At 41.7% G+C, this 72,089-nt stretch overlaps 1 protein-coding gene across 3 annotated transcripts; it reads right to left on the bottom strand.

The window, feature by feature from the left end:
* Positions 1–10,031: 10,031 nt before the first annotated feature.
* LOC123127893 (CCR4-NOT transcription complex subunit 1) lies at positions 10,032–30,420 on the bottom strand. 3 transcript variants are annotated; one of them, XM_044547761.1, is made up of 51 exons: positions 30,131–30,420; positions 28,951–29,251; positions 28,646–28,868; positions 28,218–28,557; positions 28,020–28,133; positions 27,809–27,937; positions 27,510–27,686; positions 27,229–27,420; positions 26,417–26,554; positions 26,170–26,295; positions 25,825–26,069; positions 25,228–25,331; positions 24,486–24,580; positions 24,153–24,389; positions 23,763–23,942; positions 23,422–23,527; positions 23,206–23,297; positions 22,898–23,043; positions 22,706–22,814; positions 22,461–22,607; positions 21,984–22,031; positions 21,774–21,902; positions 21,443–21,682; positions 21,218–21,346; positions 21,052–21,134; positions 20,867–20,972; positions 20,673–20,768; positions 20,389–20,541; positions 19,962–20,144; positions 19,688–19,866; positions 19,479–19,605; positions 19,270–19,389; positions 18,962–19,006; positions 18,731–18,808; positions 18,530–18,646; positions 16,931–17,057; positions 15,917–16,017; positions 15,698–15,826; positions 15,532–15,609; positions 14,566–14,712; positions 14,354–14,491; positions 13,850–13,894; positions 13,620–13,763; positions 13,360–13,421; positions 12,331–12,484; positions 11,944–12,135; positions 11,750–11,854; positions 11,464–11,595; positions 10,667–10,915; positions 10,465–10,566; positions 10,032–10,393 (listed from the first exon to the last, which is right to left on the bottom strand). In XM_044547761.1, exons 1-51 carry the CDS (start codon positions 30,227–30,229, stop codon positions 10,259–10,261), a joined length of 7,173 nt encoding a protein of 2,390 aa, XP_044403696.1. In that variant the 5' UTR covers positions 30,230–30,420; the 3' UTR covers positions 10,032–10,258. The 3 variants fall into 3 exon arrangements, with proteins under 3 accessions (XP_044403696.1, XP_044403701.1, XP_044403688.1); XM_044547766.1 differs by having other exon boundaries at positions 15,722–15,826; positions 23,763–23,963; XM_044547753.1 differs by having other exon boundaries at positions 23,763–23,963.
* Between the last annotated feature and the right edge of the window lie 41,669 nt (positions 30,421–72,089).

Raw genomic sequence — 72,089 nt, forward strand, 5'->3', positions numbered from 1 at the left:
GAGGCCACCATCCTACTAGTCGTCGCCGGTGAGGTTGACGTACAAAGGTGGCTGCCAAATGTGGGCTAGCGGCCCCCGCCAGACCGAAGGCTCCTGCGGCGCCTACACCATCTCCTCACGTGGCACCTGCGCTGGTGACCGCAACGGCGTGGCTGGCCATGGGCCGACACCCATCGAGTCGGCCATCTCCAGCGCCGTGCATGACCAGCTCCACCGCTGGCCCACAAGACACCGGTTCCATGCGGCAATGGGCGGCTCCTTGATACGTCTCCATCGTATCTACTTTTCCAAACTCTTTTGCCCTTGTTTTGGACTCTAATTTGCATGATTTGAATGGAACTAACCCGGACTGACGTTGTTTTCAGCAGAATTTTCATGGTGTTATTTTTGTGCAATAATAGAAGTTCTCGGAATGACCTGAAAATTCACGGAGAATATTTTTGGAATTAATAAAAAATATTGGCGAAAGAATCAACCGAGGGGGACCCACCTGCTGTCCACAAGGGTGGAGGGCGCGCCCACCCTCCTAGGGCGCGCCGCTGCCTTGTGGGTTCCCTGGACCTCCACCGACCTCAACTCCAACTCCATATATTCACGTTCGGGGAGAAAAAAATCAGAGAGAAGGATTCATCATGTTTTACGATACAAAGCCGCCGCCGCCTCCTGTTCTTCATCGAGAGGGCAGATCTGGAGTCCGTCGGGGCTCCGGAGAGGGGAATCTGTCGCTGTCGTCATCATCAACCATCCTCTGTCACCAATTTCATGATGCTCACCGCCGTGCGTGAGTAATTCCATCGTAGGCTTGATGGACGGTGATGGGTTGGATGAGATTTATCATGTAATCGACTTAGTTTTGTTAGGGTTTTATCCCTAGTATCCACTATGTTCTGAGATTGATGTTGCTATGACTTTGCTATGCTTAATGCTTGTCACTAGGGCCTAAGTACCATGAATTCAGATCTGAACCCTTTATGTTTCCATGAATATATTTGTGTTCTTGATCCGATCTTGCAAGTTATAGACACCTATTACGAGTTATGATCCGCATACCCCAAGGTGACAATAATTGGGATTCTTTCCGGTGATTACCGTAGTTTGAGGAGTTCATGTATTCACTAAATGCTAATGCTTTGTTCCGGTTCTCTATTAAAAGGAGGCCTTAATATCCCTTAGTTTCCATTAGGACCCTGCTGCCACGGGAGGGTAGGACAAAAGATGTCATGCAAGTTCTTTTCCATAAGCACGTATGACTATATTTAGAATACATGCCTACATTATATTGATGAATTGGAGCTAGTTCTGCGTCACCCTAGGTTATAACTGTTGCATGATGAATGCCATCCAACACAATTATCCATCATTGATCCATTGCCTACGAGCTTTTCACATATTGATCTTTGCTACGTTACTTTGCCGTTGCTACTGTTACAATTGCTTCAAAACTGCTACTGTTACTATTGCCACCATTACTGTTACTTCCATACTATTTTTGTACTAAATACTTTGTTGTAGATATTAAGTCTTTCAGGTGTGGTTGAATTAACAACTCAGCTGGTAATACTTGAGAATATTCTTTGGTTCCCCTTGTGTCAAATCAATAAATTTGGGTTGAATACTCTACCCTCGAAAACTATTGCGATCCCCAATACTTGTGGGTTATCAAGACCTTTTTCTGGCATCATTGCCAAGCATAGCTCTATTATCCGAGTCACTTGGGATTTATATCTGTTGATCACTATGAGGAATTTGAAAGATACTAGAACCAAGATCTATCACTCTACTATGAGGGGAGGTAAGGAACTGCCATCTAGCTCTACATTTGATTCACCTTCTGTTTTGAGTAAGCTTGTGACACCTCCACCTACTACTGATTCTGATAAGTCGCATGTTATTGATGATGCTACTTCTACTATGAATGATGCTTATGATGCTACTACTTTGCTTGATAAAACTGTGCCACTGGGTGAATTACTTGATGAACGTCTTGCTAGAGTTAGAACTATTGATTATGCTGAAGATGATGATATTTCTGAAACTAATGAAATTATTGAAACTGAAAACTTTGAAACACCTGTTAGACCTAGCTCTCCTAGATATGAACTTCCTATTATGCCTGAGGGCTATGTTATGGATGAAGAGGTAGCTAGGGACTTTCTTGCTTGTAAGGATAGAGATGATCTTAAGAAATTATTATGCAAGTGGAAAGAAAATCTTTGAATGCTAGAATGAAATATGATCCTAAGTTTGCTACTTCACCTATCTTTGTTACTGATAAGGATTATGAATCCTCTATCGATCCTGACTTAATTACTTTGGTTGAATCTGATCCTTTCCATGGTTATGAATCTGAAACTGTTGTGGCACATCTTACTAAACTGAATGATATAGCCACCCTATTTGCTCATGAGGAAAAAATTCGCTATTACTATATTCATAAGTTGTTTCCATTCTACTTAAAGGGTGATGCTAAGATATGGTTTAATTCTCTTGCTCCTGGTTGTGTGCGTAGCCCCCAGGATATGATTTACTACTTCTCTGCAAAATATTTTCCTGCTCATAAGAAACAAGCTGCCTTATAGGAAATATTTAACTTTGTGCAAATTAAAGAAGAGAGTCTCCCACAAGCTTGGGGGAGGCTTCTCCAATTACTTAACGCTTTGCCTGATCATCCTCTCAAGAAAAATGAAATACTTGATATCTTTTATAATGGACTAATCGATGCTTCTAGGGACCACCTAGATAGTTGTGTTGGTTGTGTTTTCAGGGAACGAACTGTTGAGCAATTTGGATTGCTATTGAATAATATATTGAGTAATGATAATGATTGGACACTTCCTGAACCAATTCCTAAGCCAACTCCGAAGAAAAGGGGTATTCTATTTCTCAGTCCTGAAGATATGCAAGAGGATAAGAAATCTATGAAAGAAAAAGGTATTAAAGCTGAAGATGTTAAGAATTTACCGCCTATTGAAGAGATACATGGCCTTGATAACCCGACACAGGTAGTAGAGGTAAATTCTCTCTATAGATTTGATGAAGGTGATATTCCTCATAATAAGTCTGCTAGTCAATGCTTAGATGAGTTTGATAATTTTATTGTTAAACAAGAAAATTTCAATGCTTATGTTAGTAGACAATTGAAATGTAATGCTTATATGCTTGACTGCTTGGGTGATTATATGAGTAGAACTGTTAATGATCTTAAGCTTATTAGTAAGCATGCTTCCATGGTTAAAACTCAAGTAGAACAAGTACTTAAGGCCCAGGATGATTTGCTCAATGAGTTGTATAGTAAGAACAATGATAAAGTTGTTAAGAGTTATGACTAGAGGTGGTAAAATCACCCAGGAACCTCTGTATCCTGAAGGCAACCCTAAGAGAGTTGAGCAAGATTCTCAGAGAATTAATACTGGTGCACCTGGTCCTAGTAATAAAAAGAAAAAGAAAAGTGATAGGACTTTGCATGCTTCTAGTGAACCTACTATATATACACATGAGAATCCCAATGATATTTCTATTAATGATGTTGAGACACAATCTGGCGATGAACATAAACCTAGTTATAATGTTAATGATGATGTTCATGTTGATGCCCAACCTCGTAATGATAAAGATGTAGAGATTGAACCTGATGTTGATCTTGATAACCCACAATCAAAGAATCAACGTTGTGATAAGAGAGACTTTGTTGCTAGGTAGCATGGTAAAGAAAGAGAGCCTTGTGTTCAGAAACCCATGCCCTTTCCTCCTAAGCCATCCAAGAGAAAGGATGATAAGGATTTTGAGTGCTTTGCTGAAATGACTAGACCTATCTTTTTTTGTATGCGCTTGACTGATATTTTGAAAATGTCTCCTTATGCTAAGTATATGAAAGATATTATCACAAATAAAAGAAAGATACTGGAAGCAGAAATTTCCACCATGCTTGCTAATTATACTTTTAAGGATGGAATACCAAAGAAACTTGGAGATCCAGGAATACTAACTATACCATGCTCCATTAAAAGAAACTATGTTAAAACTATTTTGTGTGATCTTGGAGCCGGTGTTAGTGTTATGCCTTTCTCTTTATATCGTAGACTTGAATTGAATAAGTTGACATCTACTGAAATCTCTTTGCAAATGGCTGATAAATCAACTGATATACACATCGGTATTTGTGAAGATGTGCCTGTTGTTGTTGCAAACATTACTATCTTAACGGACTTTGTTATTCTTGATATTCCCGAGGACGACAGTATGTCGGTCATCCTTGGTAGACCCTTTTTGAATACTGCAGGGGCTGTTATTGATTGCAAAAAGGCAATGTCACTTTTCATGTTAATGGTAATGAGCATACGGTACACTTTCCGAAGAAACAACTTCAAGTTCATAGTATCAATTCTGTTGGAAAAGTTTCAACTATTACTGTTGGAGGTTTTGAATTCCCTCTCCCTACTATCAAAAAGAAATATGATATTCTTATTCTTGGGGACATGCATATCCCCATTGAGGTAACCTAGTGTTATCTGAAAATTCTCTGGTTTCATGTTATTCGAGAGAACTTTGTTAACAAGACTTGATCAACCTTGTTAATGGATTCCTTTAGATGAGAATGAGATGGATGAATTTAGAAGGCACAACCTTCTGTACCTACCTTTTACTTTCTGTTATTTAGACTAAATAAAGCAAAAATAGTATTATCTGTCTGTTTTCTAAATTAGTCGTGCAATAAAAAAAGTCCCGAAAATAAAAGTTCTCCAAATACCTTGAAATTTTAGTATGATTTTTTATAGAATATTTTAGAATTTATGGCACTGAGAATGCACCAAGGGGCTACACCAGTGGACCACAAGGGTGGAGGGCGTGCCCTACCCCCCTGGGCGCCCCCTGCCTTGTGGGTCCCACGTGGGTCCCCTCACTTATTCCAGCACCCATCCACTTCGTCTTCCTCCAGAAAAAATCATCCCATTGCTCAAACTCGTGTTCTTGCTCATCTTGCTGCCATTTTCGATCTCCTTGTGCAAAGCTTCATTTGCAAAACCATTTTGGGGGATTGTTCTTCGGTATGTGACTCCTCCAATGGTCCAATGGTCCAATTAGTTTTCTTCTAGTGCTTTATCTCTTGCAAATTTTTGCTACCGTGGTGACCTTGTTCTTGAGCTTGCATGTCAAATTTATATGGTCCAAAGTAGTTTTGATGCATGACATAGTCTCTAGGCACTTGTAGGAGTAGTTGCTATCAATCTTGTTGAGTTTGGTTCACTTTTATTTTGAGTCACTAAAAAAATTCAGAATTTTTCAGAGGGAGAAAATGATGAGGAGATTGTTGAGACGCTCCTCGAGCCGGGGTTCAAAGGAAAAAAGAAAATGAGGAGAAGAAGAAGCCCGAGTACAATCTTCCTCGTACCGCAGAGGTTCGGCTGTGTGAATGGCCATGTGATGCATTCTTGGCGGCGGCCGGAATTTATGAGGATTTTATTATTTGGCGGAGAATGCAGGCATCACCGACTTCCTCAATGATAAGTGTGATCGGTACCTCCTACTCACTAATACTTTCATGCAAAATTTTCACTTTCATGCTAGGAGATCACCACCCATGGTAGAATTTTACTTATATGATGAGTATAAGGAGATGACGCTTTATGATTTTTGTGAGGTTTGTAAATTACCTTTTGAGGGCAGCATCAAGGAACCACGTCCTAGAGATGTGGAAGATTTTATTGATAAAGTTACCATAGGGGAAAGGAGAAGGGTGTCGGAAGTGAGAGTGTCTAGTTTACATTTTTCCTATTTTACGCTACTACTCATTATTTGCTGGGAGATGTTTAATCGGTCGCGGGAGAGCGGAGGCCGTAGTGCTCCTGGCCTGGCTATTTTGCGCCATGCTTTACTTCGCGATAGAACTTTTAGCTTGGGCGCTATGGTTGCTCGACGATTGAGTTTAAACCATTCGAGGGGTCCTATCTTTGGGGGTATCTATAGCTCACGCCTCGCTAAACGCTTTGAGATACCTATTTGGCACGATGAGGAAGAGGAGATGATACTACCCACTATTTACCTAGACTATAATAGTATGGTCTTACATGATTTTATTAGGAAAGACGATGAAAAGAGACTCAAATATAACCTGGTATTTAGCGAGAAGACTTGTCAGATTATTACCTTGCCTGTACCTTCTTTGTTCGATATTCATTCAGGCAGGTACACCATCATGCCTGCGGACATTTATGCATACTGGGAGCGGACGCGATCCCCAGTTCCTAAGCCAGAGCCATCACCTGGTCCATATTAGGAGTCTATTTATCAGTGAGAGCCGCAGGAGCTCGCTAACCAGTGGAACCCCCAGGATCCTCCTCAGTACATCGGAGAGGGCTACTTTGATCCATGGGCATAGACTAGCTTAGGCCAAAAGCCTAACCTTAGGGAAGTACGTATTTCTTGCCGACATTACATTTATATCCACACACTCATTCCAGTTGTCATTGTTCATACTTTTTCATTGTATTATACATGCTAGTTTATTATCTTTTTCCCGCTTTCTTCTCGTGTGTTCGAAAAACTTTGAGAAAAGCTAAAAAAATAGTTGTAGTTTCTGTTTAGTTTCCTTTCCATGCTTATATAGTAGTAATATAAAAGAAAACTAAAAAGATTTCCCTTTCTTCTTTTGCTTGTGGGGAGCTTTCCCGTGTAAATAGCTTTTCTCGTTCTTGTTTTACTTTCTTCAGAAATACAAAAACTCTAAAAACATTTCAGTGTGTTTCTTTGAAATTCTTTTTCTTTTCTTTGGGGGTCGAGAGGAGAAGACCACGATGAAAATGATGAGTGGCTCTCTTATGCATTATTGATGATCTAACAAAGAGTCCATATTACCTTGTCTTCTCTTTTCAATAACTGTTTGTAGATTTCAGCTTAGTCCAATGCACATACACTATTATTATTATTCGCACCGTTCAGTCGTGCAAGTGAAAGGCAATAATGATGATATATGATGAAATGATTGAGATGAGAAAAAGTTGGTATAAACTCTACCTATCTTATTTTTGTAAATATGATTAGTTCATCGTTCTTGATTCAGCCTATTATGAATGAAACATGTTTGTAATGACAATTAAAGATTATAGTTACTCATGTCATGCTTAATTAGCTAGGAGTTTATAATGGTTTACCTTGCGTGCCAACATGCTTTTAAAATGGTTAGGATTTAGTATGATAGGATGGTATCCTCCTTTGAATGATGCGAGTGGCTTGACTTAGCACATGATCACGCATGTAGTTGAAACAAAATCAACATAGCCCCCACGATATTTATGTTCATGGTGATTTATATCCTACTCATGCTTGCATTCATTGTTGGTTAATCTCAATGCATGTTTATGATTGTTGTCACTCTCTAGTTGGTCGCTCCTCAATATCTTGCTAACCTTCACTTGTGCTAAGCGGGAATACTGCTTGTGCATCCACTTCCATAAATCCAAAGTTCCATATGAGTCCACCATACCTACCTATATGCGGTATTTACCTGCCGTTCCAAGTAAATTTGCATGTGCCAAACTCTAACCCTTCAAATGATAATTTGTTTTGTAAACCCGAATCGCTCATGTAGCAACTGGGGGGCGTCGGTATCTTCCATGCTAGGTGGGTTATTCTCACGATGAGTGGACTCCGCTCATCATTCACGAGAAAATGGCTAGTAATTGGATGCCCAGTTCATGCTCAAATCAAATCAAAATATAACTTCAAACAAAACTCCCCCAGGATTGTTGTTAGTTGGACGGTACCCGTTGTTTCGGACCAGCCGTGGAGTGTGCTTGTTGGTGGTGGGGGAGTAAAACCTTTACCATTCTGTTTGGGAACCGCCTGTAATGTATCTAGTATATGGAAGATACTGATATCTCTTGGTTGTTATGTTGACAATGAAAGCATACCGCTCAAAATATTGTTTACCTCTATTTCAAAAGCTCGAGCTCTTGCACCTCTGCAAATCTCTGCTTCCCTCTGCGAAGGGCCTATCTATTTACTTTTATTACTGAGTCGTCATCCTCTTATAAAAAACACCAGTTAGAGAGCACCACTGTCATTTTTATGCATTTTTATTAATTAATATTGAGTATGACCGTGACTAGATCTCTTTTACCATGAATTACAATGTCTAGTAAATCCTTGATCTTCAGGGGTGCTCTGCATTTATATTTTGTAGTCTCAGAAAGTCCTAGCAAGATACCATTTTGTTATATCATATCATGATCATTTTGAAAAAGAGTTATCATCGGAGATTTATTATTATTGCTCGCCAGTTGATTATGCCATTGATATGAGTAAACGTGAGACCTAAATGTTATTGTGAATATGGTTAGTTCATAATCTTTGCTGAAAACCTGGATGCTGGCTATACATATTTGCAACAACAAGATCAAACAAAGTTTGTAAAAGTTTCTCTTTATCAATTTCAATTTATCAACTAAATAGCTTGAGGACAAGCAATGGGTTAAGCTTGGGGGAGTTGATACGTCTCCATCGTATCTACTTTTTCAAACTCTTTTGCCCTTATTTTGGACTCTAATTTGCATGATTTGAATGGAACTAACCCGGACTAACGTTGTTTTCAGCAGAATTGCCAAGGTGTTATTTTTGTGGAGAAATAAAAGTCCTCGGAATGACCTGAAAATTCACAAAGAAAATTTCTGGAATTAAAAAAATATTGGCGAAAGAATCAACCAAGGGGGGCCCACCTATTGTCCACAAGGGTGGAGGGCGTGCCCACCCACCTAGGGCGCGCTCCCCTGCCTTGTGGGTCCCCTGGACCTCCACCGACCTCAACTCCAACTCCATATATTCATGTATGGGGAAAACCAGATAGAAGGATTCATCTCGTTTTACGATACGAAGCCGCCGTCGCCTCCTGTTCTTCATCGGGAGGGCAGATCTAGAGTCCGTTCGGGGCTTCGCAGAGGGGAATCCGTCGTCGTCGTCATCATCAACCATCCTCCATCACCAATTTCATGATGCTCACCGCCGTGCGTGAGTAATTCCATTGTAGGCTTGCTGGACGGTGATGGGTTGGATGAGATTTATCATGTAATCGAGTTAGTTTTGTTAGGGTTTGATCCCTAATATACACTATGTTCTGAGATTGATGTTGTTATGACTTTGCTATGCTTAATGCTTGTCACTAGGGCCCGAGTGCGATGAATTCAGATCTGAATCCTTTATGTTTCCATGAATATATTTGTGTTCTTGATCTGATCTTGCAAGTTGTAGACACCTATTACGAATTATGATCCGCATATCCAAAGGTGATAATAATTGGGATTCTTTCCGGTGATTACCGTAGTTTAAGAAGTTCATGTATTCACTTAATGCTAATGCTTTGTTCTGGTTCTCTATTCGCTAGAGTACGATATCTAGCAGAGCCTAAAAACACTTGCTTGCACCCCACCCCTATGGAAACTATTGACTATGCTTGCTGCTCGCTCAGTGTCAGTAGAAGGGAAGAAAAGATGGTCACTCCTTTTAGGAACATGACGAGCCTTACGACTGTTGCACTTCACTCGCTGCTCATTCATTCACTTGCTCATGAACTCGCTGCTTCGCCAGAAGCTACTAGTCGCCTCCTTTCCTCCGCCGAAAGATGCTTAGCCAGAAGTGACGAAGGAGGGGAGGTGGGGAAGGCCGACAATGGCAATGAGGGGAAAGCTTTGCCCCATGCTTTACATAAATTGTTATGAACTTACTAAATGACCTTATTGTCGTGCATTGGAGCTGGCCGCCTTAACAACGGCTCCAGATCTAGTTGAGTCGGTTGGTTCCCATCTCCCTCGTCTAGGTAAGGCCAATGGCATTTGCCACCCAAACACGCACTGACAGGAGGAGCACAGGGGCATTAGTCTACTACTGCTCAATTGAGTTGTGACCCGACATTTTGGGTCTGGGATGCCATTTCCTTCACCTCTCTAGTCCTGGTACGCATCATTTAGGATCTGGCCGGACGGCATGCTCCGGCATACTAAACAACCCACATATTCATGGAACTCAAGAAGTTCAAGTACAGATGTCTCCAATAAAAACCTTTAATTATCCCACTGGGAATGGTCAGCCTTTAGGACAGCATTATAGATCATCTGACATCCATTGTACCGCTAGATTAACCTGAGGTGCTCGACATGACAAGAGCAAGAGCTCACGAAAATTTACAGCAAAACTAAAACAAAACAGACTGTCCCAAAGAGTCCTCAACACTTGTAACACAAACAGCTCACAGTACGCATAAAACATTCTCTTAGTGACCACCATCAGCGAGAACTCCCTCTTCCGCAGCTTTACCTCCACAAGACCTTGCAACAGACTCAAACAGCCTCTCAATCTCCGGCGCACAGCGTGTAAAGGATCGAGCCCAGAAGCTATAGCGTGGATTCTACAGAAGGCAACCCTGTATTAGACCTATTCCTTGCCAAAAAAATCTTTCAAGTGGTCATGGTAGCATACCTTTATGAGCTCAATGAAAGTAATAAGTAATCCCCAGGGATGAGGACGATTAACTATTAGGCGCTCTAAAAGAACTCTAGTTATCTGCTCCTGTACGATATCCTGCAAGTTTCAAGTTTCAATTGGACGATGTCAGGAGGTATTTCATAGATGCATATGGGTATCACACCAAAACCTGAAAAGATGGAACTCATCAAGTTACCTGTGTTGCCTCAGCAAACAAGTACAAAATGATGAAGGAGAAGTAGTGAGTATGATTGTTTGGATAGCGTAGCTGGTTAGCAATCGCGTTCAGGAGGAGGTAACGGCCTTCGGTATCCATATTCACTATAAGATTTCTGAATACCTCAGTGGCTGTTTCAATCTGAAAAACATCCACCTGAGGACTTTGGTTCATTTGCTGCGCTGAAGCTGATGCATTCGCCTTGTTATGCTGCAACTGTTGCACAGCCTACATTTACAATTTAGACACCGTTATAGAGTGTTCATGCATGCCAAGAAAAGTGATAAAAAACAAGCAAAGAAGGTAGAGGTAAAAATACTTCATACTGTAACTGTAGAGACCCATAGGGTCCATGCAGATTCAAAACATGACATGGCTGTTTGCCACCGAGAGCCAAAATTTGGTCACTTCGGAAAAAAATTGGCTGCCGATTGGTTCGGCGAGAAAAGTTTGGAAAGAAGATTTTGTAACTACGTATTTCTGGAGCCAAACTTAACAAAAGAAACATGGCCAGCTGATTTGGCTGGTTTTCAGATCCTAAATTTGGGAACATAACCAAAACAGTCATAAACTTGCTATCTGTCTGAAAACACACAAACAGAAAACTAAATACAGTTCAAACCTATGTTAACCAATGCTGAAATACTATGAAAAATTGCTGATAAAAAATGATAATATCTTCTTCACTTGGCTATTTGGACGCAATATTAGGGTATAAAAAGCATTTCTAACATGTAATGGAAAAAACAATCGCACGCAAACATATAGAAACTCACCTGGATGCCAACATAGACGACAAGTGAATTAATTAAGGGAACATTATAACGAGTCCCAGCAACATTCGCTTCATTTGGAGGCAGCACTAACTTCTGCTTTAAATCAGTTAAAAAGGATGAACCTTCTGGTCTCTGCAAGAACGCAAATGAGAGAGAAAGAACAAACATTATGTATACCATTTCTTTTTAAGGTTTCAACAATATACTCTATGAATGACTCGGACCAGCTTAAAGAATTGTCAGACTGCAAGCTGCCGTTACATTAGAGAATGCAGACATGATTTACCTTGAGGTACTCGTCAACCTGGGTCTTCATTTGCTTTGCCTTCAAAGCACCTTCCACATCAGACATGATTCTTGGAGCTACTGAAATTTCAGCTAGCAGGTCAATCTGTATTACAAGAAACAGCTGGAGCGCTCATTAAACATACAAAACCCAGGGGAGTTTGTAGGTAGCATGTACTAGCAGTCGGTAAATACCTTTAAATTAGGAGTAGAGGGATCAGGAAGTCTCATATTGCGTGGAAAAGCACTAAGAATAACATTACGCATTTGGATGCAGCTTGGAGGAATCACATCACAGAAACTGAAGTGGTAGTCACAGAGGAACTCAGGAAAGTCATGGAGTAGAACAAGCAGCACTCTCAAAGTTCCTTTGTATAAAAGCTGAATCTACAAAAAGAAAAGGTACAAAGTACATAAAAGTGCAACACATACTGTATACTCCCTCCGTTCAGAATTACTTGTCTCGGAAATGGATGTATCTAGAACTAAAATACATCTAGATACATCAATTTCCGCGACAAGTAATTCCGAACGGAGGGAGTATAAGACAACTGCAACCGAAGGTGCAGGGATAGAACTTACAGGCTGTCCCAGCTCAGCGTTTCTTAGATATGGTTCCATAAATTTGAACAAATCACCAAGCAGCCTCTGGAAGAATGGCCAACCTTTTTGTGAATTGCACAGCAACAACCTCGGCATGAAGCTTCTATGGCTTACCAATTCAAGCCAAGCAAAACTACAGTGGAAAAGGCATTTAGTTGGCAAGTAACAAAAGTACATTGTAATTTGACCACTCCCTCTGATCTATATTAATTGTCGCTGATTTAGTAAAAAAAACAATGTGTACTTTTGTTACTAAATCAGCGAAAATTAATATGGATTGGAGGGAGTACTTAAATTATTTAAAAAACACCAAACAGGCTAATTTCATAACTTTTTTTTAGTAAAAAAAACAATGTGTACTTTTGTTACTAAATCAGCGAAAATTAATATGGATCGGAGGGAGTACTTAAATTATTTAAAAAACACCAAACAGGCTAATTTCATAACTTCGCTACTTTAAAAAAACAATACAGTGATGGGATTCAGACTTAGGGAGAGAAAGATTATCATACATATAACAACGAATTTGAACATTCTATCATTTTATTGTGATAACTTCTGTTTTTTTCTTACACAATTTTGCAGAGCTTGAATCAATTTAATGTCTGTCGTTAATCGCCTTAATAGGATGGTTGGTCCCTCAAAAACATTGTTGATTCCTCATATTCTAATCGAATTGAGACCATGGGGAAGTTTGACTGGCATGGTGATGGTCAAATTCATATATATGTCAAAACAAAATAATAAGGTGTTTTTTAATAAGGATCAGATGATTCTAGGACAAGACCCACCCCTTCAGACCTAACACACTCATTGTTTTCAGCAAGCATGGATGTTTATCAATTTGTGGAAGAGAGCATACATCGATGGTTTTTGAATTGTATATTTGAGAGTTTCAGTTGCAACACTAGGTATTGGAAGGAGAACACTATTTTGTGCCCATGAAGCTTGAAAGAAAAAACATAGAAGGCAATCATAAATATTAAGAAAAATCACAAGATGGCAAACCTCCATGCAGGAACTCTCAAGGGTTGAAGCACATGGAAAGCATTTGCAAATGCAGTCAAAACCTGATGCATAAAACCGTTGTCAGCAAAAAAATAGTGCAAGCAAGCCATGCAAATCTGATATTATGTTAAACATATACTCCCTCTGTAAAGAAATATAAGAGTGTTTAGATCACTACTTTTAGTGATCTAAACGCTCTTATATTTCTTTACGGAGGGAGTATAATTTGTGCAAATAAGTTAAATATACATAGCATATACCTGAAAACTAGCACCATCATGAAGGTCAGCAGTGCTAAGCTCACTTAGCAAATTTATAAATAATCTAAAATATGGCCGAGGATTGAAAGAAACTTTCTTTTCTTCAGCGTCTCTCTGAATGATCCTAGTGGTTATGGAGAGAATCTGCAGACCAGTAAAAAGGAAACCTTTTAGCGAATAGGCACCTTAGTAGGCTCAAATTCCCTAAGAGCTAAAGGGTAAACACTGACCTTCGGAAGAAGGTTGCCTTTGTTTGGTCCTAAATCCACGCCATACTGAAGATTGTAAAAAGAACAGTAAGTAAAGTTACTATAACAAGATATCAGCTGATGTACCAAAAACATCTTGGGTGTGCAATCAACAGGTACTGCATCAACACTTGACCACATAGTATAATGTATGTTAACATTTCCTTTTATGTTGAATTGTTGACATGTCTCGAATAAGGTTCAAAGGATTACTTGCAGCTTTCCCAAAAGTTGTTGGAACTGGGAAGCAGCAGACCTATCTTGACTGAAAGTGCTCGCTATGTTAATAAACAAACAAGCAGTTTAGCTTGTCTAAATACTGCGATGAACCTGGCAGTAGCAAAAGGACTCGCACAAAGCCTTGGCAAGGCCTAAAGTTGATTATTGACAAGAGAAAATAGGAGTTCAAGGAAATACTATGCATCAATTTTTGCAGGATTAATGCAATAAAACAAGCCCTCCTTGGAATAAAAACATTAAATATACCTTGAACATTAAAGTCACAAGCTTTGAATATGAATCAATTGAGAAATACGAAATCTGGAGTTGCTGGGCCGGCTGCTGAGACATCCCACCAGGAGCAATAACTTGCTCAGAGACAACAGCATGTGTGATGGCAAGTTCCTGCGTTGTTTTAAGTATTAGACCTCACATATCACGGAGATCAGTATAAAGTTGATACTGGGTAGAAGAATCACCGTGAGTGTATGGAAGAAGCGGTCAGTCAAATCATCTCCCTTAAGCAAGCCATGTTGTTGCAACTGCACAATGTAATGACTATATGCTGAATCACCCATAGTTGGATGATCACATATGTGACACCAGTCCGAGAATAAAACTGCAACCTGTACATCAACCAAATTAGCTTTCTACAATGTTCAAACTTCAATACATCAATATAAATACAAATGACTGGAGCATATTCAAATCAACTATATACTTGGAAGAGACAAAAAAATGCGCTGATGCAAATTAAATTAAATGCGTAGAGACACTTGGTTTGCATTACGACTGTATGATTGGATAAAATAATCAAGTCATCAACATATTAATTTATATGTGAAAGGTGACACTGTAAGTTGCATTTGTTGCACTCTTCTGGCAATAACAACTGATTTCAGCGTGGAAAATAGGAATGTTATTGTGTTGAGTGCGTATATGTTTTTGCACACACTTAGATGGCATCGTTACTATACTGAACAGTACAATGGTAAAATTACACAACCTAAATTTTGCCACACAAAGTATGGAAAATGGAATGAAAAAAGAGCTATTAATACCAAATACTCCCTCCGTCACGAATTACTTGTCGCAGAAATGGATGTATCTAGTACTAAAATTACGTCTAGATTCATTCATTTCCGCGACAAGTAATTCGGGATGGAGGTACACAAAGAAACAGTATCATTAATGTTTATCGTCAATACACCCTCATAATAAAATTCTTGTGTGAAATGTACTCCCTCTGTTCCTAAATACAAGTCTTTTTAGAGATTTCAAATGGACTACCACATACGGATGTATATAGATATATTTTAAAGTGTAGATTTACTCATTTTGCTCCGTATGTAGTCACTTATTGAAATCTCTAAAAAGACCTATATTTAGGAACTAAGGGAGTATGATGCATGGTGTACAACAAAATAGGATGTCGTGTTTCCTACCTGGTCTTGAAAACTAACAGCATCTGCAAAAGCAGAATCATTTTCTTCTTTATATATTGAAGGACGGCCAGATAAAACCTGTAATCAATGACAGAAATTAATCATCAAGTCAGTAAACATATACCTATAGGAACAGAGAAACTTGACCATGCATAAACATCCAAACCTTGTTATCCGTTGCATGCCTAACCTTTTCATCCTTCATGGCAGCAAAGCTAGCAGCATTCTTGAAATTACTCCTTGCAATCTCAATCAACTGCTGCAATGATTCAGGTGAACCAGGCCTGATTGCAAGCTGTAACACAGAAAGTATTACCACTTATGAATAAGCAAAAATAGATGGTGATTAGATCAAAGTATACAACATTTGCAAAAAATGGCCTACCTTCGATAATGCATCAACAACATTACAAAGCTCAGAAATGCCACTGGGTTCTTGGGTAATCAATGTCTGGACAAGTGATATAGCGAACTCTGTTGCATTCTCTGAAGATTTGGTGGATAGAGGTGAGCACATAAATACTTGATGATGATACTCTAAAGTTACAAAGTAGCGGATAGCATTGCTTAAAGATTAGATTAGACTCCTGAATGCCTAAACATGTAATATGGCTTACATGTTTGGCATTGCGGCGGGGTTTTTTTTCTACATTTTGCTTTTATATTTCTGCATACATCCTTAATCAATTGACAGTGCCTTCTACTACATTATAAGCTGACATGGTAATACCTTCGCTGCAGCAAAAAGTTCTTTGTAACAAGGGCAAATGACAATTAGGCAAGTGATTGGAGTTTCACGATTTAATCCTTCCATCTTTACCATGGGTGTGGGTAGAAATACATTATCCTTTTTTAATATTATTGGCATGCCCATTTAAAAGCATGTATTACACTTCCTTGAGCAATTTGTTGAACAAATCAGTGAATACTCATCATTCAGGTACTACAGTTGGTTATTAGTTTCAAAAGACCAAGAACAGAGTGAAGGACTAGGATCATTTTCATGTTTGTGTTTCTCTGTGTTACATGCATGCTACACAGTACACAGTTCCTTTTGTGACAATAGATGCCAGAGATTCTAAGGTCCAAATTCCTACACTTACTCTGTTAAAAAGTCAAAATACTTGAGCTGGTGAAATCACATGGGTAATACTCCCTCCGTCCGGAAATACTTGTCGGAGAAAGGGATGAATCTAGACGTATTTTAGTTATAGGTACATCCAATTTTATCCATTTCTTCGACAAGTATTTCGGGACGGAGGGAGTACATGCTTTAGGTGATAGCTATATTTAATTTAGGGGCCATTCCACATTGTCTAGTATTTGTCTAGTATTTCTTTTTGTTCTCTTTTTTTTCTTTCTTAAATATTCAAATACAGAAATACATGTTTCAACTTACTGTTTCTTCCACTATCAATGATCTTTGCTAGATGAACATCATAATCCCCAACATTAAGAATCTCAGAACGAATTAGTCCTGTAACTATGTCAAGGTTAAACTTATTTTCTTCCTCAGAATAAATTACCTGCACAAAAATGTTTAATTAAGTTAATAAAATATGTGTGCCCCATAAATTAATCATACCAAAATTATGCCATTAACAAACAAAAAACTAAGTAGACACAGCATCAATTGACAGCAGTTGGAATCTGCACTTGATCAGCATATTGACGTGAACATTTTTCTTTTTAGTTAGTTTGAAGTAATCAAGCAGCTGTGAAATACTGACAAGGTGGTTGCAGTCACATATATCACCTATTTAAGGATCCCAGTTTCATGGTTTAACACCACATATACCACACTTTCCCCCTGAGAAAACTGGCAGGAGCGCTGCCTATTTAATTAGAAGTGAAGCATAATTACAGAGAATGTTTGTTTTGAATCGGAAAAGGGCCAAAAAAAAACTCAAACGTCCACATGCAGGCTACTACCAAAAAATTAAACCACTGACGCCTACAGGTTAATATCCCTAGGCTAAGGAGGACGCTTCTCAATATATCAATAAGACTTGAGTACTATGCAAGTTAGAATGCGCAGGTTAATTTTCACATAAACTTGTGCTTAACATGCGTCAAAGTGTGTGTCACTTGTATCAGATTGCTAAAATGGAGTAAATCTACAAAGGATGGTGCTAACCAAACGCCCAAAAAAAAGATCAGAACTGAACATCAAAAAGCCAAAGACTCCTATCTCTCCAGTCAGATAAATGAAACTTAACTTCATGTTTATGGACCTCCAACACATGTTCTTAAATAACAACTGACAGTTGCCTCAGCATGCAATATAACAGACATCTGCCAGTAACTCATATGGAACTTAGCTTCTTTAAAAAAAATATGAAACATGACGTTCAATATCTAACTAAATGCATGGAAAGGAGTTCTACAGTAGTAGCCTAGTACGCGTCAATCTCAGCTATATACAACATAAACAAAAATCTTCATACATAAACAGCCCAGTCAAGAATCAAACAGTACTAGAAGTATAAATAGGAAATTTAGCATAACAAAAATGTCCATACAAAATATTGTTTAACAATTATACCATATCGATCATGCAGGAAAATGTAGGTAAAGATAAAATGGAACACAAAATGACATAAATAAAGGTACAACACAAAAAACTTCATTGAATTTAAATACAATGTGCATACAGGATATATACCATCAAACAGAAGAACAAACGAGGTAAAGGTGCTTCTTACGAACATAGTTAAAAAAGGCGCGCCTAAGCGAGCGCTTAAGCGCGCCTAGGCTCTAGGCATTGGCAAAATGCATTGCGCATAACTACGCTTAATCTGAGCATAACTGCACATAAGCATGCGCTTTGGTCAGTAAAGCGCAAGGCAGTGGCAAAACGCACAATTAACACCTAGCGCTTTTTTGAACTATGCTTATGAATAGAATCAGATCTTACAGAGGAGCTAAAAGAGCTTCTGCCAAATATTATAAATGGGCAATAAAAACAGATGCCACTGTGAAGACTGAAGAAACATACCCAGCCTGTTATCTCTTTAACGATAAGTTTGCAAACATCACGTATTGCAGCTAAAGTTGCCAGAAGCCATGTGACATAAGTACTCTTTGATGCATTTTCATACAAACTTCTGAAAACCTGGAACAAACATAACCAGGTACAAAAGAAATTGAGAACTAAAAAAATAAATACATAATTACGAAGGATAAAAAGATGGCAAACCTTTTGTGCAATCAATAATGCAGCTTCATCCCGCTTAACACATCTGTGTAAAATATCAGGAACTTCTGCAATAACAGACTGAACAGAACAATAACCCAACATTAAGGTCATATTGTGTCAAGAAAAGCACAATTACTAAATTAAAAATCCAGTCTAACAATTATATAAAAAGGAAAAGGAAACCAAAAAATGAATCATTAAAGGAAATGCTGACATAGCAGTATAGCTGACCTGAATTTCTACATCTTTACCATCATTGGCAATCAAGGCTTCAAGCTGAAAGTAAGATAGAATAAAGTTAGCTCAGTGACAGCATTTAGAGTAAAGACTCTGCATATATCAATGACAATAAACCCCGCTTAGTAATTGACATGCAAAGTTTCGTAGTTAGCGGGGACTTCCTGAACAATGCAGCAAGAAATCATACATTTCTAGGTTCACTTTAGGTAGTAGCACGCTACCATAGACCATGTCATTCCTCCATGGTACAGCAGCTGGGTTCAAATACAGCTACCTTCAGATATAACAATGAGCATTACCTTCTGTGCAACTTGATGGTATCTGTCTAATCCGCTGTCAGTACTCAAGGGTTCAGTGAAAACAGATTCCATACGGTCAACAGCAGTCGTAGGTGAAAGAGGCGCCGTACAGCCAAGATCCTGGTAGCAGGGTTTTACAAGTTAGGAAATTAACTTCCGATTCGTCACTGTGCTTTATTAATGCAAAGGAAAGTGTAGAAGTCACTGACTTTAGTTCCAGCTGTTTGTTCACCCACTGGAATATCATTAGATGACATAGGGGGGAAAACAGATGCAATGTTAGTAGTTCCACCGGCTTGGGCAAAAGTGTCACTTGTACCAATTTGTGTGGAAACACTGCAGAAGACAGAAGATATCTAATGCATCAGAACAAGATGCTCCAATAAGAGCAGACAAAAATGGATGGATGTGTTGTTACCTTAACAGTTGCGTGGTACCATGATCTGACTCTTCAGGAAGCAGATCTGCTTGTTGTACCAAATTTGGGCTATAAAGTCGAGGTATACTGGAATTGCCCGGGGCAGCAGTCACGGCTGTAGCAGAAGTGGTAGCTCCAGCATTTTGACTACTCTGGCTGTGCCATACAGTAATGAAGTCCTGAATTCAACAGTTAACCATGATTTAGACAGTCAATTGTGCTAGGAACCAAAAAGATTGTAGAACAAAGAGAAATTTACGCTCAGCCACTTCACCTCGTACACTCGTTGTTGGGTAGCACATAAATGGCCAGTAGGCTTTGGACGAAGTGCATCCGGGACACGTGCAAGACCTTGAGTGTAAGGAAAAGCATCATAATATCCAGAACCAAGCAACTCCTTTTGCCTCCTTAGCTGTGAAAAGGGCTGCTTGATTTCTCCATCGATCATCTCAACAGCCTGCAAGATTCTCATTTATGTTGTGATGCTGTAACAGAACATTCCATATTTTCTGCTATACTGCTGAGCGTATACCTTTGGTAGCAAAAGTTAAAAGGTCCAAAAATGTCTGATAGCATAGTAAGTGAAGCAACACTATACCAATGGCTACTTCCCATCACATTTACGGAAGCAAAAAAATAGAAATAGAAAAGCCAACAATTGCCAGGTATGTAAGCAAAATTAATGGAACATGAAGAGATACCTTGTGTGTCGCAACAGTCTCTATTAGCGCACATCCAAGATCTAGATTATCATTGATCAGAATATGAACAATCTGCTCGGTGGTTTCACTGTTATTGTTCAGGTTCTGAATGAGACTTCGAAGATGAGACGACAAAGCAACACGAAGAGGCTCCTGCCAGCAGAAGACAGGACAATTGAATATGGCATCATACATAAATCTAAACCTAAATGAATCTACTAATCAACGCGCTGGGACTGTAACTACACCTGCAAACTACATCTAAGAGCCTTATGCAAAAATACCTTGGAAGTTACATGAGCTAAACTCCCAGCTAGCGTGCCAACCATCAAATGTGCAGCGCGAGATACCGCACTATCATCAGATTCCATTGCTAAATCCTGCAGGAAAAATATGCCAGCATATCAGAAACTTTCGACTACAGCAAGACAAATGGCTAATGAACATGTACAGATAGGGAAATAGTCCAGGCGTTCACCTTAAGAATAAGCTCCTTAGTAGTTCGGGTAGCTATTGTAACACTTCTTTGAATAACAGGGCCTATAATTTCTTTAATAGCCTTATCCAAAGCAACATCCATGATTCTATGATGAGCAAGAGCGTTAGTAGACCGTCAGTAAAATAAACTGAAAGTCAGCTAAACTTGTCTTGTAAAAGACATACTTGCTATACTGCAGTGAGCCAAGAGAACTAAGCTTTTCATTAATTCTAAAATATATATCCGCGCGAGGTATTGCTGCCATAAGCTGTAAAAAAAACATATCAGAAAACAAAGTCGGGTACAGAAAAAGCAAAGTTGGAAAATAAAAAAATTAAAACAAGAGCAAACCTGACTAAGAGTAAACAGAGCAGGTAACGGAGATGGCGTTTGAGATGGTGAAACCTGATCGGGCATTATTAAAGCAACCTTATCATCTTCAACCATGCTGTTTGGAGGAAGACGAAGAGGTGGTGCATACTGCAGAATAAAGGTATCCAAATGAGTAGAGAACAAAAAGGTTTCCACTTCATAAATACTAATTAGTTATGTGCACACAAAATCCACAAAATCAACCTGGTTTAACATATTTGGGATGCTAGTAGCCCGTGAGGTACTAGTTAACTCTGGTTGCACTTCAGCAACATTTTTTGCTGGGATCATACCAGAGGAAACCTCTGCAACGACTGGTATTTGAGATGCAGTGACATCTTTATTAGAAAAATCTGGATTTCCTTCAAGTTGACGAGTACGATCTTTAAGAAGAGAAGATGGTTTTACATCTTTCATGTCCACACTGAGGTTCTTAAACAAGACCTACAACCTCAAATAACCACAATTAGCTTGCGCAATTCTAAGCCAGATATGTTGACAGCACCAAAAGAATAGAATAAAGAATAGCAAGAACCTCAATGTCAAACTTCAGGTTCATCTTGAGATTAGGTAGATTATAGATCTCAGCAAGTAGGCTAAGAATACCCATTGTCCATGGATTTGGAGGACGATATGCTATACTTGAATGGCAAGGTTCAAGAATCTGTAAAGCACCATCTGTCATTACGACAATCACCACAAAACAAAGGATCCTTTTAAATCAGATTAACATAAAAAGCAGAACCTTTGAAGTGAACGGAATGACTGCAATCATCAGCCCCCTTTCATATGCCTTCAAAAAAATCAGAATGAAAAATGTCAGCACAAGAAGAAACGTTATATATATTTACCTATATATAATGCTTGACTAAAACCTTATCTATACAACTCAAAACGTGCCGCACAAGTCTACAGGCCTCAGACACGAGATAAAAGTCAAAGTGGCATATCTGGAACATATAATTATTTCACCAATACATACAACTCACACAATGCCAAATTCAGCACCTAAAACAAAAGTATAGCAACAAGTACTGTTCAGTATAGCAACAAGTACTGTTCTGTTAAAAGTAACAGCAAATCCAGAGGCTTCAATATTAGTTGCAGACTTGCAGTAATGAACAAACAGAAGTCCAAAAATGATACTGTATCTCTCTGGTTTGGGTATGAGACAACATTACGATAAAGAACGGACTCAAATGGGCTAATTTCAAAGTACTACCTCAACTATAAGAATTTTGGGATCAATTTCCTTCGCTCGTAATGTTTGATTCCTTCCTATAGTGAGCTTTCCTAGCCAACTACCCAGATTTTTTAGCAATGACCGCTCTTCGGAACTTGATTTGATAAGATCTGATTGTAACAAAGCCTGCAGAAAAACAATTTCAAGTTTTTAACTATAGATTGGCAGAACAAGAAAGGAAGACATCCCTAAAAAAAAACAAGGAATACATAAATAAGCAAGACCTTGCAGTTCTCATATGTAGCTTTCACCATTTCCTTATTCAACGTTTTTGAGTTAACTTTGTCGAAGAACTTCAAATACAGGTCATGAAAATTCGGTTCGATGCTTGCCCTGTAAAATTTTGCATATGCTTTTGGGATCTGACAAGTAGAAAGTTGTTGCATAAAAAAAAGTATGTTGGTCATCAGGAGTACCTTTTCATGACCATGTATTGTGCAAACCAAGGATAATACTGATCCTGAGAAACCTCATTAAATTCCCTTGCCTTAGCATCCAAATTAGAATTAGAAATATTGTTGATCATGAAGAAAATCTTGTCTTGAACTTCAGAAGGAGGGGCCTATATGAGGTAGAAATAATTAAATTAAGTTGTTAACTCACCGTGACTATATTCAAATGAAGTGATAGAACTACACTAGACGCCTAAAAAACCTCGCCTACTATACCACTTCAGTTCTCACACTATAATGTAGTAAAGTTCACTTTGGAAGACTAAACAAACCTCAACTGATGTATCTCTTCGTTCTGCTGCAGCAACAAGAGTTTCAATATTTAAAGCAGCTCCAAATCCTGTAGTGTATGGAGATCGAGTGCCTAACAAAATAATATCATTGAACTATAGTCATGCTATAAATTCCAGAACAGTGAACCATCACTACTACAGTTACTAACATATTTCTGGTTAATATCAAACTTCAATATGTAAGCCAGAAGTAACCTGAAGGAGCTGAACTTCTAGGCCTCAGAAAATTAGTGGATTGTGAAGAAGCTGAAATAGTGGCAGAATGATGAGGAGAAGCTTGTAAGGATGGTGGTGCAGTAGCCTACAATTGATCATAATTTGCAAGAGATTAAAGACACATTGTGATAAATTTGATATACAAGACGTAAATGGAAAATTTACTACTCCCTCCGTTCTTTTTTATAAGACGTTTTAGACAGCTGACATTGAACTGTTTTGGGCATTGTCTGAATTGTCTAAACATCTTATAGAAGTGAACAGAGGGAGTACATCTGTCAAGCGTCAAAAGATGAAGAAAGTTAATTTGATCCTAATACCTTCGGAGCCATAGACAAATCACCAGGTGTTGAAGCAATAGGTTGACTGATAGATAGAATGTTCTTAGCTTGGACGCTGTTTGTAGAACCTTTGGACCTCTCCCCAAGAAAACCCTGGTACCTCTGTTGCAGTGGAAAAGAAGGTGACCGTTCAAGCTGTGTTGCAGTCGGATTGGTGAACTGCCATGATGGGTCAGAAACCTACATAAGCCAGACATCTCTTTCATATAAGGGAAGTCGGTACTAGTACACAAATTAGCATGCCAAATAAATTGTTGTATTTAAGAATGTCAAATAATATGTCGCAAGAGTCAGTTCATGATCCAAGCAATTACAAGATTTCCAGCTTTCCAGCATGACTTTACTTCTTGAAATGCAATGTGAGTATACCTCTGTGTTTCCGATAGATGGTGAACCAGAACCATGCGGATCCACAGAAAATATGTTGCCAATATTTGGTTCGTTTTGACTTGATGATATCTTGGCAAGTGCCTGCTCAATTGCAGAGACTAACTCGGCATGTGTTCCACGAAGATGTGAGATCTGCAATATATGGTTGCAGTATTGCGGCCACTCTATTACACGATCCATAAACTGCTCAAGCGCTGTCGTACCGAACATAAACATCTGCAACCATCAAGCAACCAACAATCCAGAAGTTACATAAAAGTTGACTGACATAATGGAGACAATATAAAGATTCATCAAGTAATACCAGCTAACCTTTGAATCAATAGATTTACGCAGGGCATCAAGAACACTACGTAGAGCAACTCCAAGTCCCAGGTGAGCCACAAGTTGATGTTTAATGAGAGAGCCTATTTCAAACATGAAACTACATCAAAACTAATATATCACGGTAAATCATAACTTCTTTTTAGGGAAGATACAAAAGCTTTGCATTAAGCAGAAAAGCAAACAAAATTACAACGAATCGGCAGTATATCATGCCTCAATTTGGTAGAACAACATTTTAAGCCCAGCTATACAATTGTTTGGTACTTAAATACAACAGTATCTTCCATTACTTTAAAAAAATGAGTGGGTGAAATACACACAAATCAGCAAAAAAAGAAAAATCGCCCATTTAGACTGCCCAGCAGAACAAGCAAATGCATACTTGTAAAAATACTAAAAATATTATACTTCAAAATCAAACTCAGTAGATTCCACAACAGAAGCAAAAAACTGGAGTCCTCTATCTTGATTACCACTCATAACTGCAGCCCCGCCTTCCTATATACTACGTAACTTTGGAAGTAGCGGTCATAGAGAACAATGAACACTTCCAATAAAAACCATCCACAAATTCGAACCAGAACATATCTGACAAACAATTTAACAGTGTTGTGTGCATATAAGTTCACCAGTCAACATAATGGAAAACTTTGAGTTGATTACAACAAAGTAATGCCCACAGCATCTGGAATCTGGGTAACTTCAGCAAAGCAAAGCGATCACTTACCCATAAGAACAGCAGCTAGCTTAAGCTGTGTATCTGGATACTTTGGGAAGAACTTGTACTCTTCGAACAAGTTTGAGATCATGCAGTTGAAAATTGCTAGCTCCCTGGTCATTGATAACATTAAGAATCCAAAGATAAGTAGGTGAAGAAACAGAGTACAGACAACTCAAATTCTAAAGGCATCACGAAAAAATGGAGGTACAAAAGATGCTAATGATGGGTTATACTGAGAAGGAATTCAGCCAACTAATTTACAGGATTGCCTCGTATCATCTGTGAATGAAAGGTATTATTTAGCAACTATAATAACAAGGGGTACTTTTGTTTCTGACACAGGTGGGAAGCTGAATGCAGTGAGAGAACTCGGCGACAAGAGCGGAATTGCAATAGCACATTGGTCAACACAACATACAGGGTCACATTTGGAAAAGAAAAAAGGGATCTAGGCAAGATGAACAAGTTAGGTCAGAGGAGAAAGAAAAGAACAGATGGCACAGATATAAGCCGTGCCTACTATTGCTTCTTCCTATCACATCTTGAGACTTTATCAAGACGAGTCGATCAGGTAACAGATTAAGCAGAGAGTATGGAAAGCACCTTTTGTTTGTAGACTCTTTGAAGCGTGCAAGCATTTGTATCATAGCATCAACGCTTATCTGTTCAGAAAACATCTGGTGAAAATATATATTTGCCTGTGCTTCAATGTCATCAGAACCTCCCTCGGAAGTAGGAATGTCCCTTCCAAGAGAACCTTGAGTCCTTGATTCATACGCTGCTTCCACTCTATTTAGGTCATCCACCAGTTGGTTAGTCAATAGCTGTCCGGAATGAGACTGAAGAACCTGTCAATGACACGCCATTTGTACATATATTTACATCCATGCAAAGAAGGTACCACCATAATGTACAACAGCCACAGAATGAACAGGGCGTAGTCAGAACCTTCATAAATAAAGGACATGATTCCCAGCAAATATTCGTGATAGTAGCTTGAGGTTGTTGGATGACACCCTCTGCAGCATCATGAGTTGTGTTGACCACACTTTCTTTCAAGAATTTAATACATTCCTGGGAGTGCAAAATGTTAGAATGTGCAAGTTAAGAGCACAACACCGAACTAAAGTGAAAGTACTTAAGAGGTACAATCTGCATGATCATGTAGTGGTGTAGGGAAATTCATGTATATTACCTCAATAAAAGCCTCTCTGTGTGCACTTAACTTCTCAGTCATCCATTTCTCTAGATTGCTATTATCGTTTCGAAAGGAAACTGTGGCAAGTCTGATGCTAAATGCTAAGGGAGTGGAATCAAGGACAGCGGATAGGATCTGTTTCATAAGAAGTGAAAGGGTGATGAAGCAAGCACTAACAGAGCCCATTAATACCAGAATGGCCTATTCATTATAGGCATGAAAGTGATATAATGATATAAACATATTCAACTGATATCAAAGTTGAAATACAGCCCCATGAATAAAATCCCTTTATTGTATAGCAAAAAGTCAACGGCAGATAGTGCCTGCTTCCATTGAATATTAAGCTTTGCAGATAGGTCCACAGACAAAGATATTCGCTTCAACACAAGACTGGCTAAGTTTCAACAAGTATAATCCATTAATGGCACCACACATGACAGAAGTATGCAATCAGACCCATAACTGTGGTAAAGACATAATCCAGTTTGTGCTTCCTAGTTCAAACTTAAGAATTCATCGCTTTAGCCAGCTAAGTTTGCCTTTCTAAGCATTAAAGTAGCTTAGCAGCCACTAATAACTTCTAAAAAATCATTAATCTTTATTTGGGTTGAAATTTCAGCATGCTGTCCAATAAAACCCAGAACATATTACTAAGTACACAATACAAATCTATTTACCTAGCATGGATTGATTGAAAATACATGCAACTCAACAGCAGGTATTAAAATTCAAAGATACAAAAATACAATGAAGTTACTCAGTTGCAACTCAAAAGTCACTGCATCAGATAGGCATAATTGTGTTACCTTTAGGTCTTGACATATATCAACAGTTCTCAAAAGACAAATTATATCAGAATGGGCATCAACAAATCCTCGGAGAGTAAGGGAAGAGTTGAGATGCCAGAGATAGTTCATTAGACTGCTATTTTTAGTGTCCTTCAATAAAGCAGGGAATACACATGACAATACTTCATACTGGAGGAGATTATATGCAGTCTGCAAGCACGGAATAAATTTCCAGGTAGGTGAGAAATATGCAGTATTTGGAGAAAAAAGTTCTGCAGTTCTAGGAACAGAAAGTATACATTGATTTGGCTAACACCAAGAAGTAAGACGTCTGGACAATGACTGAGTGGGTAGTCCAGCAGTGGTCGCACTAATGTTGCATAGCCAAGGTCAGCAAGCTGGCATAACACCTCCAAAAGGTCTAGGCAGTACCAAGCCTGATTGCCTTGGATATGACTAGCCAAGTCTGGAAATACCTAAGGAAGATTTTAAAAGAAGGTTAGAAGTATGTGGAATAAAAGATGCTTACTACGTTTGACCCCAAAAAGAAAAAGATGTTTACTACGAGTAAGACAAGCTGACAGGATATAGAAAATACCAGCTTCCTGGAAGAATGTTTAAATGTAAATGTATCTGCTGGGGCAGCCACTGCATGTTTCAAGAATGATAATTGCCCGTCTAAATTCTTCCACAGTGACCCACAGATGGCATGAAGCGGAAATGGATCCTGTATGGTTCAATGAACTAGTCAATTACACGCTCAGGAATTCAGTTAATTCAGTTCCAGGAACTATAACGCATGTACATACCTTGCAAGCCCGAGAATATATAGACATCAATAGACGGAAAGCCCCTTCATCAGGGATACTGAAACCCTCGTGGTCCAGGCTTTCCATTACACTGGTCCAATTTGTTCGTGGGGCCTAAGTTTGCAACCATAAACAGGTTATTGGATCATCAAAAGGAAGAACAGAAACAACAGGCAAATATAACAAATAGAAACTCACAATTTCATTGATTGAGTCCACGAGAACATCGATATCCCATGCCGTTGACTGAAATGAGTCATTTGTTTGGCTGTTGCCAAAAGCCGAAATGAATGTTGAATATGTGTTCTGAGCCTCACCAAGACCAGTGGCAGTAGTGACAACAGCCCCAAGCAACTTAGATATTCCCAAATCATCGAGAGGCTCAAAAAGTGATAATGTATCTTTACAATGTGCAATATCAGCAGTACATCCATAACCCAATTCAGTAATGATGTCAGCCATGCTTATCTCCTTCCCGATTTCAGATAAAAGGGAATCAAAATCATCATCAAAGCTGCCGATGTACATCTCCATGTGGCTGTAAGACACAAAAGAGCAAGGACATGCACATGAATAGAGCATCATAGAAGATATGCTAAAACACAAGTTGGAAAAATCCTGAAAACCTTGAAGCTGGCCGAGCATTGCTCTCCTGAACAAGGACAGGGACATGGAATGGCATCTCTTTGACTTTGAATAGGGAGATAATGTTAGTAAAAGAATCCATATGCTTCGAGAGGCCATCAGTCTGGTGAAGAAACACAACAATATCATGAATTTGGTCATTCGATATAGACTGTGCAGGATTGTTACATAACTCCTCGATCTGAGCAATTGAAAATCTTTGGCCTGCAAAACAAATAAATAAGGTGCAAATAAGTACCTATAAAAACTGATCAGACCAACAAATTCTGTTTTCCAGGACACATACCTTTCAGATTCAAGCCTATATTCTCGGAATCTGACAGGGCAAGTCCAATGCCAACCCTCTCAGCTCTCGATAGATCAAGTTCATTTGACAACGTTTCAAGGAAAACATCACTGACAGATAAAGTCCTCAGTGCTTCACAAAAACAGGTGCTGAAGTATGGTTTATCCAGACAATATCTGAAAACGGTGGATAAAAGATCTTGTTTCGATTGAGAGTTTTTTGCCACCCCGGCATTCAGCAGCACCTCATCCAAACAAACTTGAAGCAGTAAAATGCAACCATCAGGACTGCAGTCAGCTAACTGAAAGACAGCAAAAGTGAAACAAAAAAACATATTAGGATGGCTATAATCCATAAGTTCAGACAAAGTAAAACTAGCTGGGATCAGATGAATGTAAGGAAATTACTAAGGGAGCATATCTTTCAAGATTCAATCAGGAAGTTGCTGAATGCTGCAGTCACATAGATGATGCAGTATTGCATCACTGCACCAATAGTGTAAACAGTACACGAAGAGTGTAGAATACATCTCACAAGATCTCCTTTTTATGTTGAATATAAGCAAAGATATTTGAAAGCATTCTTCCAACGATTGGGTAAAATGCACAGTTCAACTATCTCGTCTCTGAAGCAATTCCAAGGAAAAAGATGCAAAGGGCCGCAAACAGATGCAACTTAACAACAAGCCACATGTGAAAACCTCTTGTATTCTTCTCAAGGGGCTCTTTGTGTTAACAAAAACCGAATGTGCCCTTCACCATAATATGCACTGTAAACACCAAATCTAAACGAACGGACTAAGAAGCAAAAAAAAATGAGGAAAGGACTGAGAAGAATTTTGTTCACTATATATCTATATCCTAAAGCTTAAATGGCGCATAGGAGTGAATTTCGCCACATATTTTGGAAACTTATGCACCCTAATGGATCCGATCAAGAGTGTTCACGTTATCCCAACCAAATTTTAGGTTAAAATCGTGCAAAAGTACGAGCGTAAGACAGCTGAATCCGCAAAACCCTAGATTGGTCCTGAGATAGAAGCGTTCCTAAGCACGAATGCATCACGGGGCGGATCCTTGGATCCAGACGAGCAGAACATGAATCGATCACCAAAGGCATGCGTCGGGAGAAACGAATCCGCTTCGGGGAGGGAGGAGAGGGGACGGGGGCATCTCGTAACCTGGCAGAGCTCGCGGTAGATGGAGTCGACGGTAGAGTCGTCGGCGCCCTGGACGAGGGAGCGGACCTCGTCGGCGACGGCGGAATTGAAGGGGATCATCTCGCGGACGGCGAAGGGCGGGTGTCGCTGTCAGGGTTGGGTTTGCCTCTGCGAGCACGAGCCCGAGGCTGCGAGAGCAGGGGCGAAGGCGAAGGCGGTGGCGAGCGGTGTTCTGTCGAGCTCTGGTGGGGAAAAAAAGGTCAGCGAAATCAGGAAACGCCGATGTAGCGCGACAGGTGGGTGATGGATTGCGCAGCCAACCGGGCCAAGTGGCCAGTTATGTTCACGAATTATGGCCTCTTTGTTTGGAATTTTGCTTCTGATTTTGCTGCTTTTGCAGTATTTTTGTTTTGACAAAAAAGTCACAAAAACTTTTAAATAGAGACTTTTTGCATTTAGGAGCTTTTTTGGTTTTTATATATGATGGTATAAGCCAGTGGCGGAGCTATGTACAAGCCTGGGGTGTTGTGGCCCCCCCAACTTTGGACCAAAGTGTGAATTAATTTTTTGGAGGAGGGCTTAGATGAGATTTTTTCTAGCATTTTATACCCTCAAACACCCATGTTTTAGCCTTGGCCCCCCCAGCAGTTTTTACCTAGCTCCGCCATTGGTATAAGCCAAAGCCGAAGAAAAAAACACACATTTGGGAGCTTTTTGGCTTTTTTGTCAAAGTGAAAAAACTGCAAAAGAGAAGCAAAAAGTCCAAATAAACAGGGCCTAAGAATTGTGCGACGCCATCTAAGGCTCAAAAGACGGTAGACTTCGAAACATTCAAATGATAAATTTTAAAAGAGTTCCAAACTGAGTAAGAAAAAAGAGTTCCAAACAACATAACACCACGGGTTAGTGCACAAAGCATAATGGACAATGTTTGTCATACCATGGGATCATCTATCTCATTCGGTACATCTTCTACGCTTTTGTGTTGATTAACTTGAATCTACTTTCTGTATTTAGTCATGATCAACCGTGTTTCCAATCTTCTCTCTTCATAAAGATGATGTCTTGAAAGTAAACATGAATGTTCACACAATGTTCTTCTTCAATGCATGCTTGCAATAGGCTCGACACACACATGACCAATCTTTGAATAACTCCTTAAATAGCACCTTGGTCAACACATAATCTTCTTCTTATAACCTTGAAACCAAGGAATGGTCTTCAAGCAATGCATATGGACAAACCCTTCAAATATAACTCAAGACAATCATTAGTCCGTAGGGATTGTCATTAATTGGCAAAATCAAACATGAGGGTATCATGCTCTTTCACCGGGCTTTCGTGACTAGACGGCAACTTCCCGTCCAAGGAAGTCTACTCGTCCTAGCTTCCCTCTTTGGAGACACGTGAAAGAGACATAACTACAAACGAAACAAGGCCTTCCCACTCAAGCAAATGTGGTCATATAGGTGAGTTCGGTTCCGTGGCAAATGACTTACCCAGACTAGAGGAGGTTCTTATTTAGTTTCTAGTTTATTATTGTAATGATGTGCTCCTGCAACATTAGTCTTGCACAAAAAGTAAACAAGCAACAGTAATAAATAACTACAACCTATCTCCAATAATACTACTATAAGCAAGATTGTCGGTGTGAAAATCGGCAGACCTCGGGGTAGGGGGTCCCGAGTTGTGGATCTCGGATCGAGGGTAATAGGAACGAAAGAGATGGTGTTTACCCAGGTTCGGGCCCTCTTGATGGAGGTAAAACCCTACGTCTTGCCCTTGTTTATACTGATGGAGATATATCAAATACAGAGTTGATCTACCTCGAGATCGTAATGTGTGGTCTAACTCTAGGGCTAGGTGAAGGATGTTGTGTTGATGTTACCTCTCCGGGCTAAACCTTATGGCTTATATACACGTCGGGAAGGGTCTCTAGGGTTACAAGGTCAGTAACTAGGAGCTAGGCGGCGGCAGAGATCTTGGAGTATACGTCAAATCTTTGGGAGAGCTAGTCTTGGACACGCCTCCTGCAGGCGGCCTCCGGAGTCCTCCTCGACCACGAATGAGGGCTTCTCGGCCCTTCCCGAGGAGGATGGGTCGGCCGGGTTAGTACACCCTATTCTAGGACATCGTCAGTAGCCCCGAACTGGTCTTCGATGCCAAGGACGATCTTCCTGACGACAATAACCTCGTATTCGGAGTCCATGGCTCGACAGACGAGTTCCTCCCTGTAATTTCAAACCACCCCCTCATGCCAACCAGTGCCGAACCGACCCTGTTCCTTCTGCCCGAAGAGATTGGGTACCTTAGCCTCGAAGACTAAGCACCTCGCGCGTGGGCGGTTCCACTTCATCTGACCACTTTATCGAAACGACCCACCGCACGACAGGTCGAGCAGTTACTGCTTCCCTTGAATTGCGGCCCGAGGCAAACTTTTTACTGGCACGTCCCTTCGAAGCAGAAATCGTGCCCATTTTATCAGGGATATCTGTTGGGGAACATAGTAATTTCAAAAAATTTCCTACGTACACGCAAGATCATGGTGATGGCATAGCAACGAGAGGGGAGAGTGTTGTCCACGTACCCTCGTAGACCGTAAGCGGAAGCGTTATGACAACGCGGTTGATGTAGTCGTACGTCTTTACGATCTGACCGATCCAAGCACCGAACATACGGCACCTCCGAGTTCAGCACACGTTCAGCTCGATGACGATCCCCGGACTCCGATCCAGCAAAGTGTCGGGGATGAGTTCCGTCAGCACGACGGCGTGGTGACGATGATGATGCTCTACCGGCGCAGGGCTTCGCCTAAACTCCGCGACGATATGACCGAGGTGGAATATGGTGGAGAGGGGCACCGCACACGGCTAAGGAACGATCCGTAGATCAACTTGTGTTTTCCCTAGAGGTGCCCCCCTGCCCCCGTATATAAAGGAGCAAGGGGGGAGGGGGCGGCCGGCCTAGGAGGGGCGCGCCAAGGGGAGTCCTACTCTCACCGGGAGTAGGACTCCCTCCTTCCTTGTTGGAGTAGGAGAAGGGGGAAACAGGGGGAGAGGAGGAAGGAAAAGGGGGCCGCACCCCTTGTCCAATTCGGACCAGAGGGGGGCTGCGCGCCTCCTTCCTTTCGGCCTCTCTCCTCTATTCTCGTATGGCCCAATAAGGCCCATATACTCCCCGACGAATTCCCGTAATTCTCCGGTACTCCGAAAAATACCCGAATCACTCGGAACCTTTCCGAAGTCCGAATATAGTCGTCCAATATATCGATCTTTACGTCTCGATCATTTCGAGACTCCTCGTCATGTCCCCGATCTCATCCGGGACTCCGAACTCCTTCGGTACATCAAAACTCATAAACTCATAATATAACTGTCATCGAAACCTTAAGCGTGCGGACCCTACGGGTTCGAGAACTATGTAGACATGACCTAGAACTATTCTTGGTCAATAACCAATAGCGGAACCTGGATGCTCATATTGGCTCCTACATATTCTACAAAGATCTTTATCGGTCAAACCGCATAACAACGTACGTTGTTCCCTTTGTCATTGGTATGTTACTTGCCCGAGATTCGATCATCGGTATCCAATACCTAGTTCAATCTCGTTACCGGCAAGTCTCTTTTCTCGTTACATAATGCATCATCCCGCAACTAACTCATTAGTCACATTGCTTGCAAGGCTTATAGTGATGTGCATTACCGAGAGGGCCCAGAGATACCTCTCCGACAATCGGAGTGACAAAACCTAATCTCGAAATACGCCAACCCAACATGTACCTTTGGAGACACCTGTAGCACTCCTTTATAATCACCCAGTTATGTTGTGAAGTTTGGTAGTACCCAAAGTGTTCCTCCGGTAAACGGGAGTTGCATAATCTTATAGTTACAGGAACATGTATAAGTCATGAAGAAAGCAATAGCAACATACTAAACGATCAAGTGCTAGGCTAACGGAATGGGTCATGTCAATCACATCATTCTCCTAATGATGTGATCCCATTAATCAAATGACAACACATGTCTATGGTTAGGAAACATAACCATCTTTGATTAATGAGCTAGTCAAGTAGAGGCATACTAGTGACTATATGTTTGTCTATGTATTCACACATGTATAATGTTTCCGGTTAATACAATTATAGCATGAATAATAAACATTTATCATGAAATAAGGAAATAAATAATAACTTTATTATTGCCTCTAGGGCATATTTCCTTCAGTCTCCCACTTGCACTAGAGTCAATAATCTACTTCACGTCGCTATGTGATTTAACACCAATATTCACATCTGCATGTGATTAATACCCATAGTTCACATCATCATGTGACCAACACCCAAAGGGTTTACTAGAGTCAATAATCTAGTTCACATCGCTATGTGATTAACACCCAAAAGAGTACTAAGGTATGATCATGTTTTGCTCGTCAGAGAAGCTTAGTCAACGGGTCTGTCATATTCAGAGCCGTATGTATTTTGCAAATATTCTATGTCCACAATGCTCTGCACGGAGCTACTCTAGCTAATTGCTCTCACTTTCAATATGTATCCAGATTGAGACTTAGAGTCATCTGGGTTGGTGTAAAAGCTTGCATCGTTGTAACTTTAACGACGGGCTCTTTTATCACCTCCATAATCGAGAAACATCTCCTTAGTCCTCACTAAGGATATTCTTGACCCATGTCCAGTGATCTACTTATTAGATCAAAATTGTATTCCTTTGCCAAACACAGAGCAAGGTATACAATAGGTCTGGTTCACAGCATAGCATACTTTATAGAACCTATGACTGAGGCATAGGGAATGACTTTTCATTCTCTTTCTATTTTCTACAATGGTCGGGTCTTGAGTCTTACTCAACTTCACACCTTGTAACACAGGCAAGAACTCCTTCTTTGGCTGTTCCATTTTGAACTATTTCAAAATTTTATCAAGGTATGTCCTCATTGAAAAATCTTATCAAGCGTCTTGATCTATCTATATAGATCTTGATGCTCAATGTGTAAGCAGCTTCACCGAGGTCTTGCTTTGAAACACTCTTATTCAAGTATCCTTTCATGCTATCCAAAATTTCCATATCATTTCCAATTAACAATATGTCATCCACATATAATATTAGAAATGCTACAGAGCTCCCACTCACTTTCTTGTAAATACAGGCTTCTTCAAAAGTCTGTATAAAACCATATGCTTTGATCAACTCATCAAAGCATATATTCCAACTTCGAGATGCTTGCACCAGTCCATAGATGGATCGCTGGAGCTTGCACAATTTGTTAGCACCTTTAGGATTGACAAAACCTTCTGGTTGCATCATATACAACTCTTCTTTAAGAAAACCATTAAGGAATGCAGTTTTGTTTATCCATTTGCCAGATTTCATAAAATGCGGCAATTGCTAACATGATTCAGACAGACTTAAGCATAGATACGAGTGAAAAACTCTCATCGTAGTCAACACCTTGAACTTGTCGAAAACCTTTTGCGACAATTCTAGCTTTGTAGATAGTAACACTACTATCAACGTCCGTCTTCCTCTGGAAGATCCATTTATACAATATGGCTTGCCGATCATCAGGCAACTCCACCAAAGTCCACACTTTGTTCTCATACATGGATCCTGTCTCAGATTTCATGGCCTCAAGCCATTTCGCGGAATCTGGGCTCATCATCGCTTCCTCATAGTTCGTAGGTTCATCATGGTCTAGTAACATGACTTCCAGAACAGTATTACCGTACCACTCTGGTGCGGACTGTACTTTGTAAGACCTACGAGGTTTTGTAGTAACTTGATCTGAAGTTTCATGATCATCATCATTAGCTTCCTCACTAATTGGTGTAGGAATCACAGGAACTGATTTCTGTGATGAACTACTTTCCAATTTGGGAGAAGGTACAATTACCTTATCAAGCTCTACTTTCCTCCCACTCACTTCTTTCGAGAGAAACTTCTTCTCTAGAAAGGATCCATTTTAGCAACGAATAACTTGCCTTCGGATCTGTGATAGAAGGTGTACCCAATAGTTACCTTTGGGTATTCTATGAAGACGCACTTCTCCGATTTGGGTTCGAGCTTATTAGTTGAAACCTTTTCACATAAGCATCGCAGCCCCAAAATTTAAGAAACGACAACTTTGGTTTCTTGCCAAACCACAGTTCATAAGGCGTCGTCTCAACAGACTTCGATGGTGCCCTATTTAAAGTGAATGCAACTGTCTCTAATGCATAACCCCAAAATGATAGTGGTAAACTGATAAGAGACATCATAGATCGCACCATATCTAGTAAAGTGCGGTTACGACGTTCGGACACACCATTACGCTGTGGTGTTTCATGTGGCGTGAACTGTGAAACTATTCCACATTGTTTAAAATGAAGGCCAAACTCGTAGCTCAAATATTCATCTCTACAATCAGATCATAGAAACTTTATTTTCTTGTTATGATGATTTTTCCACTTCACTCTGAAATTGTTTGAACCTTTCAACTATTTCAGACTTATGTTTCATCAAGTAGATATACCCATATCTGCTCAAATCATCTTGTGAAGGTCAGAAAATAACGATACTTGCCACGAGCATCAACACTCATTGGATCGCATACATCGGTATGTATTATTTCCAATAAGTCAGTAGCTTGTTCCATTGTTTCGGAGAACGGAGTTTTAGTCATCTTGCCAAAAAGGCACGGTTCGCAAGCATCAAATGATTCATAACCAAGTGATTCCGAAAATCCATCTTTATGGAGTTTCTTCATGCGCTTTACACCGATATGACCCAAACGGCAGTGCCACAAATAAGTTGCACTATCATTATTAACTTTGCATCTTTTGGCATCAATATTATGAATATGTGTATCACTATGATCGAGATCCAACAAACTATTTTCATTGGGTGTATAACCATCGAAGGTCTTATTCATGTAAACAGAATAACAATTATTCTCTAACTTTAAATGAATAACCGTATCGCAATAAACACGATCAAATCATGTTCATGCTCAACGCAAATGCCAAATAACATTTATTTAGGTTTAACACTAATCTCGAAAGTATAGGGAGTGTGCGATGATGATCATATCAATCTTGGAACTACTTCCAACACTCATCGTCACTTCCCCTTCAACTAGTCTCTGTTTATTCTGTAACTCCTGTTTCGAGTTACTAATCTTAGCAACCGAACAAGTATCAAATACTCAGGAGCTACTATAGACACTAGTAAGGCACACATCAATAACCTGTATATCAAATATACCCTTGTTCACTTTGCCATCCTTCTTATCCACCAAATATTCAGGGCATTTCCGCTTCCAGTGACCATTTCCTTTGCAGTGTAAGCACTCAGTTTCAGGCTTTGGTTCAGCTTTGGGCTTCTTCATGGGAGTGACAACTTGCTTGTCATTCTACTTGAAGTTCCCTTTCTTTCCCTTTGCCCTTTTCTTGAAACTAGTGGTCTTGTCAATCATCAACACTTGATGCTCTTTCTTGATTTCTACGTTCGTCGATTTCAACATCACGAAGAGCTCGGGAATTGTTTTCGTCATCCCTTGCATACTATAGTTCATCACGAAGTTCTAGTAACTTAGTGATGGTGACTAGAGAATTCTGTCAATCACTATCTTATCTGGAAGATTAACTCCCACTTGATTCAAGCGATTGAAGTACCCAGACAATCTGAGCACATGCTCACTAGTTGAGCGATTCTCCTCCATCTTTTAGCTATAGAACTTGTTGGAGACTTCATATCTCTCAACTCGGGTATTTGCTTGAAATATTAACTTCAATTCCTGGAACATCTCATATGGTCCATGACGTTCAAAACATCTTTGAAGTTCCGATTCTAAGCTGTTAAGCATGGTGCACTAAACTATCAAGTAGTCATCATATTGAGCTAGCCAAACATTCATATCGTCTGCATCTGCTCCTGCAATAGGTCTGTCACCTAGCGGTGCATTAAGGACATAATTCTTCTGTGCAGCAATGAGGATAAACCTCAGATCACGGATCCAATCCGCATCATTGCTACTAACATCTTTCAACACAGTTTTCTAGGAACATATCAAAATAAACATATGAAAGCAACAACGCAAGCTATTGATCTACAACATAATTTGCAAAATACTACCAGGACTAAGTTTATGATAAATTAAAGTTCAATTAATCATATTACTTAAGAACTCCCACTTAGATAGACATCCCTCTATTCCTCTAAGTGATTACGTGATCCATATCAACTACACCATGACCGATCATCACGTGAGATGGAGTAGTTTTCAATGGTGAACATCACTATGTTGATCATATCTACTATATGATTCACGCTCGACCTTTCGGTCTCCGTGTTCCGAGGCCATATCTGTATATGCTAGGCTCGTCAAGTTTAACCTGAGTATTCCGCGTGTGCAACTGTTTTGCACCCGTTGTATTTGAACGTAGAGCCTATCACACCCGATCATCACGTGGTGTCTCAGCACGAAGAACTTTCGCAACGGTGCATACTCAGGGAGAACACTTCTTGATAATTGGTGAGAGATCATCTTAAAATGCTACCGTCAAACAAAACAGAATAAGATGTATAACAGATAAACATCATATGCAATCAAAATATGTGACATGATATGGCCATGATCATCTTGCGCCTTTGATCTCCATCTCCAAAGTACTGTCATGATCTCTATCATTACCGGCACGACACCATGATCTTCATCATCTTGATCTATATCAATGTGTCGTCACATGGTCGTCTCGCCAACTATTGCTCTTGCAACTATTGCTATCGCATAGCGATAAAGTAAAGCAATTATTTGGTGCTTGCATCTTATGCAACAAAGAGACAACCATAGGGCTTCTGCCAGTTGCCGATAACTTCAACAAAACATGATCATGTCATACAACAACTTATATCTCATCACGTCTTGACCATATCACATCACAACATGCCCTACAAAAACAAGTTAGACGTCCTCTACTTTGTTGTTGCAAATTTTACGTGGCTGCTACGGGCTGAGCAAGAACCGTTCTTACCTACGCATCAAAACCACAACGATAGTTTGTCAAGTTGGTGCTGTTTTAACCTTCGTCAGGACCATGCGTAGCCACACTCGGTTCAACTAAAGTTGGAGAAACAGACACCCGCTAGTCACCTGTGTGCATAGCACGGTGGTAAAACCAGTCTCGCGTAAGCGTACGCGTAATGTCGGTCCGGGCCGCTTCATCTCACAATACCGCCGAACCAAAGTATGACATGCTGGTAAGCAGTATGACTTGTATCGCCCACAACTCACCTGTGTTCTACTCGTGCATATAACATCAACGCATAAAACCTAGGCTCTGATACCACTGTTGGGGAACATAGTAATTTTAAAAAATTTCCTACATACACGCAAGATCATGGTGATGGCATAGCAACGAGAGGGGAGAGTGTTGTCCACGTACCCTCGTAGACCGTAAGCGGAAGCGTTATGACAACGCGGTTGATGTAGTCGTACGTCTTTACGATCTGACCGATCCAAGCACCGAACATACGGCACCTCCGAGTTCAGCACACGTTCAGCTCGATGACGATCCCCGGACTCCGATCCAGCAAAGTGTCGGGGATGAGTTCCGTCAGCACGACGGCGTGGTGACGATGATGATGCTCTACCGGCGCAGGGCTTCGCCTAAACTCCGCGACGATATGACCGAGGTGGAATATGGTGGAGAGGGGCACCGCACACGGCTAAGAAACGATCCGTAGATCAACTTGTGTTTTCCCTAGAGGTGCCCCCCTGCCCCCGTATATAAAGGAGCAAGGGGGGAGGGGGCGGCCGGCCTAGGAGGGGCGCGCCAAGGGGAGTCCTACTCCCACCGGGAGTAGGACTCCCTCCTTCCTTGTTGGAGTAGGAGAAGGGGGAAACAGGGGGAGAGGAGGAAGGAAAAGGGGGCCGCACCCCTTGTCCAATTCGGACCAGAGGGGGGCTGCGCGCCTCCTTCCTTTCGGCCTCTCTCCTCTATTCTCGTATGGCCCAATAAGGCCCATATACTCCCCGACGAATTCCCGTAATTCTCCGGTACTCCGAAAAATACCCGAATCACTCGGAACCTTTCCGAAGTCCGAATATAGTCGTCCAATATATCGATCTTTACGTCTCGATCATTTCGAGACTCCTCGTCATGTCCCCGATCTCATCCGGGACTCCGAACTCCTTCGGTACATCAAAACTCATAAACTCATAATATAACTGTCATCGAAACCTTAAGCGTGCGGACCCTACGGGTTCGAGAACTATGTAGACATGACCTAGAACTATTCTTGGTCAATAACCAATAGCGGAACCTGGATGCTCATATTGGCTCCTACATATTCTACGAAGATCTTTATCGGTCAAACCGCATAACAATGTACGTTGTTCCCTATGTCATCGGTATGTTACTTGCCCGAGATTCGATCATCAGTATCCAATACCTAGTTCAATCTCGTTACCGGCAAGTCTCTTTTCTCGTTACATAATGCATCATCCCGCAACTAACTCATTAGTCACATTGCTTGCAAGGCTTATAGTGATGTGAAGGAAATATGCCCTAGAGGCAATAATAAAGTTATTATTTATTTCCTTATAATCATGATAAATGTTTATTATTCATGCTAGAATTGTATTTACCGGAAACATAATACATGTGTGAATACATAGACAAACAGAGTGTCACTAGTATGCCTCTACTTGACTAGCTCGTTAATCAAAGATGGTTATGTTTCCTAACCATGAACAATGAGTTGTTATTTGATTAATGAGGTCACATCATTAGTAGAATGATCTGATTGACATGACCCATTCCATTAGCTTAGCACCCGATCGTTTAGTATGTTGCTATTGCTTTCTTCATGACTTATACATGTTCCTATGACTATGAGATTATGCAACTCCCGTTTACCGGAGGAACACTTTGGGTACTACCAAACGTCACAACGTAACTGGGTGATTATAAAGGAGTACTACAGGTGTCTCCAATGGTCGATGTTGGGTTGGCGTATTTCGAGATTAGGATTTGTCACTCCGATTGTCGGAGAGGTATCTCTGGGCCCTCTCGGTAATACACATCACATAAGCCTTGCAAGCATTACAACTAATATGTTAGTTGTGAGATGATGTATTACGGAACGAGTAAAGAGACTTGCCGGTAACGAGATTGAACTAGGTATTGGATACCGACGATCGAATCTCGGGCAAGTAACATACCGATGACAAAGGGAACAACGTATGTTGTTATGCGGTCTGACCGATAAAGATCTTCGTAGAATATGTAGGAGCCAATATGGGCATCCAGGTCCCGCTATTGGTTATTGACCAGAGACATGTCTCGGTCATGTCTACATTGTTCTCGAACCCGTAGGGTCCGCACGCTTAAGGTTACGATGACAGTTACATTATGAGTTTATGCATTTTGATGTACCGAAGGTTGTTCGGAGTCCCAGATGTGATCACGGACATGACGAGGAGTCTCGAAATGGTCGAGACGTAAAGATTGATATATTGGAAGCCTATGTTTGTGAAGGAAATATGCCCTAGAGGCAATAATAAAGTTATTATTTATTTCCTCATAATCATGATAAATGTTTATTATTCATGCTAGAATTGTATTTACCGGAAACATAATACATGTGTGAATACATAGACAAACAAAAGTGTCACTAGTATGCCTCTACTTGACTAGCTCGTTAATCAAAGATGGTTATGTTTCCTAACCATGAACAATGAGTTGTTATTTGATTAACGAGGTCACATCATTAGTAGAATGATCTGATTGACATGACCCATTCCATTAGCTTAGCACCCGATCGTTTAGTATGTTGCTATTGCTTTCTTCATGACTTATACATGTTCCTATGACTATGAGATTATGCAACTCCCGTTTACCGGAGGAACACTTTGGGTACTACCAAACGTCACAACGTAACTGGGTGATTATAAAGGAGTACTACAGGTGTCTCCAATGGTCGATGTTGGGTTGGCGTATTTCGAGATTAGGATTTGTCACTCCGATTGTCGGAGAGGTATCTCTGGGCCCTCTCGGTAATACACATCACATAAGCCTTGCAAGCATTACAACTAATATGTTAGTTGTGAGATGATGTATTACGGAACGAGTAAAGAGACTTGCCGGTAACGAGATTGAACTAGGTATTGGATACCGACGATCGAATCTCGGGCAAGTAACATACCGATGACAAAGGGAACAACGTATGTTGTTATGCGGTCTGACCGATAAAGATCTTCGTAGAATATGTAGGAGCCAATATGGGCATCCAGGTCCCGCTATTGGTTATTGACCAGAGACGTGTCTCGGTCATGTCTACATTGTTCTCGAACCCGTAGGGTCCGCACGCTTAAGGTTACGATGACAGTTATATTATGAGTTTATGCATTTTGATGTACCGAAGGTTGTTCGGAGTCCCGGATGTGATCACGGACATGACGAGGAGTCTCGAAATGGTCGAGACGTAAAGATTGATATATTGGAAGCCTATATTTGGATATCGGAAGTGTTCCGGGTGAAATCGGGATTTTACCGGAATACCGGGAGGGTTACCGGAACCCCCCGGGAGCTATTTGGGCCATAGTGGGCCTTAGTGGAAAAGAGAAGGGGCTGCCCTAGATGGGCTGCGCGCCCCCCCTTCCCCTAGTCCTATTAGGACTAGGAGAGGTGGCCGGCCCCCTCCTCCTCTTTTCCCCTCCGAGGAATCCTAGTTGGACTAGGATTGGAGGGGGAATCCTACTCCCAGTGGGAGTAGGACTCTCCTGCGCCTCCCCCCCTTGGCCGGCCAGCCTCCCCTCCTCTCCTCCTTTATATACGGAGGCAGGGGCACCTCTAAACACACAAGTTGACACAAGTTGATCCACGTGATCGATTCCTTAGCCGTGTGCGGTGCCCCCTGCCACCATATTCCTCGATAATACTGTAGCGGAGTTTAGGCGAAGCCCTGCTGCTGTAGTTCATCAAGATCGTCACCACGCCGTCGTGCTGACAAAACTCTTCCCCGACACTTTGCTGGATCGGAGTCCGGGGATCGTCATCGAGCTGAACGTGTGCTCGAACTCGGAGGTGCCGTAGTTTCGGTGCTTGATCGGTTGGATCGTGAAGACGTACGACTACTTCCTCTACGTCGTGTCATTGCTTCCGCAGTCGGTCTGCGTTGGGTACGTAGACAATACTCTCCTCTCGTTGCTATGCATCACCATGATCTTGCGTGTGCGTAGGAAATTTTTTGAAATTACTACGAAACCCAACAGTGGTATCAGAGCCTAGGTTTTATGGTTTGATGTTATATGCACGAGTAGAACACAAGTGAGTTGTGGGCGATATAAGTCATACTGCCTACCAGCATGTCATACTTTGGTTCGGCGGTATTGTTGGATGAAGCGGCCCGGACCGACATTACGCGTACGCTTACGCGAGACCGGTTCTCCCGACGTGCTTTGCACAAAGGTGGCTAGCGGGTGACTGTCTCTCCAACTTTAGTTGAACCGAGTGTGACTACGCCCGGTCCTTGCGAAGGTTAAAACGGAGTCTATTTGACAAACTATCGTTGTGGTTTTAATGCGTAGGTGAGATTGGTTCTTGCTTAAGCCCGTAGCAGCCACGTAAAACTTGCAACAACAAAGTAGAGGACGTCTAACTTGTTTTTGCAGGGCATGTTGTGATGTGATATGGTCAAAACGTGATGAGATATAAGTTGTTGTATGAGATGATCATGTTTTGTTGAAGTTATCGGCGACTGGCAGAAGCTCTATGGTTGTCTCTTTGTTGCATAAGATGCAAGTGCCAAATAATTGCTTTACTTTATCGCTATGCGATAGCAATAGTTGCAAGAGCAATAGTTGGTGAGACGACCATGTGATGACACATTGATATAGATCAAGATGATGAAGATCATGGTGTCGTGCCGGTGACGATAGAGATCATGACAGTACTTTGGAGATGGAGATCAAAGGCGCAAGATGATCATGGCCATATCATGTCACATATTTTGATTGCATATGATGTTTATCTGTTATACATCTTATTATGTTTTGTTTGACGGTAGCATTATAAGATGATCTCTCACTAAATTATCAAGAAGTGTTCTCCCTGAGTATGCACCGTTGCCAAAGTTCGTCGTGCCCAGACACCACGTGATGATCGGGTGTGATAAGCTCTACGTCCATCTACAACGGGTGCAAGCCAGTTTTGCACACGCAGAATACTCAGGTTAAACTTGACGAGCCTAGCATATGCAGATATGGCCTCGGAACACGGAGACCGAAAGGTCGAGCTTGAATCATATAGTAGATATGATCAACATAACGATGTTCACCATTGAAAACTACTCCATCTCACGTGATGATCGGTTATGGTTTAGTTGATTTGGATCACGTGATCACTTAGAGGATTAGAGGGATGTCTATCTAAGTGGGAGTTCTTAAGTAATATGATTAAATTGAACTTAAATTTATCATGAACTTAGTCCTGGTAGTATTTTTTCAAATTATAGATCAATAGCTCGCGTTGTTGCTTCCCTATGTTTATTTTGATATGTTCCTAGAGAAAATTGTGTTGAAAGATGTTAGTAGCAATGTTGCGGATTTGATCCGTGATCTGAGGTTAAATCCTCATTGCTGCACAGAAGAATTATGTCCTTAATGCACCGCTAGGTGACAGACCTATTGCAGGAGCAGATGCAGACGTTATGAACGTTTGGCTAGCTCAATATGATGACTACTTGATAGTTTAAGTGCACCATGCTTAACGGCTTAGAATCGGGACTTCAAAGACGTTTTGAATGTCATGGACCATATGAGATGTTCCAGGAGTTGAAGCTAATATTTCAAGCAAATACCCGAGTTGAGAGATATGAAGTCTCCAACAAGTTCTATAGCTAAAAGATGGAGGAGAATCGCTCAACTAGTGAGCATGTGCTCAGATTGTCTGAATACTACAATCGCTTGAATCAAGTGAGAGTTAATCTTCCAGATAAGATAGTGATTGACAGAATTCTCTAGTCACCATCACCAAGTTAGTAGAACTTCGTGATGAACTATGACATGCAAGGGATAACAAAAACGATTCCCAAGCTCTTCGTAATGCGGAAATTGACGAAGGTAGAAATCGAGAAAAACATCAAGTGTTGATGGTAGACAAGACCACTAGTTTCAAGAAAAGGGGCAGAAGGAAGAAGGGGAACTTCAAGAAGAACAGCAAGCAAGTTGCTGCTTAAGTGAAGAAGCCCAAGTCTGGTCCTAAGCCTGAGACTAAGTGCTTCTACTGCAAAGGGACTGGTCACCGGAAACGGAATCACCCCAAGTGATTGGCGGATAAGAAGGATGGCAAAGTGAACATAAGTATATTTGATATACATGTTATTGATGTGTACTTTACTAGTGTTTATAGCAAACCCTAAGTATTTGATACTAGTTCAGTTGCTAAGATTAGTAACTCGAAACGGGAGTTGCAGAATAAACAGAGACTAGTTGAGGGTGAAGTGACGATGTGTGTTGGAAGTAGTTCCAAGATTGATATGATCATCATCGCACACTCCCCTATACTTTCGGGATTAGTGTTGAACCTGAATAAGTGTTATTTGGTGTTTGCGTTGAGCATGAATATGATTTGATCATGTTTATTGTAATACGGTTATTCATTTAAGTAAGAGAATAAATTGTTGTTCTATTTACATGAATAAAACCTTATATGGTTACACACCCAATGAAAATAGTTCATTGGATCTCGATCGTAGTGATACACATAATCATAATATTGAAACCAAAAGATGCAAAGTTAATAATGATAATGCAGCTTATTTGTAGCACTGCCGTTAAGGTCATATTGGTGTAAAGCGCATGAAGAAACTCCATGCTGATGGGATTTTGGAATCACTTGATTATGAATCACTTGATGCTTGCGAACCATGCCTCATGGGCAAGATGACTAAGACTCCGTTCTCCGGAGCGAGCAACTGACTTATTGGAAATAATACATACTGATGTATGCGGTCCGATGAGTGTTAAGGCTCACGGCAAGTATCGTTATTTTCTGAACTTCATAGATGATTTGAGCAGATATGGGTATATCTACTTGATGAAACATAAGTCTGAAACATTTGAAAAGTTCAAAGAATTTCAGAGTGAAGTGGAAAATCATCGTGACAAGAAAATAAAGTTTCTACGATCTGATCGCGGAGACAAATATTTGAGTTACGAGTTTGGTCTTCAATTAAAACAATGTGGAATAGTTTCACAAACTCACGCCACCTGGAACACCACAATGTAATGGTGTGTCCGAACGTCATAACCGTACTTTATTAGATATGGTGCCATCTATGATGTCTCTTACCGATCTACCACTATCATTTTGGGGTTATGCATTAGAGACAGTTGCATTCACGTTAAAAGGGCACCATCTAAATCCGTTGAGACGACACCGTATGAACTATGGTTTGGCAAGAAACCTAAGCTGTCGTTTCTTAAAGTTTGAGGTTACAATGCTTATGTGAAAAAGTTTCAACCTGATAAGCTCAAACTCAAATCGGAGAAGTGCGTCTTCATAGGATACCCAAAGGAAACTGTTGGGTACACCTTCTATCACAAATCCGAAGGCAAGACTTTTGTTGCTAAATTCGGAGTTTTTCTGGAGAAGGAGTTTCTCTTGAAAGAAATGAGTGGGAGGAAAGTAGAAAACTTGATAAGGTAATTGTACCTTCTCCCTTATTGGAAAGTAGTTCATCACAAAAATCTGTTCTTGTGACTACTACACCAATTAGTAAGGAAGCTAATGATGATGATCATGTAACTTCAGATCAAGTTACTACCAAATCTCGTAGGTAAACCAGAGTGAGATCCGCACCAGAGTGGTACGGTAATCCTGTTTTGGAAGTCATGCTACTAGATCATGATGAACCTACGAACTATGAAGAAGCGATGGTGAGCCCAGATTCCGCAAAGTGGCTTGAAGCCATGAAATCCGAGATGGGATCCATGTATGAGAACAAAGTATGGACTTTGGTTGACTTGCCCAATGATCGGCAAGCAATTGAGAATAAATGGATCTTCAAGAGGAAGATGGACGCTGATAGTAGTGTTACTATCTACAAAGCTAGAATTGTCGCAAAAAGGTTTTCGACAAGTTCAAGGTGTTGACTACGATGAGATTTTCTCACTCGTATCTATACTTAAGTCTGTCCGAATCATGTTAGCAATTGCCGCATTTTATGAAATCTGGCAAATGGATAAACAAAACTACATTCCTTAATGGATTTATTAAAGAAGAGTTGTATATGATGCAACCAGAAGGTTTTGTCAATCCTAAAGGTACTAACAAAATGTGCAAACTCCAGCGATCCATCTATGGACTGGTGCAAGCATCTCGGAGTTGGAATATACGCTTTGATAAGTTGATCAAAGCATAGAGTTTTATACAGACTTGCGGTGAAGCCTGTATTTACAATAAAGTGAGTGGGAGCACTACAGCCTTTCTGATTAGTATATGTGAGTGACATATTGTTGATCAGAAATGATGTAGAATTTTTCCTGCAAAGCATAAAGGAGTGTTTTAAAGGAGTTCTTTAAAAAGGAAAAGACCTCAGTAAAAAGCTACTTATATATTGAGCATCAAGATCTATTGAGATAGATCAAGACGCTTGATAAGATTTTCAATGAGTACATACCTTGGCAAGATTTTGAAATAGTTCAAAATGGAACAGTTAAAGAAAGAGTTCTTGCCTGTGTTGCAAAGGTATGAAATTGAGTAAAACTCAAATCCCGACCACAGCAGAAAATAGAAAAAGAATGAAAAGTCATTTCCTATGCCTCAGTCATAGGTTCTATAAAGTATGCTATGCTTTGTACCAGGCCTATTGTATACCTTGCTCTGTATTTGGCAAGGGAGTACAATAGTGATCTAAGAGTAGATTACTGGACATTGGTCAAAATTATCCTTAGTGAAATAAGGATATGTTTCTCGATTATGGAAGTGGAAAAAGGTTCGTCGTAAAGGGTTACGCCGATGCAAGTTTGACAGTAATCTAGATGACTCTAAGTCTCGGTCTAGATACATACTGAAAGTGGGAGCAATTAGCTAGAGTAGCTCCATGCAGAGCATTGTTGACATAGAAATTTGCAAAATACATGTGGATCTGAATGTGGCAGACCCGTTGACTAAGATTCTCTCACAAGCAAAACATGATCACACCTTAGTACTCTTTGGGTGTTAATCACATAAATGATGTGAACTAGATTATTGACTCTAGTAAACCCTTTGGGTGTTGATCACATATCGATGTGAACTATGGGTGTTAATCACATGATGATGTGAACTATTGCTGTTAAATCACATGGCGATGTGAACTATATTATTGACTCTAGTGCAAGTGGGAGACTGAAGGAAATATGCCCTAGAGGCAATAATAAAGTTATTATTTATTTCCTCATAATCATGATAAATGTTTATTATTCATGCTAGAATTGTATTTACTGGAAACATAATACATGTGTGAATACATAGACAAACAAAAGTGTCACTAGTATGCCTCTACTTGACTAGCTCGTTAATCAAAGATGGTTATGTTTCCTAACCATGAACAATGAGTTGTTATTTGATTAACGAGGTCACATCATTAGTAGAATGATCTGATTGACATGACCCATTCCATTAGCTTAGCACCCGATCGTTTAGTATGTTGCTATTGCTTTCTTCATGACTTATACATGTTCCTATGACTATGAGATTATGCAACTCCCGTTTACCGGAGGAACACTTTGGGTACTACCAAACGTCACAACGTAACTGGGTGATTATAAAGGAGTACTACAGGTGTCTCCAATGGTCGACGTTGGGTTGGCGTATTTTGAGATTAGGATTTGTCACTCCGATTGTCGGAGAGGTATCTCTGGGCCCTCTCGGTAATACACATCACATAAGCCTTGCAAGCATTACAACTAATATGTTAGTTGTGAGATGATGTATTACGGAACGAGTAAAGAGACTTGCCGGTAACGAGATTGAACTAGGTATTGGATACCGACGATCGAATCTCGGGCAAGTAACATACCGATGACAAAGGGAACAACGTATGTTGTTATGCGGTCTGACCGATAAAGATCTTCGTAGAATATGTAGGAGCCAATATGGGCATCCAGGTCCCGCTATTGGTTATTGACCAGAGACGTGTCTCGGTCATGTCTACATTGTTCTCGAACCCGTAGGGTCCGCACGCTTAAGGTTACGATGACAGTTATATTATGAGTTTATGCATTTTGATGTACCGAAGGTTGTTCGGAGTCCCGGATGTGATCACGGACATGACGAGGAGTCTCGAAATGGTCGAGACGTAAAGATTGATATATTGGAAGCCTATATTTGGATATCGGAAGTGTTCCGGGTGAAATCGGGATTTTACCGGAATACCGGGAGGGTTACCGGAACCCCCGGGAGCTATTTGGGCCATAGTGGGCCTTAGTGGAAAAGAGAAGGGGCTGCCCTAGATGGGCTGCGCGCCCCCCCCTTCCCCTAGTCCTATTAGGACTAGGAGAGGTGGCCGGCCCCCTCCTCCTCTTTTCCCCTCCGAGGAATCCTAGTTGGACTAGGATTGGAGGGGGAATCCTACTCCCAGTGGGAGTAGGACTCTCCTGCGCCTCCCCCCTTGGCCGGCCAGCCTCCCCTCCTCTCCTCCTTTATATACGGAGGCAGGGGCAACTCTAAACACACAAGTTGACACAAGTTGATCCACGTGATCGATTCCTTAGCCGTGTGCGGTGCCCCCTGCCACCATATTCCTCGATAATACTGTAGCGGAGTTTAGGCGAAGCCCTGCTGCTGTAGTTCATCAAGATCGTCACCACGCCGTCGTGCTGACAAAACTCTTCCCCGACACTTTGCTGGATCGGAGTCCGGGGATCGTCATCGAGCTGAACGTGTGCTCGAACTCGGAGGTGCCGTAGTTTCGGTGCTTGATCGGTTGGATCGTGAAGACGTACGACTACTTCCTCTACGTCGTGTCATCGCTTCCGCAGTCGGTCTGCGTTGGGTACGTAGACAATACTCTCCTCTCGTTGCTATGCATCACCATGATCTTGCGTGTGCGTAGGAAATTTTTTGAAATTACTACGAAACCCAACAGTTTGGACATCGAAAGTGTTCCGGGTGAAATCGGGATTTTACCGGGTTACCGGGAGGGTTACCGGAACCCCCCAGGAGCCATATGGGCCTTCATGGGCCTTAGTGGAAAGGAGAAAGGGGCAGCCCAAGGTGGCTGCGCCTCTTCCCCCTCCCCTAGTCCTATTAGGACTAGGAGAAGGTGGCCGGCCCCCCTCTCTCCCTTCCCCTCCGAGGAATCCTAGTTGGACTAGGATTGGGGGGAGGAATCCTACTCCCAGAGGGAGTAGGACTCTCCTGCGCCTCCCTCTATGGCCGGCCAGCCTCCCCCCTCTACTCCTTTATATACGGAGGCAGGGGACACCTCTAGACACACAAGTTGACACAAGTTGATCCACGTGATCTATTCCTTAGCCGTGTGCGGTGCCCCCTGCCACCATATACCTCAATAATACTGTAGCGGAGTTTAGGCGAAGCCCTGCTGCTGTAGTTCATCAAGATCGTCACCATGCCGTCGTGCTGACGAAACTCTTCCCCGACACTTTGCTGGATCGGAGTCCGGGGATCGTCATCGGGCTGAACGTGTGCTCGAACTCGGAGGTACCGTAGTTTCGGTGCTTGATCGGTTGGATCGTGAAGACGTACGACTACTTCCTCTACGTCGTGTCATCGCTTCCGCAGTCGGTCTGCGTTGGGTATGTAGACAACACTCTCCCCTCGTTGCTATGCATCACATGATCCTGTGTGCGCGTAGGAAAATTTTTGAAATTACTACGAAACCCAACAGTGGTATCAGAGCCTAGGTTAATGATGTTGATGTTATATGCACGAGTAGAACACAAGTGAGTTGTGGACGATACAAGTCATACTGCCTACCAGCATTTCATATTTTTGTTCGGCGGTATTGTTGGACGAGACGACCCGGACCAACCTTACGCGTACGCTTACGCGAGACCGGTTCCCTCGACGTGCTTTGCACAGAGATGGCTTGCGGGCAACTGCCTCTCCAACTTTAGTTGAACCAAGTATGGCTACGCCCGGTCCTTGCGAAGGTTAAAACGGAGTCTATTTGACAAACTATCGTTGTGGTTTTGATGCGTAGGTGAGATTGGTTCTTACTTAAGCCCGTAGCAGCCACGTAAAACATGCAACAACAAAGTAGAGGACGTCTAACTTGTTTTTGCAGGGCATGTTGTGATGTGATATGGTCAAAGCATGATGCTGAATTTTATTGTATGAGATGATCATGTTTTGTAACCGAGTTATCGGCAACTGGCAGGAGCCATATGGTTGTCGCTTTATTGTATGCAATGCAATCGCGATGTAATGCTTTACTTTATTACTAAACGGTAGTGATAGTCGTGGAAGCATAAGATTGGCGAGACGACAACGATGCTACGATGGAGATCAAGGTGTTGCGCCGGTGACGATGGTGATCATGACGGTGCTTCGAAGATGGAGATCACAAGCACAAGATGATGATGGCCATATCATATCACTTATATTGATTGCATGTGATGTTTATCTTTTTATGCATCTTATCTTGCTTTGATTGACGGTAGCATTATAAGATGATCTCTCACTAAATTATCAAGAAGTGTTCTCCCTGAGTATGCACCGTTGCCAAAGTTCGTCGTGCCCAGACACCACGTGATGATCGGGTGTGATAAGCTCTACGTCCATCTACAACGGGTGCAAGCCAGTTTTTGCACACGCAGAATACTCAGGTTATACTTGACGAGCCTAGCATATGCAGATATGGCCTCGGAACACGGAGACCGAAAGGTCGAGCGTGAATCATATAGTAGATATGATCAACATAACGATGTTCACCATTGAAAACTACTCCATCTCACGTGATGATCGGTTATGGTTTAGTTGATTTGGATCACGTGATCACTTAGAGGATTAGAGGGATGTCTATCTAAGTGGGAGTTCTTTAGTAATATGATTAATTGAACTTAAAATTTATCATGAACTTAGTCCTGGTAGTATTTTGCAAATCATGTTGTAGATCAATAGCTCGCGTTGTTGCTTCCCTGTGTTTATTTTTGATATGTTCCTAGAGAAAATTGTGTTGAAAAATGTTAGTAGCAATGTTGCGGATTTGATCCGTGATCTGAGGTTAAATCCTCATTGCTGCACAGAAGAATTATGTCCTTAATGCACCGCTAGGTGACAGACCTATTGCAGGAGCAGATGCAGAAGTTATGAACGTCTGACTAGCTCAATATGATGACTACTTGATAGTTTAGTGCACCATGCTTAAACGGCTTAGAATCGGGACTTCAAAGACGTTTTGAACGTCATGGACCATATGAGATGTTCCAGAAATTGAAGTTAATATTTCAAGCAAATACCCGAGTTGAGAGATATGAAGTCTCCAACAAGTTCTATAGCTAAAAGATGGAGGAGAATCGCTCAACTAGTGAGCATGTGCTCAGATTGTCTGGGTACTTCAATCGCTTGAATCAAGTGGGAGTTAATCTTCCAGATAAGATAGTGATTGACAGAATTCTCTAGTCACCATCACCAAGTTAGTAGAACTTCGTGATAAACTATAGTATGCAAGGGATGATGAAAATGATTCCCGAGCTCTTCGTGATGTTGAAATCAACGAAGGTAGAAATCAAGAAAGAGCATCAAGTGTTGATGGTTGACAAGATCACTAGTTTCAAGAAAAGGGCAAAGGGAAAGAAAGGGGAACTTCAAGTAGATTGATAAGCAAGTTGTCACTCCCACGAAGAAGCCCAAAGCTGAACCAAAGCCTGAAACTGAGTGCTTACACTGCAAAGGAAATGGTCACTGGAAGCGGAACTACCCTAAATATTTGGTGAATAAGAAGGATGGCAAAGTGAAAAAGGGTATATTTGATATACAGGTGTTTGATGTGTGCTTTACTAGTGTTTATAGCAACCCCTCGGTATTTGGTACTGGTTCAGTTGCTAAGAGTAGTAACTCGAAACGGGAGTTGCAGAATAAACAGAAACTAGTTAAGGGTGAAGTGATGATGTGTGTTGAAAGTAGTTTCAAGATTGATATGATCATCATCGCACACTTCCTATTCTTTCGGGATTAGTGTTGAACCTAAATAAATGTTATTTGGTGTTTGCGTTGAGCATGAATATGATTTGATCATGTTTATTGCAATACGGTTATTCATTTAAGTAAGAGAATAAACTGTTGTTCTATTTACATGAATAAAACCTTATATGGTTACACACCCAATGAAAATGGTTCATTGGATCTCGATCGTAGTGATACACATATTCATAATATTGATGCCAAAAGATGCAAAGTTAATAATGATAGTGCAACTTATTTGTGGCACTGCCGTTTGGGTCATATCGGTGTAAAGCGCATGAAGAAACTCCATAAAGATGGATTTTCAGAATCACTTGGTTATGAATCATTTGATGCTTGCGAACTGTGCCTTTTGGGCAAGATGACTAAAACTCCGTTCTCCGGAACAATGGAACGAGCTACTGACTTATTGGAAATAATACATACCGATGTATACGATCCAATGAGTGCTGATGCTCGTGGCAAGCATCGTTGTTTTCTGACCTTCACAAGATGATTTGAGCAGATATGGGTATATCTACTTGATGAAACATAAGTCTGAAATAGTTGAAAGGTTCAAAGAATTTCAGAGTGAAGTGGAAAAATCATCGTAACAAGAAAATAAGGTTTCTGCGATCTGATCGCGGAGACAAATATTTGAGTTACGAGTTTGGTATTCAATTAAAACAATGTGGAATAGTTTCACAGCTCACGCCACCTGGAACACCACATCGTTTTGGTGTGTCCGAACGTCATAACCGCACTTTATTTGATATGGTGCGATCTATGATATCTCTTTACCACTATCGTTTTGGGGTTATGCATTAGAGACAGCTGCATTCACGTTTTAAAATAGGGCACCATCTAAATCCGTTGAGACGACACTGTATGAACTATGGTTTAGCAGTAAACCTAACCTGTTGTTTCTTAAAGTTTGGGGCTGCGATGCTTATGTGAAAAAGGTTTCATCCTGATAAGCTCGAACCCAAATCGGAGAAGTGCGTCTTCATACCCAAAGGAAATTGTTGGGTACACCTTCTATCACAGATCCGAAGGCAAGACATTCGTTGCTAAAATGGATCCTTTCCAGAGAAGGAGTTTCTCTCGAAAGAAGTGAGTGGGAGGAAAGTAGAACTTGACGAGGTAACTGTACCTGCTCCCTTACTGGAAAGTAGTTCATCACAGAAAACTGTTTCAGTGACACCTACACCAGTTAGTGAGGAAGCCAATGATAATGATCATGAAACTTCAGATCAAGATACTACTGAACCGCGTAGATCAACCAGAGTAAGATCCGCACCAGAGTGGTACGGTAATCCTGTTCTGGAGGTCATGCTACTAGATCATGATGAACCTACGAACTATGAAGAAGCGATGGTGAGCCCAGATTCCGTAAAGTGGCTTGAAGCCATGAAATCTGAGATGGGATCCATGTATGAGAACAAAGTATGGACTTTGGTTGACTTGCCCGATGATCGGCAAGCAATTGAGAATAAATGGATTTTTAAGAAGAAGACTGACGCTGATGGTAATATTACTATCTACAAAGCTCGACTTGTCGCAAAAGGTTTTCAGCAAGTTCAAGGAATTGACTACGATGAGACCTTCTCACCCGTAGCGATGCTTAAGTCCGTCCGAATCATGTTAGCAATTGCCGCATTTTATGATTATGAAATTTGGCAAATGGATGTCAAAACTGCATTCCTGAATGGATTTCTGGAAGAAGAGTTGTATATGATGCAACCAGAAGGTTTTGTCGATCCAAAGGGAGTTAACAAAATGTGCAAGCTCCAGCGATCCATTTATGGACTGGTGCAAGAATCTCAGAGTTGGAATATACGCTTTGATAAGTTGATCAAAGCATATAGTTATTGTACAGACTTACAGTGAAGCCTGTATTTACAAGAAAGTGAGTGGGAGCACTACAACATTTCTGATAAGTATATGTGAATGACATATTGTTGATCGGAAATAATGTAGAATTATTCTGCAAAGCATGAAAGGATACTTGAATAAAAGTTTTTTAAAGAAAGACCTTGGTGAAGCTGCTTACACATTGAGCATCAAGATCTATATAGATAGATGAAGACGCTTGATAAGATTTTTTTTTTCAATGAATACATACCTTGATAAATTTTTGAAATAGTTCAAAATGGAACAGTCAAAGAAGGAGTTCTTGCCTGTGTTGCAAGGTGTTAAGTTGAGTAAGACTCAAAGCCCGACCACGGCAGAAAATAGAAAGAGAATGAAAGTCATTCCCTATGCCTCAGTCATAGGTTCTATAAAGTATGCCATGCTGTATACCAGATCTATTGTATGCCATACCACTGAGTTTGGCAAGGGAGTACAATAGTGATCTAGGAGTAGATCATTGGAGAGCGGTCAAAATTGTCCTTAGTGGAATAAGGATATGTTTCTCGATTATGGAAAAAGGTTCGTCGTAAAAGGTTACGCCGATGCAAGTTTGAAACTAATCTAGATGACTCTAAGTCTTGATCTAGATACATATTGAAAGTGGGAGCAATTAGCTAGAGTAGCTCCGTGCAGAGCATTGTAGACATAGAATTCGCAAAATACTTACGGATCTGTATATGACATACCCGTTGACTAAGATTCTCTCACAAGCAAAACATGATCACACCTTAGTACTCCTTGGGTGTTAATCACATAGCGATGTGAACTAGATGACTGAATCTAGTAAAACCCTTTGGGTGTTGATCACATGGGTGTTAATCACATGGTGATGTGAACTATTGCTGTTAAATCACATGGCAATGTGAACTAGATTATTGACTCTAGTGCAAGTGGGAGACTGAAGGAAATATGCCCTAGAGGCAATAATAAAGTTATTATTTATTTCCTTATAATCATGATAAATGTTTATTATTCATGCTAGAATTGTATTTACCGGAAACATAATACATGTGTGAATACATAGACAAACAGAGTGTCACTAGTATGCCTCTACTTGACTAGCTCGTTAATCAAAGATGGTTATGTTTCCTAACCATGAACAATGAGTTGTTATTTGATTAATGAGGTCACATCATTAGTAGAATGATCTGATTGACATGACCCATTCCATTAGCTTAGCACCTGATCGTTTAGTATGTTGCTATTGCTTTCTTCATGACTTATACATGTTCCTATGACTATGAGATTATGCAACTCCCGTTTACCGGAGGAACACTTTGGGTACTACCAAACGTCACAACGTAACTGGGTGATTATAAAGGAGTACTACAGGTGTCTCCAATGGTCGATGTTGGGTTGGCGTATTTCGAGATTAGGATTTGTCACTCCGATTGTCGGAGAGGTATCTCTGGGCCCTCTCGGTAATACACATCACATAAGCCTTGCAAGCATTACAACTAATATGTTAGTTGTGAGATGATGTATTACGGAACGAGTAAAGAGACTTGCCGGTAACGAGATTGAACTAGGTATTGGATACCGACGATCGAATCTCGGGCAAGTAACATACCGATGACAAAGGGAACAACGTATGTTGTTATGCGGTCTGACCGATAAAGATCTTCGTAGAATATGTAGGAGCCAATATGGGCATCCAGGTCCCGCTATTGGTTATTGACCAGAGACATGTCTCGGTCATGTCTACATTGTTCTCGAACCCGTAGGGTCCGCACGCTTAAGGTTACGATGACAGTTACATTATGAGTTTATGCATTTTGATGTACCGAAGGTTGTTCGGAGTCCCAGATGTGATCACGGACATGACGAGGAGTCTCGAAATGGTCGAGACGTAAAGATTGATATATTGGAAGCCTATGTTTGGACATCGGAAGTGTTACGGGTGAAATCGGGATTTTACCGGGTTACCGGGAGGGTTACCGGAACCCCCCGGGAGCCATATGGGCCTTCATGGGCCTTAGTGGAAAGGAGAAAGGGGCAGCCCAAGGTGGCTGCGCCTCTTCCCCCTCCCCTAGTCCTATTAGGACTAGGAGAAGGTGGCCGGCCCCCCTCTCTCCCTTCCCCTCCGAGGAATCCTAGTTGGACTAGGATTGGGGGGAGGAATCCTACTCCCAGAGGGAGTAGGACTCTCCTGCGCCTCCCTCTATGGCCGGCCAGCCTCCCCCCTCTACTCCTTTATATACGGAGGCAGGGGACACCTCTAGACACACAAGTTGACACAAGTTGATCCACGTGATCTATTCCTTAGCCGTGTGCGGTGCCCCCTGCCACCATATACCTCAATAATACTATAGCGGAGTTTAGGCGAAGCCCTGCTGCTGTAGTTCATCAAGATCGTCACCACGCCGTCGTGCTGACGAAACTCTTCCCCGACACTTTGCTGGATCGGAGTCCGGGGATCGTCATCGGGCTGAACGTGTGCTCGAACTCGGAGGTACCGTAGTTTTGGTGCTTGATCGGTTGGATCGTGAAGACGTACGACTACTTCCTCTACGTCGTGTCATCGCTTCCGCAGTCGGTCTGCGTTGGGTACGTAGACAACACTCTCCCCTCGTTGCTATGCATCACATGATCCTGTGTGCGCGTAGGAAAAATTTTGAAATTACTACGAAACCCAACATGATGTGCATTACCGAGAGGGCCCAGAGATACCTCTCCGACAATCGGAGTGACAAAACCTAATCTCGAAATACGCCAACCCAACATGTACCTTTGGAGACACCTGTAGCACTCCTTTATAATCACCCAGTTATGTTGTGAAGTTTGGTAGTACCCAAAGTGTTCCTCCGGTAAACGGGAGTTGCATAATCTTATAGTTACAGGAACATGTATAAGTCATGAAGAAAGCAATAGCAACATACTAAACGATCAAGTGCTAGGCTAACGGAATGGGTCATGTCAATCACATCATTCTCCTAATGATGTGATCCCATTAATCAAATGACAACACATGTCTATGGTTAGGAAACATAACCATCTTTGATTAATGAGCTAGTCAAGTAGAGGCATACTAGTGACTATATGTTTGTCTATGTATTCACACATGTATAATGTTTCCGGTTAATACAATTATAGCATGAATAATAAACATTTATCATGAAATAAGGAAATAAATAATAACTTTATTATTGCCTCTAGGGCATATTTCCTTCAGTCTCCCACTTGCACTAGAGTCAATAATCTACTTCACGTCGCTATGTGATTTAACACCAATATTCACATCTGCATGTGATTAATACCCATAGTTCACATCATCATGTGACCAACACCCAAAGGGTTTACTAGAGTCAATAATCTAGTTCACACCGCTATGTGATTAACACCCAAAAGAGTACTAAGGTATGATCATGTTTTGCTCGTCAGAGAAGCTTAGTCAACGGGTCTGTCATATTCAGAGCCGTATGTATTTCGCAAATATTCTATGTCCACAATGCTCTGCACGGAGCTACTCTAGCTAATTGCTCCCACTTTCAATATGTATCCAAATTGAGACTTAGAGTCATCTGGGTTGGTGTAAAAGCTTGCATCGTTGTAACTTTAACGACGGGCTCTTTTATCACCTCCATAATCGAGAAACATCTCCTTAGTCCTCACTAAGGATATTCTTGACCCATGTCCAATGATCTACTTATTAGATCAAAATTGTATTCCTTTGCCAAACACAGAGCAAGGTATACAATAGGTCTGGTTCACAGCATAGCATACTTTATAGAACCTATGACTGAGGCATAGGGAATGACTTTTCATTCTCTTTCTATTTTCTACAATGGTCGGGTCTTGAGTCTTACTCAACTTCACACCTTGTAACACAGGCAAGAACTCCTTCTTTGGCTGTTCCATTTTGAACTATTTCAAAATTTTATCAAGGTATGTCCTCATTGAAAAATCTTATCAAGCGTCTTGATCTATCTATATAGATCTTGATGCTCAATGTGTAAGCAGCTTCACCGAGGTCTTGCTTTGAAAAACTCTTATTCAAGTATCCTTTCATGCTATCCAAAATTTCCATATCATTTCCAATTAACAATATGTCATCCACATATAATATTAGAAATGCTACAGAGCTCCCACTCACTTTCTTGTAAATACAGGCTTCTTCAAAAGTCTGTATAAAACCATATGCTTTGATCAACTCATCAAAGCATATATTCCAACTTCGAGATGCTTGCACCAGTCCATAGATGGATCGCTGGAGCTTGCACAATTTGTTAGCACCTTTAGGATTGACAAAACCTTCTGGTTGCATCATATACAACTCTTCTTTAAGAAAACCATTAAGGAATGCAGTTTTGTTTATCCATTTGCCAGATTTCATAAAATGCGGCAATTGCTAACATGATTCAGACAGACTTAAGCATAGATACGAGTGAAAAACTCTCATCGTAGTCAACACCTTGAACTTGTCGAAAACCTTTTGCGACAATTCTAGCTTTGTAGATAGTAACACTACTATCAACGTTCGTCTTCCTCTGGAAGATCCATTTATACAATATGGCTTGCCGATCATCAGGCAACTCCACCAAAGTCCACACTTTGTTCTCATACATGGATCCTGTCTCAGATTTCATGGCCTCAAGCCATTTCGCGGAATCTGGGCTCATCATCGCTTCCTCATAGTTCGTAGGTTCATCATGGTCTAGTAACATGACTTCTAGAACAATATTACCGTACCACTCTGGTGCGGACTGTACTTTGTAAGACCTACGAGGTTTTGTAGTAACTTGATATGAAGTTTCATGATCATCATCATTAGCTTCCTCACTAATTGGTGTAGGAATCACAGGAACTGATTTCTGTGATGAACTACTTTCCAATTTGGGAGAAGGTACAATTACCTTATCAAGCTCTACTTTCCTCCCACTCACTTCTTTCGAGAGAAACTTCTTCTCTAGAAAGGATCCATTTTAGCAACGAATAACTTGCCTTCGGATCTGTGATAGAAGGTGTACCCAATAGTTACCTTTGGGTATTCTATGAAGACGCACTTCTCCGATTTGGGTTCGAGCTTATTAGTTGAAACCTTTTCACATAAGCATCGCAGCCCCAAAATTTAAGAAACGACAACTTTGGTTTCTTGCCAAACCACAGTTCATAAGGCGTCGTCTCAACAGACTTCGATGGTGCCCTATTTAAAGTGAATGCAACTGTCTCTAATGCATAACCCCAAAACGATAGTGGTAAACTGATAAGAGACATCATAGATCGCACCATATCTAGTAAAGTGCGGTTACGACGTTCGGACACACCATTACGCTGTGGTGTTTCATGTGGCGTGAACTGTGAAACTATTCCACATTGTTTAAAATGAAGGCCAAACTCGTAGCTCAAATATTCATCTCTACAATCAGATCATAGAAACTTTATTTTCTTGTTACAATGATTTTTCCACTTCACTCTGAAATTGTTTGAACCTTTCAACTATTTCAGACTTATGTTTCATCAAGTAGATATACCCATATCTGCTCAAATCATCTTGTGAAGGTCAGAAAATAACGATACTTGCCACGAGCATCAACACTCATTGGATCGCATACATCGGTATGTATTATTTCCAATAAGTCAGTAGCTTGTTCCATTGTTCGGAGAACGGAGTTTTAGTCATCTTGCCCAAAAGGCACGGTTCGCAAGCATCAAATGATTCATAACCAAGTGATTCCGAAAATCCATCTTTATGGAGTTTCTTCATGCGCTTTACACCGATATGACCCAAACGGCAGTGCCACAAATAAGTTGCACTATCATTATTAACTTTGCATCTTTTGGCATCAATATTATGAATATGTGTATCACTATGATCGAGATCCAACAAACTATTTTCATTGGGTGTATAACCATCGAAGGTCTTATTCATGTAAACAGAATAACAATTATTCTCTAACTTTAAATGAATAACCGTATCGCAATAAACACGATCAAATCATGTTCATGCTCAACGCAAATGCCAAATAACATTTATTTAGGTTTAACACTAATCCCGAAAGTATAGGGAGTGTGCGATGATGATCATATCAATCTTGGAACTACTTCCAACACTCATCGTCACTTCCCCTTCAACTAGTCTCTGTTTATTCTGTAACTCCTGTTTCGAGTTACTAATCTTAGCAACCGAACAAGTATCAAATACTCAGGAGCTACTATAGACACTAGCAAGGCACACATCAATAACCTGTATATCAAATATACCCTTGTTCACTTTGCCATCCTTCTTATCCACCAAATATTCAGGGCATTTCCGCTTCCAGTGACCATTTCCTTTGAAGTGTAAGCACTCAGTTTCAGGCTTTGGTTCAGCTTTGGGCTTCTTCATGGGAGTGACAACTTGCTTGTCATTCTACTTGAAGTTCCCTTTCTTTCCCTTTGCCCTTTTCTTGAAACTAGTGGTCTTGTCAATCATCAACACTTGATGCTCTTTCTTGATTTCTACGTTCGTCGATTTCAACATCACGAAGAGCTCGGGAATTGTTTTCGTCATCCCTTGCATACTATAGTTCATCACGAAGTTCTAGTAACTTAGTGATGGTGACTAGAGAATTCTGTCAATCACTATCTTATCTGGAAGATTAACTCCCACTTGATTCAAGCGATTGAAGTACCCAGACAATCTGAGCACATGCTCACTAGTTGAGCGATTCTCCTCCATCTTTTAGCTATAGAACTTGTTGGAGACTTCATATCTCTCAACTCGGGTATTTGCTTGAAATATTAACTTCAATTCCTGGAACATCTCATATGGTCCATGACGTTCAAAACATCTTTGAAGTTCCGATTCTAAGCTGTTAAGCATGGTGCACTAAACTATCAAGTAGTCATCATATTGAGCTAGCCAAACATTCATATCGTCTGCATCTGCTCCTGCAATAGGTCTGTCACCTAGCGGTGCATTAAGGACATAATTCTTCTGTGCAGCAATGAGGATAAACCTCAGATCACGAATCCAATCCGCATCATTGCTACTAACATCTTTCAACACAGTTTTCTCTAGGAACATATCAAAATAAACATATGAAAGCAACAACGCAAGCTATTGATCTACAACATAATTTGCAAAATACTACCAGGACTAAGTTTATGATAAATTAAAGTTCAATTAATCATATTACTTAAGAACTCCCACTTAGATAGACATCCCTCTAATCCTCTAAGTGATTACGTGATCCATATCAACTACACCATGACCGATCATCACCTGAGATGGAGTAGTTTTCAATGGTGAACATCACTATGTTGATCATATCTACTATATGATTCACGCTCGACCTTTCGGTCTCCGTGTTCCGAGGCCATATCTATATATGCTAGGCTCGTCAAGTTTAACCTGAGTATTCCGCGTGTGCAACTGTTTTGCACCCGTTGTATTTGAACGTAGAGCCTATCACACCCGATCATCACGTGGTGTCTCAGCACGAAGAACTTTCGCAACGGTGCATACTCAGGGAGAACACTTCTTGATAATTGGTGAGAGGTCATCTTAAAATGCTACCGTCAAACAAAACAGAATAAGATGTATAACAGATAAACATCATATGCAATCAAAATATGTGACATGATATGGCCATGATCATCTTGCGCCTTTGATCTCCATCTCCAAAGTACTGTCATGATCTCTATCATTACCGGCACGACACCATGATCTTCATCATCTTGATCTATATCAATGTGTCGTCACATGGTCGTCTCGCCAACTATTGCTCTTGCAACTATTGCTATCGCATAGCGATAAAGTAAAGCAATTATTTGGTGCTTGCATCTTATGCAACAAAGAGACAACCATAGGGCTTCTGCCAGTTGCCGATAACTTCAACAAAACATGATCATGTCATACAACAACTTATATCTCATCACGTCTTGACCATATCACATCACAACATGCCCTACAAAAACAAGTTAGACGTCCTCTACTTTGTTGTTGCAAATTTTACGTGGCTGCTACGGGCTGAGCAAGAACCGTTCTTACCTACGCATCAAAACCACAACGATAGTTCGTCAAGTTGGTGCTGTTTTAACCTTCGCAAGGACCGTGCGTAGCCACACTCGGTTCAACTAAAGTTGGAGAAACAGACACCCGCTAGTCACCTGTGTGCATAGCACGGCGGTAAAACCAGTCTCGCGTAAGCGTACGCGTAATGTCGGTCCGGGCCGCTTCATCTCACAATACCGCCGAACCAAAGTATGACATGCTGGTAAGCAGTATGACTTGTATCGCCCACAACTCACTTGTGTTCTACTCGTGCATATAACATCAACGCATAAAACCTAGGCTCTGATACCACTGTTGGGGAACATAGTAATTTTAAAAAATTTCCTACGTACACGCAAGATCATGGTGATGGCATAGCAACGAGAGGGGAGAGTGTTGTCCACGTACCCTCGTAGACCGTAAGCGGAAGCGTTATGACAACGCGGTTGATGTAGTCGTACGTCTTTACGATCTGACCGATCCAAGCACCGAACATACGGCACCTCCGAGTTCAGCACACGTTCAGCTCGATGACGATCCCCGGACTCCGATCCAGCAAAGTGTCGGGGATGAGTTCCGTCAGCACGACGGCGTGGTGACGATGATGATGCTCTACCGGCGCAGGGCTTCGCCTAAACTCCGCGACGATATGACCGAGGTGGAATATGGTGGAGAGGGGCACCGCACACGGCTAAGGAACGATCCGTAGATCAACTTGTGTTTTCCCTAGAGGTGCCCCCCTGCCCCCGTATATAAAGGAGCAAGGGGGGAGGGGGCGGCCGGCCTAGGAGGGGCGCGCCAAGGGGAGTCCTACTCCCACCGGGAGTAGGACTCCCTCCTTCCTTGTTGGAGTAGGAGAAGGGGGAAACAGGGGGAGAGGAGGAAGGAAAAGGGGGCCGCACCCCTTGTCCAATTCGGACCAGAGGGGGGCTGCGCGCCTCCTTCCTTTCGGCCTCTCTCCTCTATTCTCGTATGGCCCAATAAGGCCCATATACTCCCCGACGAATTCCCGTAATTCTCCGGTACTCCGAAAAATACCCGAATCACTCGGAACCTTTCCGAAGTCCGAATATAGTCGTCCAATATATCGATCTTTACGTCTCGACCATTTCGAGACTCCTCGTCATGTCCCCGATCTCATCCGGGACTCCGAACTCCTTCGGTACATCAAAACTCATAAACTCATAATATAACTGTCATCGAAACCTTAAGCGTGCGGACCCTACGGGTTCGAGAACTATGTAGACATGACCTAGAACTATTCTTGGTCAATAACCAATAGCGGAACCTGGATGCTCATATTGGCTCCTACATATTCTACGAAGATCTTTATCGGTCAAACCGCATAACAACGTACGTTGTTCCCTTTGTCATCGGTATGTTACTTGCCCGAGATTCGATCATCGGTATCCAATACCTAGTTCAATCTCGTTACCGGCAAGTCTCTTTTCTCGTTACATAATGCATCATCCCGCAACTAACTCATTAGTCACATTGCTTGCAAGGCTTATAGTGATGTGCATTACCGAGAGGGCCCAGAGATACCTCTCCGACAATCGGAGTGACAAAACCTAATCTCGAAATACGCCAACCCAACATGTACCTTTGGAGACACCTGTAGCACTCCTTTATAATCACCCAGTTATGTTGTGAAGTTTGGTAGTACCCAAAGTGTTCCTCCGGTAAACGGGAGTTGCATAATCTTATAGTTACAGGAACATGTATAAGTCATGAAGAAAGCAATAGCAACATACTAAACGATCAAGTGCTAGGCTAACGGAATGGGTCATGTCAATCACATCATTCTCCTAATGATGTGATCCCATTAATCAAATGACAACACATGTCTATGGTTAGGAAACATAACCATCTTTGATTAATGAGCTAGTCAAGTAGAGGCATACTAGTGACTATATGTTTGTCTATGTATTCACACATGTATAATGTTTCCGGTTAATACAATTATAGCATGAATAATAAACATTTATCATGAAATAAGGAAATAAATAATAACTTTATTATTGCCTCTAGGGCATATTTCCTTCAGTCTCCCACTTGCACTAGAGTCAATAATCTACTTCACGTCGCTATGTGATTTAACACCAATATTCACATCTGCATGTGATTAATACCCATAGTTCACATCATCATGTGACCAACACCCAAAGGGTTTACTAGAGTCAATAATCTAGTTCACATCGCTATGTGATTAACACCCAAAAGAGTACTAAGGTATGATCATGTTTTGCTCGTCAGAGAAGCTTAGTCAACGGGTCTGTCATATTCAGAGCCGTATGTATTTCGCAAATATTCTATGTCCACAATGCTCTGCACGGAGCTACTCTAGCTAATTGCTCCCACTTTCAATATGTATCCAGATTGAGACTTAGAGTCATCTGGGTTGGTGTAAAAGCTTGCATCGTTGTAACTTTAACGACGGGCTCTTTTATCACCTCCATAATCGAGAAACATATCCTTAGTCCTCACTAAGGATATTCTTGACCCATGTCCAGTGATCTACTTATTAGATCAAAATTGTATTCCTTTGCCAAACACAGAGCAAGGTATACAATAGGTCTGGTTCACAGCATAGCATACTTTATAGAACCTATGACTGAGGCATAGGGAATGACTTTTCATTCTCTTTCTATTTTCTACAATGGTCGGGTCTTGAGTCTTACTCAACTTCACACCTTGTAACACAGGCAAGAACTCCTTCTTTGGCTGTTCCATTTTGAACTATTTCAAAATTTTATCAAGGTATGTCCTCATTGAAAAATCTTATCAAGCGTCTTGATCTATCTATATAGATCTTGATGCTCAATGTGTAAGCAGCTTCACCGAGGTCTTGCTTTGAAAAACTCTTATTCAAGTATCCTTTCATGCTATCCAAAATTTCCATATCATTTCCAATTAACAATATGTCATCCACATATAATATTAGAAATGCTACAGAGCTCCCACTCACTTTCTTGTAAATACAGGCTTCTTCAAAAGTCTGTATAAAACCATATGCTTTGATCAACTCATCAAAGCATATATCCCAACTTCGAGATGCTTGCACCAGTCCATAGATGGATCGCTGGAGCTTGCACAATTTGTTAGCACCTTTAGGATTGACAAAACCTTCTGGTTGCATCATATACAACTCTTCTTTAAGAAAACCATTAAGATACCTCTCCGACAATCGGAGTGACAAAACCTAATCTCGAAATACGCCAACCCAACATGTACCTTTGGAGACACCTGTAGCACTCCTTTATAATCACCCAGTTACGTTGTGAAGTTTGGTAGTACCCAAAGTGTTCCTCCGGTAAACGGGAGTTGCATAATCTCATAGTTACAGGAACATGTATAAGTCATGAAGAAAGCAATAGCAACATACTAAACGATCAAGTGCTAGGCAACGGAATGGGTCATGTCAATCACATCATTCTCCTAATGATGTGATCCCATTAATCAAATGACAACACATGTCTATGGTTAGGAAACATAACCATCTTTGATTAATGAGCTAGTCAAGTAGAGGCATACTAGTGACTATATGTTTGTCTATGTATTCACACATGTATCATGTTTCCGGTTAATACAATTATAGCATGAATAATAAACATTTATCATGAAATAAGGAAATAAATAATAACTTTATTATTGCCTCTAGGGCATATTTCCTTCAATATCATCAAGATTTTGTTTCCCCCCGTACGCTCAACGACATCTTTGATAAGAGTGGCGAGATTATCGACGCAGCGAGGAAGGGGGCTCTTGGCCTTTCACGGGCTTATAAGAGCAAAAGGAAGGATAGCGCCACTAACCATGCTCCCAATCTTCCCTTCCACTGTTTCGTCTAGCTCCAGCGGACAGATCCTATCCCACACCCCTTTCTCTTCAGCGAGTCCATCTTCCTTCGCCAGCCATGGCCGAGACCCTCCAAGGGCACTGGGTGGCTCCATCGTGACCGAGGAGACCATCTAGGAACTGCGCAACATGGGGTACCTGTCCATCGACATCGCCGCCCGTGCTTGTGTCGCTGGCCAGCAAGTGCCTGCTCCCAATGTCGAGGAGCGGGTAGTCTTTGTCCCCCACCTCATCTGAGGGTTGGGGTTCCCGCTGCACCCTTTTATGCACGGGGTCGTGTACTACTACGGGCTGGATTTTCATTATCTAGCCCCAAACTCCATCCTCTATCTTGCCGCCTTCCTCATAGTCTGCGAGGCTTTCCTCGCTGTGAGTCACACTTTGTCCTGTGGTTGAAGATCTTCGGCATCAAGCCAAAATCTAGTGGCTCCGACCTAGCGGAGTGCGGGGGGGCCATGATCAGCAAAAACCAAGGTCCCGAATGGTTCAAGGGCACCTTCATCAAAACGGTAAAGGGGTGGCATTGGGAGTGGTTTTACATCACCGAACCGCTTGCCCCTGGTCAGGCCGAAGTCCCAGCATTCTTGGTCGGGCCTCCCAAGAAGCTTAAGTCCTGGAAGGAGAAGGGCGTCGCCTGGGGGGACCAGAAGGAGGTGGAGACCTTGGTCAACAGGGTCAAATGGTGGTCCACCACCGGGAAGGTCGAGTTCGTAGACGTCATCAACGTCATGCTCAACCGCCACAAGCTCCCTCACCAACTTCGGGCTACTCCGATGTGGGCGCAAAAGCCCGAGGACATAGGACCCCTCATCGCCTTCTTCTGCTCCACCTTGGCCGCCATGTGGACTAAGCTCATGAAGCTGGCCAAGGACAAGATCCCCAAGGAGTTCGAGCACCGTGGCCTCGAGGACGGCTGTGAAGCCCCTCGATAAGTGATCTTACTCACAAGTTTAACATTCCCATTTTCAAGGAGTGGATTTTAACAAATTGCTATGCTTGACGCTTTGCAGAAGTGGCGGGCCTGGGTAGAAGGAGTGCGCTGCCCCGCTCCACTGCCAGAGCAGCCCGCGACTCCGCTCCTCTTGGCACTTCTGACCCTGGAGACGCACATGGTTATCCCCAAAGGGATGAAGTCCCAAAAGGGCAATCCTGGTGCTCGGACCCGGGAGACCTCGGCCACCAGTCCGAGGAGACCCACGCCTCCGCCGCCCATGACGGCGATGCGGAGGAGAATGATGTTGAAGAGCTCCCTCTCCCAAAGGAGAAGAGAGATGGCGTCAGAGGACTCCCCAACTGGCATGCAACCCTAGGGCTCAAAGAGGTCGAGGAGAACCTCGGTCAAGGCAACCAGCAAGTTACCGGAGAGAGTTGAACTCTATGGAAACTCAGAAGAAGACCTCCTCGCGATGGGGAGGAAGAAACCGGCGCCGAAAGGGTAAGCCGTTGTCTTCATATCTTGTCTTTTATTCAACCAATTTTCTTTAGCAAAGGTAAACTCATAGAGTTTTTTTCTCACACAACCCACCGAAGGCGGTCCCCAGCAGTTTGTCAAGCGGGTTGCCATCCACCAGCGGGACTCCCGAGCCCGCCGCCCCTCCCCCAGTGCATGACGGGCTAGGGGAGGTGACATCCACCCTGGACCTCGATGTCAACATGACGAGGGCCAAAGAGGCAATCATCATGACCGAGGTCAACACCTCGGCCCAACAAGACCTGGGGGAGACGCACCCCGAGGTCGTAGAGGAGGGGCTGGGCCAGTCGTCGGTCTAGACAATATCTACTTTAGCTTGCCCCTGCAAGTGGACATCACCTAGGCTGGCACATCGGCGCGTAGGTCTGAGGTTGCCCCCCACCCACCCACCCATCGACTGCCCAAGGATGGGCTGGCGGAGGGTGGACCGAGGAGGTGGAGGAGGCCTTAAAGGGTTCCTCCCTTAGGTAAGAGGACTGTGACTTAAATAGGCACATCGTTGCCGGGCTTCCGGTCCACGGGGGCCGGCTTGCGTGAGGCCTTCAAGAGCCTCGTAACAAGTTTCGAGGTATTCCCCTACCCTTTTACTTGGTCTATTTAAAGATTTTCATAGTTTTCCAAAGACATGTCGTCACAGCCTTCTAAATGGCTTAGTGAGTAGCCCCCGAGCCCAAAGTTGGCTTCAAGAAACCGACTTTGGGGCCGTATGACGTAGTAGAATCCTGTCATGCAGCCCCAGGTCATTGTGTAAGGCAGTCATCCTGGATTTTTAATAGCTTAGACTATGGGCTTTGTAATAAAGATATCTATTGGCGGGTGTCGACCTCGGTTCTGAGCTAGGTCTCCGAGGAGATAGCTGAGATAACCATAAGCTTGAGAGGTTCTAGGAGGACCTCAACCTAGTCAACCAGAGATTCAAGCAGTCTCAAGGTAAGCAATTGGAGCAAATCACCTCGGGTAAGGAATACTTACCGAAGTGTGTATTTGGCGGCAAAGGGTGCATTGAGCTCACCCAGCTGTGGCATTCTGCAGAAGTCTTCGTGGATCTCCCGCAGAGCGTGGCGCATGCCATTGCGCACTTCGACCAGCTGGCGGGACATGAAGTGGAGAAGGCCTTCTATGGGCAGTTTTTGGGGTCTCCGGCGTCGCATCTGATGAACAATCGCATGAAGCAGCTGGCCAAACTACTCTGCATTGTGAGGCCATCCCTAAAAGACCTACGTGTCGTGTTATGGCATGTTGACGCCCTACCGGGCAGCCTCTTCGGTCTCGTGATGTGCCTATGAGGGGTTGTTTCACGTGCCGAGAATTGGAAGAGGTCCGCGTGCTTTGAAGGAGCGCGGAGGGCGTACGCCTACATGAAGACACATTGGCGCAAGGTCGACGCAGTGATTGTGGCCACGAGACCTTCGGTGGACAAACCTTGCACCACGGAGCAGTACTATCCTGAGGTGGAGGAAGGAGCTCGGATGATCGAGGTCGTGTGTCCAAAAGACACATTGTATTATTAGGTAGTACTTTGGAATGCCGAAGTTTGTGGAATGTATAAAACATTATCTTTTGCTTGAATGACTATGGCCTTAAATTCCATGTATGTTTTCGATTACTTTTACCTCCTGGGTGACTTGTTTTAGACTGAAAGTGGCTAGTCGTCAGTTTCAACCCCAATGTAGATTATATAAAGGGTGTTCCGAGATGTAGGTTTGACCCTTAGCCGACATCTCGGTACCCAAAGGCAGCCTTCTGCTTATAGGAACGAGGCAATCGTACTATAGTGGCTTGATAGCTTTCAAGTAGTCCTAGGAGCTTGACCGTGGGGGCTGATGACCAGCCCCTGGTAGGGGAAGTGGTCAGCCTGATAGGCCGAGGTATAGGCCATGATACACTTCGGCTAAAAGTTAAAGCCCTTCGTTTGACACATGGTGATCTCTATTGTCACATAACTTGACGCAGTCTATGGATGGCCGACCAGTTTGCGCCTACCTAGATAGTTAGTTTTCAGCTTTATCCATTGAGGTGCTCTACCAATTGACCTGGCGGCGCAGTGGTTCTCCCATTACACTCTTAGCCGAATTCATCGGGAACATAAGGGGTACACATAGGAGCCGGGCAACCCAACTATTGACCAAAATCTAGGTTTGAAACTGATGCATATAAAGCCAAAACCCAAGACGTAGAATAATTCAGACTTGTAATACAATTGTATCTTTTTAAGGAGTCTCTTTGTAGCGCAGGGGCCATCGCTATTGCAGGATGCTACTAACGCGACACTACGATCAGAGACCCTTTGACGAAACTGTGTGCGATGCATTAATCACAAGATGTAAAAAACATCAAAAAATATGCAAAACATTTGCAATGAACGATACATCAAACACGGTTCCGATTTTAGTTGCGTGTGCGATGCGGGGCATACGGTTGATCCATATGAACTGTTTACGATGAGACAGAACAACAGAAACGGAAAACCATATCAAGGTGTGTGCAATATATGGCATACAGTTCACTCCCATGAACTGTTTGCAATGAGATAGAACAACAGAAACAGGCAGCCATATAGGTGTGTGTGATGTACGACATACAGTTTGCTCCCATGAACCTTTTGTGATGATACAGAACAACAGAAACGGGCAGCCATATCAAGGTGTGTGTGATATACGACATACAGTTTGCTCCCATGAACCGTTTCCGATGATTGAGTTGAACACAAACGATTCGGCATAACAAGATGTGTGTGATACCCAGCAAACAGGTCGGTAATCAGAATTGTGTGCGATCATTATAGACATCCCATACAGTCTTTTTTGTGAATTGTGTGCTCGTCAGGGCACACAATTCAAGGAACCAACCTGTGGGCGATAATGTAAAAGATCTCTGCTGAATACATATTACTAACTGTCTGCGATGAGATTGACAGGGGAAACAGAGATAACGAATTAATATGAGCGAACAGATACAGAGATATATACATCTGCTTAATTTAGTCCTTCTTCTTCTTGTTGTTATTGTTGGATGGCCCCGCGACATCGTCTTGGCGAGGACGCTTCTTGCCGTTGACCGTTGGCTTTTCATCGTCGCTGTCATCGTCATCGTCATTGCTGTCGCCGTCCTCCTCCTCCTCATTCGACCATTCCTCCTCATCATCATCGTCGTCCTCTTCTTCATCCTCCAACGGCTCCTCGTTCATCTGGTTATCGTTTGACGACTCCGGAGGCGGCGACCCTTTCATGATCCGGATATAATCAAGGTCTGGGCTCGACGTTGGACTCATGGAAGACGGGCGTGATGATTCCGATGTTGACCTATCACCGGGCGCCATACTGCAGGCGGAACTGTCATCCTCGTTGTTGCTCGACATGGGTGCGGTCGCATAGAAACCACGAGAAAGCGAGATTGCATAGTGTGTGCAAGTGTGTGGCACGGCCTGCTGAGGACGATGAAGATGGTGGACACTTAAGCGGGGTATGTAGAGAAGAGGAATGCCAATGAAGCGGTGGTTTGACATATTATCTAACCGTTGATATAATCAACCGCAATTATTTATACCTAGTCACTCCAAATTCCCGGGGTTGCGCAGTTCTCAATGTGATAATTA

The sequence above is a fragment of the Triticum aestivum genome, chromosome 1B (assembly GCF_018294505.1).
Source record: "Triticum aestivum cultivar Chinese Spring chromosome 1B, IWGSC CS RefSeq v2.1, whole genome shotgun sequence".
NCBI lineage: Eukaryota > Viridiplantae > Streptophyta > Magnoliopsida > Poales > Poaceae > Triticum > Triticum aestivum.

Coding starts and splice junctions, on each gene's coding strand:
- LOC123127893 (XM_044547753.1), bottom strand. CDS start 30,229: ATGATCCCCTTCAATTCCGCCGTCGCCGACGAGGTCCGCTCCCTCGTC. Junction 19,606..19,687: donor GGTACCACGCAACTGTTAAG/GTAACAACACAT, acceptor TGTCTTCTGCAG/TGTTTCCACACAAATTGGTA. Junction 13,764..13,849: donor AAGGCAACCTTCTTCCGAAG/GTCAGTGTTTAC, acceptor ACTGGTCTGCAG/ATTCTCTCCATAACCACTAG.